Raw genomic sequence first — 57,939 nt, 5'->3', positions numbered from 1 at the left:
TGTCTATGGACATAGTCGAGACAATACGACAAATCGGTATTCACACTTTGTGTGATCGTCTATAGATACGAGATCAAGACAATACAACAATCAAAGTGTGATTACTTGATAATAGGTTCGGACTTAACCAAACTTTATCAGATCACTATCAAGTAATGCGGAGTTAACGTTTGTATATTTTACTTCTAATTATAATAGACAATTATAATTGCGGAAAGAGAAAAGTAAAAGACACAACAAGATTTTGTTAACGAGGAAACAACAAATGCAGAAAAAAACCCGGGACCTAGTCCAGAATTGAATACTCTTAGAATTAATCTGCTATACAAAATCCGAACCAACTTCGTATAGTTGAGACCAAGCAACTAACCTTAGCTGACTTAGTTTCATCAGTATCCCTGCTCTTCTGACATTCAATGAGTGCACGCACTGGAACAATTCCTTTGGATCGTATTCCAAACAGTAGAGGAACAACAAATCTGTTTGGTAACAACTCTCATGATTCTTTAAGATAAAGATATCTCAAGTCATATGCAAAGGCTCTTCCATTTAATCTAATAAACCTTTGCCTGGTTAGATCAATCTATCCAATAACTACCGAAGTAGCCAAATTTAGATTTGCAATCAGTCAATATATATTCCAACAAGAAACTATAAGGTGAAGCCGATCTCAAGTAACTAATCAATCGAATAAATCTGATTCTAGTTGGATCTCAGCCGATCAAGGTTTGTGTTAGTGTTACACAAAGATATGAGAAACCAATAAGAAATCTTCTTCGTCTTCAAATCTTCTTTAATCTTCAATTAAAACCTGCACAACACTACTTGAATATCTTGTGATAAATCACGCACAGAGCGGAGTCTATTAACATTGGATTATCACAAGATGTCTTTAGATCTAAGAACAGTTCTAAAGATCCCGTCGAAACTTCAATCTAGTTTGAGTGAATCTTATATCAGAAGAGAGGATTCTCAAGAATAAACAAAGTAGGTGCAATCAAAGTTCAACAACCGTTAGTCAATCAAATCAATCGAAAACTAATAAACTGTAATTATCTAGTTTCCCACCAATGGTACTCGTAGAGATTCTCGATCCCACAAAAGTCTTTAAACGAGCGGTCGTAAGAGATTTCGCCTAATTAGGGTACTTTCCTCTCCAGATAGACGGCTCCACCAGAAACAACAAGAAGATGAAGCTTGCTTGGCTTTTAGGATAGTTTGCTAGAAATGCAAACTTAGGTATTTATAGACCAAGGATGTTTGGACACCAAGGAATTTCCAAAATCGAAAGTATACAAAAAAATATGCAATAAATGCCCATTCGGTTTTCATAATTCCAGTAAATGCTTTGTCTAATATTTCCCGAAATCTCTCAATAAAAAATCTCAAATTAATGGAATAATATCGAAAATAATGGTAATAATCTAGTTGACCAATAAACGAAAATTCACACTAAAAACGACATGAAATTGATTGACCATATAAATGGTAGTTATCTATTTCAATTATAAACTCCCACAAAAAGCGCTCATGACTAATTACCATTATTCACGGAATCTTATTAAATTTTATTTTTAATAATGTGTAACTAATTAAGGTTAACTTAGTCCATCTAAAAATCTTATCCAGCGTTTGTAGTCCAACGGTTAGGATAATTGCCTTCCAAGCAATAGACCCGGGTTCGACTCCCGGCAGACGCATAATTATTTTTGCTTCTCAGTGTCAGACTACTTCGGTACAAAAGGTGATCCTTGGTAATTCATTCTCAACTGAAAAAGGCTCTGCTTATCAGTTTGCACTACAGAATTTTGCTCAGGTATGTGGCTTTCCTTCTACATACTGTGTCGATGATACTGCCCCCCCATCCATGCACTCCCTGGCAGTCACTTATTTTGATGCAGTTAAGAAGCAAATCCCAGACCAATTTTCTATGTCCGCAAGAGATTTCATCCTGTGGCAGTGCAACCGTATCAAGCATGCACAAGATTATTTAATGGATGTACCCATCATTGGGCTTAATCAGTGCCTTGGACCTAGACATTTTAGAGTTGTACTTTGCTATCGTCTTGGTATCCCATTGTTTGTTGAGAATGGCTTGTGCCCAAGTTGTAATAAAACCATGGACATCTTTGGTGATCATGCACTTCATTGTGCTAAGGATATAGGCCCCAAGTTTCGACATGATATTGTTCGTGATGTAGTCGTCGACATTTGCTTCAAAGCTAGTGTGCCTGCTCGTAAGGAAGTTTCTTTGGGATTTCTGACGAATGATGACAAAGAGCTGAAACCTGCTGATATTCTTGTGCTTAACTGGGAAGACGGAAAGGATGTTTGTATGGATGTCACTGGTGTTTCGCCCTTCGCAGGTGATGGAATTCGCTCTTTCGTCCCAGGGAAAGCTATATCTAATGCGGTTTCACGTAAACACTCTAAATACTTGGACAAGTGTATTTCACATGGCCATGGATTGAGTGTTTTGGCTTTCTCTACTCTAAGAGAGTTGGGTGAGGATACTTTGTGTTTTTTCAAGCGTCTGAAGAATTGTTTAGTTAGTAACGACGCTAGTAGTGGTTTTGGTAGCTTTATTTTTCATAAATTAGGCGTTGCTATTCAAAAAGGTGTTGGAGCCCAACTTGTTGCTAGGTTACCAACCAAAATCTTTGTATAATGATTTCTATAATATATTAATCTAAAAATGTGAAAAAAATATATATAATCTACGACTATTAGTTTTAACCGTATATTTTTTACTTTTTTTACTTATTTGGGCTACATATATATATATATATATCATCTTATTGATGGTTTTGTGGAAGAGAGAGGAATCAAACATGAGCTCCTCAGAAATTTCCACGAAAAATATTTCCTTGACACACTATGCCAGTTAACTGTGTTTTGTGATGGAAAAACTAACACATACACATGAGACCATGGTCATAAAATCCCGAAAAATATTCCCCAATCTTCTTTGTATCCTTGTACATTGCGGATTAATGGGATACACAATTGGCCTTGTTTGGTAAAATTTTCACAAATACCTTTCTCAAATAATTGATTATCTATGAAAAGTGCTCTCAAAAAAGAGAGGAAAAATCAATGATTTAGGATTTCTTTTAAGTCCCTTATTATCTTTTTAACTCTCTCCTGATAATTTAGAGAAAATAAGAAGAAAAAAAAATTAAACTCAATTTTATTAAAAGAATAATTAATAAAAAAGAGCTTTTTTCTGAAAATAATGGATTTTTTTAATTATTATAATGGTTGCCAAACACAGACATAATCTATTGTAATAAGATATATAATGGATTATGGGCTGATAATCCATCGTAATAATGGTTACCAAACAGCCCATAATTTTTAAAATATACTGTAAATCACAATTAATGATAAAATATCTCCGTAAAACATTCCCTTCACATTAAACCACCGTCATAGAATCCCGAAGTATATCCCTTAATCTTCCTCGTATAATACGGGTTAATACGGAATATTACATGATAGTTTCTAAACTATAAGGATAAAATATACGGTATATATATTTTTCCTTAATCCTCCTCGTATAATTTCCTTGAAATATTCCCTTTATTCATGAAATTTTTTTTCTAGCCCAATTATGAAAAAACATATTTCAAAAACCCATCAATAAAACTGCATATATGAAAAAGCCATAATTAACTGTGAGAAGATTTATTTACTAAAATAACCTTTTACCTAATTGAAAAAGTAATACTAATTAAAAGTAAAAACAAAACCGTAAAATATTGAGATTAAATTCCCTAAAATATCTCCCTAAGAATATGTCACCTCCTTAAATAACTCCCTAAAACAATATATCCCTAAAAATATGCCAGCTCCTTAAATAACTTCCTAAAACAAAATTCCCGTTTGTTCGTGATTGTTTGATTAAATTTCTAATATTTTTCACCAAAATTAAATTAGGTCGACTCCAATTTTCGAAGTTCAATTTATGAAAAATCCAATTTTCACAGTTCATGAAAATTCCAGTTTTCACCTGGTAATTGATGAAATATCCAATTTTCACATTTTCATAGTTCAGGTTATGATAAATCCAATTTTCACGATCCATGAAATTTATGAAAAATCCAATTTTCACAGTTCATAAAAATTTCAGTTTTCACTTGGTAATTGAAGAAATATCCAATTTTCACTTACTATCAGGTACAATTTGTTAAAATAAAAAATTTCACCTATATTTAGTGTTAGGCGAGACCGGGGCTATTGGTGAAAAACATGTTTTCACCTGAACGATTGTTGAAATTTTCGGTTTTCACATGTAAAAATCATTCTAATAATTTACATAAGCTCACTTTTAATAGTCATCCCAATAACTAGAATCACATGTTTTCCCAAAAAAAAAAAAAAAAAAACGGAAAGAAGAAGAAAGTAAAGAAAAAAAAAACTAGGCATCTGACGAGCTACAAAATATCATCTTGTAACAATAAATTAGAAGAAACAGACATGCTATGGGACATGTATTATAGCTATATACATGGACAACAACAAATCCTAGCTTAATTAGGGGCCATGTATTAGAGGACAAAAAGGTCACCAGAACCTAATTTGGATTACCCCTTATAAAAATATTTTTTAAATGGCTAAAATGCCCCTAAATGATTAGTGTTAAAATTTAATTAATGAGTGATAATCTTACTTAATTAGAGTTTAATTTTTTTTTCCAGATTTTTTGTCTGCAATTTTTAGTCTAACCTTTTTTTTTTTTGCCCAGATAGTATGAAAAATCGTCAAGGTATTAAAAATTCTCATTGACGACCCTCAACAGTCGTTAATGTTTAGACTGTTTAAGTGACGACTCTAAACTGTCGAAGATTCATTAATGGTGGAAATGTACGACAGTTTTGGGTCGTCATAAAAATGATCAATTCCCTGACGGCCCTTTGGAAGGGTCGTTACTGTTTTGGTTACGCATTTGACGACTTAAACAGTCGTTAATGTTTTAGAAATATCGTTATAGACTGTCGTTAATCTCTAAAAAGAGTCGGTCAGTGTATGAGAGTTTGAGTCGTTATTGTTTCGATCATGATGTATATGACGACCCTAAACTATCGTTAATGTCGGTGAAGGGTCGTTACTTGAAAAAAAATATTAATCAAGGATAAAATAATATATTCACCTTCCGATTTTTACACCTCTGAAAAATTTGGGGGGCCAACAAAATTACATGACCCCCAATTAAGCTAGGCAACAAATCTGTCTAGAGTTTTATGGAAAGAAAGATAAAACTTAGTCTTATGCAAACAAAGATAAAACTTAAAAGAACAGGCACATGGTTTATACCATGTTACACTTTTTTTTTTTTTTTTTTTGAAGCATATACCATGTACACTAGTACTGTTGTATATACAACCATTGGTGATCATCTCACGCCATTGAATGAAGTATTGGTAATCTTTGTGCTTGATTAAACTTGGTTTCTGATTGCATGATGATTCACCGAGTTTAGAGGAAAGAAAATAGAGAAAATAACTATAGTTGACCGGCTAAATACGATCCCAATTTATTCAATTAATATCCTAAAAAGTTGGATCTAAAGTATCACCGTACGATAAGATGCGACCCCTTAATTGCCGGCCCGTCATCGATCGATTATTTTTTAAAAAAGTTTTTTGTTAATAATAATTAGGGTTAATTTGCGTTACCTCCCTGGAGAAGATCATAATTTGAGTTACCTCCCCTACAGAACAAATATTAGTAAAATCTCCTCTGGTCACTTTTTCCATCCAAACCCGGTTAGCTGAGAAGATCATAATTTGAGTTACCTCCCCTAGAGAAGATCATAATTTGAGTTACCTCCCCTAAGAGCATCCAGCTGTACGAAGCAGCTGACTCAGCTAACCGGGTTTAGATGGAAAAAATGACGAGATGAGGTTTTACTAATATTTGTTCTGTAGGGGAGTTAACTCAAATTATGATCTTCTCCAGGGAAGGTAACGCAAATTACCCCTAATAATTAATGGATAAAGGTTAGTGTAGTCATACTAAAAATGTGACAATATAAATTAATTCAAATTGTACTATTTTTAACCGGAGATCTGGTACTTTGGACTACACATATATTGTATCTTAATGACAGGTTTGTGAAAGAGAGAGAAATCAAACCTGGGTTCCTCAGAAATTTCCATCAGACCTAGTGGCTAGTGTGTTCAATCGTCTTTACTAACCAAATTCAAACAGGTTCTTTACATGCTCAAATTCAAAAATGTGTACTAAGAGAAGCCATGGAAATACAAGTTTGTTATTGCTGCTATTGTTTTCGATTATGGTTTCGAAGGGTGCATCGATCGAATTCGAATGGGCTGGTCCGGTCACAGTCCATGTACAAAATGATATCCAAGGAAATGACGTTTTACATATGCACTGCAGGTCCAATGACGATGATCTAGGTCAACGTATGCCCCATCAAGGTGAGGAATGGCATTGGAGTTTTCGTGCAATTCCTGGTTTTACATATTTTTGGTGTGATTTTCGTTGGTATGATAATTGGGATCATCGGTGGTATAATGGTACTTTTGATGTTTACCATGCAAATGGAATAAGAGACAAATATAAAAAATATTGCGGTGAAAATTGCTCGTGGTCCGCTCGTCCAGATGGATTCTATTTGTATCGCCGTGATAACCAAGAGTGGCAGAAAAGAGATGAATGGCATACTAGAATGAAGTTTTAATTGATCCATAAAATTATCTAAATGTTATTTTCTCACTTGCTTTACCATGAAGCCAATATAGTAACTAAGTAACACCGTTATGTTTTAAGAGATTCACCAATTTGCCAAAAAAAAAAAAAAAAAAACTCCTGATTTCTCCATTTTGAAATCACTGTATGAAAAGTTTTTATACCCCCTTCCTTTAGATGCCTCAGAATTGGATCCATCAAATTCCTCCCACAGTCAAAACACTAACTCGAATTCCCTTATTATTACAGTGAGATTTTCCTTTATTATTACAGTGATATTTATCTATAAAACTCAACCAACGGAGTCCAAATGGGAAGCTACAGAATAACACAGATAAAATTCATGACAAAAATCATAATCTCCGAAATGAAATCTGCTTGCAGATGGTGTACGAATAAGATGCATCACAAAAACGAAAAAGGAAGGTAATTCTATTCTTCTTCTTTTGACAATGGGATTAAAACCTTGTAACTGTAGTGGAAGGAGTGGAGGGAGAACACTACTTTTGGCAGGATGAAAATGATAAAGAAATGAAAAATGATATTACCACTATTTCTGCAAAAGTGAAACGGAGGGAGAATTAAGCACGATGGAACCGACTAACTTCAAGCTTTTGACAAATGGACACAATACATCGCCATGGATACATAATATTATTTCAAAACAGATCTCAATGACAGATTATATACAAACTAAATGAATGTACATGATAAATTAAGGAGAGAAGAAAAAATTGAACTCCAATGCCTTTGAAGGGAGATCATCTCAGTTCACTGTCATGAATGTTTTCACTTTCCTGGAGCAAAGTTGGTAGCATATGACCATGCATTGTTATTCACGGGGTCAGAAAGGTGATCAGCCAGGTTTTCTAGAGGCCCTTTGCCAGTAACAATAGCCTGAACAAAGAAACCGAACATGGAGAACATAGCAAGTCGCCCATTCTTAAGTTCCTTTACCTTTAGCTCGGAAAATGCCTCTGGGTCCTCTGCAAGTCCCAAGGGATCAAAGCTACCACCTGGGTACAGTGGGTCGACGATCTCACCTAGTGGACCACCAGCAACTCTGTATCCCTCAACAGCTCCCATAAGGATAACTTGGGTTGCCCAAATAGCTAAGATGCTCTGCGCATGAACCAGGCTGGGGTTTCCCAAGTAGTCAAGTCCACCTTCACTGAAAATCTGAGAACCAGCTTTGAACCAGACTGCTTCTCCGAATTTAACTCCGTTTCTAGAGAGAAGCTCAGGGAAAACACATCCCAAAGCCCCAAGCATCGCCCACCTGGAATGAATCACCTCCAGTTCCCGGTTCTTGGCGAAAGTCTCTGGGTCTGCAGATAGTCCAGCAGTATCCCAGCCGTAATCACCAGGGAATTCACCGGTTAGGTATGATGGGGACTCACCAGAGAAGGGTCCAAGGTACTTGACACGGTCTGGACCGTACCATGGACTTCCTGAAGCAGCAGCAGGCTTCTTTACTGATGTCTTCCTCATCACAATCATTCCATTGCTACTGGATCTAACATTGGTTGGGAATTTGGATTGTGAGTTCAAAGTTACAGCTGTGCCTGCAAACGATGGAGATGAGAGAGCCATGGATGCCATTTATATATTTTGTTGAAGAGAAAATAGAAAGGCTGCTGAAGAAGGTATTTTGGTAGTGGTGTTTGATGAGTTATATTGATAGCAGTCCATGTCTCCTTTTATAAGCCATTATGGGGCCAGGCATATCTATCTATGTAGATCTTCTGCTATGTTCTTATTGGTCCTGATATTGGCACCACATATTAAAAATCCTTCTTTTCTCAGCCAAGGAAATTAGGATGTCATGGATTTTATTACCAATTATTGAACTGATAGGCAGATAGGGACAACTTGATCCACATACCATAACTGTAGTATATTTGGAGTAAGATGTGTAATAAGTGAACTTATAACACTCTAGCTGACAGTAAATAATTTGCTATTGCATCAGTACGCTCACTTAGAGCCAAATAAAACATCTTTCTGTCTGTGAATATTTAATATGTGTGGTGGTATATCTTATCACAAAAAATAGATGATACTGAGATTAGAACACTAATGTAACTGAAATAGGAGGATTAAAACATTTTGAAATTGGCGCCATTGCAAACATGAACAAAACTGAGATTTAAAAAGAATAGAATGAAAAGAAATTGAAGTTTCACTCTCTTCTCCTGATATAAAAAAAAAAGACAGAGGAGTCTAAACTAAACCCTTTTCTTTCTAGAAAGAAGTATAGGGGCAAAGATTCACTTTGCATATCGTCTCTTTCAATGTGAATCCACACTACAATAGCTGGTGCAGTTCAGTTAGCATCCATCGTGCAGTCTGAGTCTACATCTGTGTTCTAGGCTTGGGTAATACTTTTAATGCAGAAAGAACCATATGCTTAAAATGAATAATGGACGCATGTTATTAGCCAGGCAACAGAATTATTGAAGAATGTGAGTTGTGTTTCTGCTCAACGGATTGGTATGGTTTGGGGAGTAAAGACGAGCAAAAAAAAAACAACTTAAGTACACTTTGGAGATGATTGTGGTGCTGAACTGAAGCATGTGTTAAACAATGTTGCAAAAGTTTGGTTAAGACTCTTTAAGATTGCTAATGGGCGGTATCTATTATATTCACAATGTTCTTTACGAGTTCTCCTATAAATCCATGCATCAAGGTGATATGGACAGGAAAATAGGTAAAGTGATGTTGGATGAAATTGTGAAAGGCGGGGTTATGTTTCTATCGAACATACTAATACGTCTAGTGGGCTCTCAAGTGGATCAATACAGGGCTGAAGGAAGCTTGCAAACTTAGAGTGTGGTATAGAGTCTATAGACAGTTTAGTGTTCTAGGAAAAAGAATGATTGTCTGCAACTAGTGAGCTTGAAAGCAAACCAAGATTTCAACAAATTAGGTTAAAATCGTATTTGAACCAAAGAACTGAACAGTGAAAATGAGAATTTTGAACTTACTGATATGAATTTTGTTTCACAGTGAGATCCACTTCTAACTTCAAAGCCGACGAAATTCAACCAACTGAACTGAATTGCGAAGCTACAAAACAACACAAATAAAGTTAATCACAACAAAACTAATTGCAAAAGCTTTAATATAACATTCGTATCAAAAGGAGATAATGAATTTTCTGCTATTCCAAAAATGAAATATGCTTGAATCAGTAAAAAAAATATAACATTCGCATCAAAAATTAGATGGTACTGAGATTTATAACCCTATTTCAATAGGTGGTTGGGAAATTAGAGCATTAATGTAACAGACATGGCGAGAATTAAAAGTTTTGAAATTGGCGCCATTGCAAACATGAAAAAAGTTGAGACTTAAGAACAAGCGAATTAAAAAAGCAATTGAGGTTTTACTCTTCTCTCCTGATATAAAATAAGAGCAGTCTAAACTAAACCAATTTCTTTCCAAAAGTATAAGAGCATGAATTCACTTAACAAGTCTCTTTTAATGTGAGGTCGAAGTTGCCAAAAGATAAATGTTACAAGGTAAGCTGCGAAGCCTGGTGCACTTCAGTCATCATTCATCATGCAGTCTGACGGTCAGTGTTAATGGTACATTTGTGTTTCTAGATTTGTGTAATGTGTAATAATCTTAATGCAGAAAAGAACCATATGCTTAACATGAATAAAGGATGCATGTTAGCTGGGCAACAAAATTGAATTTGAGTTCTGTTTCTGCTCTACGGATTGGTATGATTTGGTTGTTAAACCAGCAAGCAAAACTTAAGAACACTTAGGAGATGATTGAGGTGCTGAACGGAGACATGTGTTAGACAACGTTGCAAAAGTTTGGTTAAGACCGCCCATGGACGTTATCTATAATATTCACAATGAACAGAGGTAGGGTTAAGGTGTAATTAGATGTTAGATTAAACGCTCAGGTACCAGGTTATGTTTCAATCAGAACATACTAATACGTCTAGTGGGAAGTGGGAACTAAAGTGGACCAATACAGGGCTGAAGGCAGCTTACAAACTTGAGTGTGGTTTAAACAGTTCAGTGTTCTAGAAAAGAATAGATTGTCTGCAATGTGAGCCTGAAAGCAATCCATGATTGAACAAATTTGGTTCTGGTTGATATATGATAACCAAGAACTGAGTAGTGTAAATGAAAATTTTGAAACTTACTGAAATTTCACTTTGCAGTGTCATAACCACTTCCTGAGATGCCTCTGAAATTTCATCCGTCAATTCCTCCCAAGTTAAAACTCTTAACTCCAATTCACGTATTCACACAGTGAGAAAAAACTTCTCAACTTCAAAAACCTCCGAAGTTCAAACCAACTGAGTCGAATTGCCAAGCTACAAAACAACACAAATAAATTGAATCACAATAATTAACAATATGAAATCAGTAACAAAAATTAACATTTGCATCAATCAGAGATGTAAAACCAGCAAATGAAAAGCAATTAAAGTTGTTATCTCTTCTCTTTTTATAAAACAAGAAGAGTCTAAACTAAACCCAGTTCTTTGTAGAAGTATAGGAGTATAGATTCACTTAATATATGATCTCTTTCAATGTGAGTCCAAAGTTGCCTGATAGGAGTCTCTGAGACAAAGGTTCTATTAACATAAACTACAAAGGCTGGTGCAGTTCAGTTATCGCTCATCATGCAGTCTGTGTCAACATCTGTGTATCTAGGTTTGGGTAATAATTCTAATTCAAATAAGACCATACGCTTAATATGAATAAAGGGTTCGTGTTAGCCAGGCAATAGTTTATTGCATAATTTGAGTTATGTACTTACATTTCTGCTCAACATATTGGGAAGTTTCGGGGTGTTAAAGACGAGCTAGAAAAACTTAAAAGAACACTTTGGAGATGATTGAGGTGCTGAATGGAAGCATGTTTTAGACAATGTTGCAAAAGTTTGGTTAAGACTGCTCATACATATATATGATATTCACAAAGTTAGATGAAATTGTGAGGAACAAGGTTATCGGAACATAAATAAGCCTAGTTGGGTACTGAAGTGGATCAATATAGGGCTCAAGGTAGCTTGCATATTTCTAGGAAAAAAAGGATTGTCTACAACGTGAGCTTCAAAACAATCCATGATTTCAACAAATTTGGTTAATATATAAAAACCAAGAACTGAGCAGTACAAACGAAAATTTTGAAACTTACTGGTATGAACTTCATTTCACTTTGCAGGGTACCATAGCCACTTCCTGAGATGTCTATAAAGTTTAATCCATCAATTCCTCCCAAGTTGAATCTCTTAAACCAAATTCACAAATTAACACAATTAGATTAAACTTCATAAGCATCAACACCTCTGAAATTCAGCTCATTTAGAATTCCGAAGCTACAGAACAACAAAAATAAATTTAATACAATAAACGAAAAGCACAAAATCTGCCTGAATCAGTAAGCAAAATTAACATAGTTGATGAACTTTTCACATATTTCATTGAATTTAAGGGCGCCGTTACATCATCAACAAACAAGCAGATCGAAATTAAAATTTAAAAAGAAGTACCCACAGCTAGAAACTGCTTCAATTGAAAACCCTAATTAATTCCAACATCCTTTACAATAATAATAATAATAATACCCAGGAACAAACCCTAACCCCCAAATCCGTAAAGAGTTCTTCCCTGTCTCTTGAGAGCATAGACAACATCCATTGCAGTGACAGTCTTTCTCCGAGCATGTTCAGTGTAGGTAACAGCATCACGGATCACATTCTCAAGAAAGATCTTGAGAACACCACGAGTCTCTTCATAAATCAAACCACTGATACGTTTGACACCACCTCTCCTTGCTAATCTTCTGATAGCTGGTTTAGTGATTCCTTGAATGTTATCTCTCAATACCTTCCTGTGTCTCTTTGCTCCTCCCTTTCCCAAACCCTTCCCTCCTTTTCCTCTTCCTGACATTTTCAATCTCTCTGCTGCTCTGTGAAAACAATTTGGAACGAAATTGTTTGATTGTGATTTCGATTTGGAGGATGAGATTGGGATTTATTGCTTCTTTGGTTTCATTATGTCCGTTAGATGGAGAAGTAATCCGGGTGAATACTCTGGTTTGTGTTTGGAGCGTTGGATTAAATTATATCGAATGTAATTGGTTAAAATAGAGGTAGTCGGATCGGAAACAGTTTTGACTAGTAAACAAATTGTGTTTTCTCTTCCTATTGAAGATGTAAAATTGTAAACCGTCAGATTCGAGTTCGATCCGGGACTTGGAATTTTCATGGATTCCTATCGTAGGATTAGAAATGCTGACTTTTGATTGATTCGGTAGAGGATTGACAACTGCCCTGGCTGTCGACTCTTTTGGTAATTTTGTTTTCCGAGGCTGTGAGCGTGGGAGTGCGAATTCGTGCACACTCCTTAAGAGCAACCACAGTGGGGGAGTATAATCAAATATTTGGTCAAAAAACGAGACACAGCGAGACAGACTATCGATTAAAATCCGGACCAAGACCAAATCCGGACGAAATTTATACAGAATTGCCTCCCACACAGTTGGACGACTAGGGGTCTCTTCTAAGGAGTGCAGAATCTGATCAAGGCGCCGAGGTACACGGTTGAGTCAAGAGTGCCATTCTTGACAAGTCTTGGCTTATACTGCACTCGGCCCGAAGAAAACCCCACTTAGGGTGCATTCTCGTAACCATAAGCCATATAGGTAAAAGGGACAAGAGGATGCGAAAACAACTGGTTGTTGTTAAGACCAGATGGGAGGATCTAACCTTGTATGGTAGAAGTACGCCTTCTTAAAGGGGCAACCAGGGGGAGATAAGGGCGACACCCTCCATTAGGGAGATGATAAGTGTCTTAAGACGCAAATGTCATGAGGCTTTTTACTCGCAAGGGTATTAAGACTTGTCATATTTGTGCGACAATCCTGAAGAGGCAATAATACTAGAGAAAAAGATAAGACGAGATCAATGGGTCATTACATGAAAGTGTGAAGACGTCCTGCGATTTCGTCGCAAGACGACAATGTCATGAGGCTTTATTTTCGCAAAAATATTTAGGCCTGTCATATTGTCGCAACAATCATGAAGAGGCAATAACACAAAAGAAAAAGTTAAGGCAATATCAATGGGTTTTTGCATGAAAGTGCAAAGACGTCCTGCGAATTTGCCGCAATGACAAGAGGTGGCAAAATAAGACCTTTAACTAGGAAGGCAAAATAAGACCACATAAGAAAATGAGTAAGCAAGTAAGCTTGCGAGAATGATTATATGTAAGCAAACAAGCTTGCGAATATATACATGGAAATGAAACTGAGGCAGTAAAAATGTCGCAGACTTGATATTATGATCATACTGTTATGAGATACTAATAGTGCAGGAAAGAGGGAAGATGAAAAACAAGTAAGAACTTGTGAAGAACAATAACTACACGAAGAAGAATGCATACACTAAAGAAAAAGGCAGAGAAATGAAGAATGGAAGCAATTTAGAGCTACATCAATTTTAGACGGCAAAATGAGCTAAATAACACAAACATTAACTATACATTTCAATAGATAAGCATTCTCATCATACAAGCATCATACAAGCATCATACTCGCATCATAAAAGCATTGCATAAGCATTTCATGGCATAAACATCGCATACACATTTCATAACATAATCATCACATAATCATTATATTTGCATAAGTACTTTACAAAACTGTACGGAATAATATTGCAGAATTTCGCAATAATACCGCAGAATTTAGCAGAATTATTCAAGATTATTCAGAATTTCACAGGATTATTCAAGAATTTCGCAAGATTATTCAGAACTTCACAGAATGATTCAAAATTTCATAGAATGTGTCAGAATTTCGCAGAATATGATTCTTCCGAATGATGTGATTATCTCTCTCAATTATTTTGCACAATTACAAGCAACTTGAAGAGATTATACTATTGCACGAGCACAAAACATGAGACAGAGGCAAAGATAAGAATAAGAAAACAATTCGCACATTAAACATTTTCTCAAGGATTCTACCCTCATAGATAAAGAACAAAGGCAACTATGGATTACCAAGAAAACATTTTATGTTCTTTATCTCCTCGGCAAGAATCATTCCCAAAGTTGACGTTCTCTAATGAACAATAAGAATCCTCACCAAAAATGGAGTAATAATTTTGCACGAATAGAGGCAATACTTATTATTCAAGGACAAATACTTCTTATTTACTTCGCAGAGTTCTTCTTATATTTCGAGGATTGAGTACTTTTTATACTTCATCAAGGATACTTCATACTTTGCATACTTCAAGAGATGATACTTCTTATTTATTTCGCAACATTCCGGAACTTCACAAAAGAATAGAGGCAAGTACGTACTTTTCAAGTCCAGTATTCTTTCGCTCGTTCCTTCATCAACAAAGATCAAAGACTACTCCAACAACACGTATCTCGCTCCAACAATTACAACAACTGATTTTTTTCTTAAAGATCACTTTTCAAGAAATATTCAAGAAAAAAGAAGCAAGATGTAGGATCAAAATCTCGCACAGAAGAATATGCTTGCGAAATTATTAACAACACATCGCGAAGACATCGCAGGATGATTTCATAAACGACATAACATATGACACCAACTTAAACATGAGAAAAGTGTGATGATCTTGCGAAAATTAGGAATGTTGCGAATGTTACATTTGTAAGCTTGCGAAAATACCGCAAGCCAGATCCGAAATTAGGGGAAATGTTAGTTGTACATTAGCTGTCATCCACTATGTAAACACCTATATAAAGAGAAAGGAAAGAGAGAGAAAGGGGATAGATAATCAGAAAGGGAGACACACTTTAGGAGATGATACATTCTGTAGAGAGAGAAAGTAGAATTGGTTTTATTATTATTATCTCCTTCTTCTTCCTCCTTCAAGAACCTAGAGCTCCAAATACTCATTAATGGAGTCTCCATGTAATCAAGATGTAATTAAAAATAATCATAGTAAAACCTAACCCCGTGGATGTAGATCAAATTGATCGAACCACGTAAACCTTGTGTCTCTTTACAATTTTAGCCTTCTTATCATCATTTTTATGTTTAGATCTACAAATTATTACAAGGGGTGTGTTGTGGGATTTCCTGCAACCACACCAGACTATATTTGGTCTGGGACCAAGACCAAAACCAAATATAGTCCGGCGAACGTATAATGTACGCCCCACACCAGGCGTGCATAAACTTCACGCCCCGCACCAGGCGTGCTTTATACCTCCGCCCCATTTTTTTTTTCTTTAGTGTGGGGCGTGCTTTATACCTCCGCCCCATTTTTTTCTTATTTTTCTTATTACATGAACAAGATCATGTAATATCTCCGCCCCATCGGGCGAACTTATAATGTACGCTCCACCAATCGGGCGAACTTATAATGTATGCTCCACCAAATTTAGTCTTCTACCGTAACGTCACACTGCGGACTAAACTCAAATTTGATCGTTTTTTTTGTCTTTGATCTATGGTTATACTCACACCACTGCAGTTGCTCTAACGAGTGTATATTTCACATTTCAATCTCTAACCTTGATTTAATTTAGGGAGTTATGTAACGAGGGTCGTGATTCTAAACATGGAGGGTAATGGGGTCATCAATTAAATAATCAACCGGTCAGAAGTTAATGTGAAATATACACTCGTTAGAGGAGTGTGAACAGATTTGGACTCGAGCAGAAAGAAGCAAACAATATGGTTGGTTGGCGATGGATACATTTGGACGGGATTAGCATTGCGTATGTGTATCTGAATATATTTTTATTATGATACAGCAAGCAGGGTTAATGATAGCTCAACCAATACAAGAAAACAATCAATAAAAAATAAAAAATAGAAAATACATGATGTGTAATAAAAACCTTCCTAGCTTTATCAGCAGCCTTTTTTAAAATCAAAGAAAACATATCCTCAGAGATTTTCACATAATTAGAACTAGGATAAACCCAAGCCAGATAATATGCAGCCGTATTTCTTTCTCTATAGTAATGGCTAATCTTCACATAAATGAATCTGTTAAGAAGCACTTCAACCCTTCTCCAAATTTGAATAGTATCCCTAAGAGGCTTGGATTCAGAGTTTTTCAAAAGCAAATAAGTAGATAAAGAGTCAACAAAAATATGGATTTTATTAGCTTCAATCTCAATAGCTAGCTTCAGTCATAGTTCAACACCCTGCATTTCATGAGCACTGACAGATATAAGATGACTACCACCAACAACATTTATCAAAAGATCTCCAAGTGAATCTCTAATCACAACTCCAAAGCAAGCCCCCTCATCGTATTTAGACCCATCATAATTAATCATAGCATCATATCATGTAGGTACAAGCCGGTAATAGAAGATGGGTTATTTAATGATAAACTCACACTGAATCCTCCGTATATCCATAAATTGCCTATTATCATCAAATTCCTCCTCTTCCAGTTGATGAGCACTGGGTTTTAACCACGCCTCCTGCACAATAAGATAACTTACCATCTCCATATAAGTATACAGTAAAAACTCCATAAATTTATACTCCATATATTAATAAAAAAATCATAGTCCCAACTTGGGCCAGCTATAAACAGTAATAACCTCCATATTTTAATGGTACTGCAAACAAGCCTAAAAGGGAGGTTACTATGCAAATTCCATTGAAGGGAATATCTTCAGAAATCTCATTTTGTGTTGTTGATGTAGAATCACCCTACAATGCATTAATTGGTCGACCTTGGCTACATGGGATTCTGGGTGTAGCTTCAACTTTCCATCAATGCATCAAATTCCCTCACCCCAATGGTGTAGGAATCATAAAAGGAGATTGGATTGAAGGAAAGAAATGTTATGAAACTGAGATAGAATCTTGCGAAGGAAGAGAAAATAAGAAGGAAAACTGGCGACATAAAGTCAAGGATGTACAAAGAAGTGAGAAGTTGATGGTGGATACAATCGAAAAGAAAGGAAAAGAGATGTTACAAAATCAATGCTAGCTCAGGGTAAAAAGGATGAACATACCATTACCAAGGAAGCAGTAACAGAAAATCATAAAGAAGCAGAGGAGGGCAAAAGTAATAAAAACAAGAAATGTATGAATGATTAAGTTGTTGCGATAATCTCGCAATAAGTAAAATTCTCAAAAATACATTTGATTGAACAACAAAATTGAGATTGCGAAATTCAGATACAATATTATGAATTACGAGACTCTCGCAGAGATAATGAATTTTATAGAAAATAATCAGAAAAGAATGACAAAAGAGAAAGAGGCGAACCTTTATGGCGTACACCCTAGTTCGCGAATAAAATTTCGCAAGAGGCAAATGTAAGACCTAAAGTACGTCATATTAGGGGGTACCTGTTACATGACTCAGGGAAAGGCTACACCGCCACTGGAACCTGAGTCATGGAGATTTGGGGTCAATAAAGCCCATCCGGGAGAGGCACCTTGGATTCTCAACTTAAGCATATGACTTAGGTTGGGAGACTAAGGTAATAAGGACTCTCCCAAGGAGTGCAGATCTGATCAAGGCGCCGAGGTACACGATTGAGTCAAGAGTGTCGAGGGCGTTTGAAGCGTCCTTGCCATTCTTGACAAGTCTTGGCTTATACTGCACTCGACCCGAAGAAAACCCCACTTAGGGTGCAGTATCGTAACCATAATCCCTATAGGTAAAAGGGATAAGAGGCTGCGAAAACAACTGGTTGTTGTTAAGACTGGATGGGAGGAGCTAACCTTGTATGGTAGAAGTACGCATCCTTGAAGGGGCAACCAGGGGGAAGATAAGGGCGGCACCCTCCATTAGAGAGCTGATAAGTGTCTTAAGACACAAATTTCATGAGGCTTATTATTCACAAGGATAATTAAGGCTTGTTATATTCGTGAAACATTCCTGAAGAGGCAATAATACAAAAGAAAAAGATAAGATGAGATCAATGGGTTTTCGCATGAAAGTGCGAAGACGTCCTGCGATTTCATCGCAAGACGACAATGTCATGGGGCTTTATTTTCGCAAGAATATTTAGGCCTGTCATATTGTCGCAATATTCCTGTAGAGGCCATAATACAGAAGAAAAAGTTAAGGCAAGATCAATGGGTTATTGCATGAAAGTGCAAGGACGTCCTGCGATTTTGTCGCAATGACAAGAGGTGGCATAATAAGACCTTTAATTAGGAAGGCAAAATAAGACCACACAGGAATGAGATTTTGAAAAGAAACAAAATTCACTTCGGAAGAGCTTGTGAAATTGTACAATAAGAAAAAGTTTATGAAATCTCTCATTTGGATTCAAATAACAGAGGAAAGTATGGGAATGTATGAAATTAGAAAATGCTATTTGTCTCCATACGAGAGATTTACTCAAAAATTCAAGAATTAATGATTATATTGATTAACTGTATTGAAAAGAAGAATTGTTTTAATTTACGCAGGCCAAAATGAAAGAAACACAAATATACAGAAATAAGAAATAAATATACAAGTGCTACAAAGAATCAAAGAAGAAATAAAGACTATTTCTTGGTTAATCCTTCATTATCTTCATCAGACTTATTTCCTTCTTCATCTGCGCCAGAATCCTTATCACCATCAGAACTTCCATCACTATCAGATTCTTCATCGTCAACATCACTATCAGAGATAATCAAATTGGGAGTATTCTGTGGGATTTCCTCTAAAAGACAAGGGTAATCAGAATGTGGGATATTATGATCATCACAAACCATCTGGATGGTTTGATTGAGAAAATGCGTAACATCATTCTTAAAATTTTCAATGGTGATTTTGATTTGATTCTTCAATCTAGAATACTTGTCGTTGCGAGAAGAAAGATTATTTGCGAGTTCCTCCTTTTCAGCTTCAAGTTCTTCAATCTTTTCACATATCTATTTTCAGAATCTGCGAACAAAAGACAACCAATTATTGACTTGATGAAAATCTATAAGAAGCAAAAGATCAGTAAAGAAGAGCAATTAGCAACCTTCTCTGTCAGAAATCATGTCTCTAATCAAGGCTGTATGTTCAACTTGGAGACTAACATTTACGCCTAAATCTTTTCTAGTATTATCTAAAATTTTCGCAGCCCAGACAAATTCTTCCTCACTACTTATGAGAAGACGAGAACGAATTTGATTTTACCTTTCGCAGAGTTCAATATTCTTGCGGTTAGCTTCATCTCGCTCAAGTTGAACTTCAAGGAGAGCCTCTTGGAATTTCGCCAGAGCCTTGGCACCTTGATCAGAGATACGATCTTTATCATCTATGAGACCGCTAATCTTGGTTCTCAACTCATTGGTTTTCTCTTTGGAATCAATAAGGATACGTTTAAATCTGTTAGCTAAGCCTAAACTGGATCTATGATCAATCTCTAAGAGGCGAAATTGTGATCTAAGTTCATTTAGAGAAAGAGATGAAATTCTATCATTAGAAAAGCTATTTAAGGAATTTTTAAGACGTTCAAGAAGGGTATCATTATCCAAGGCATTAGGAAATTAACGAAGAAGAGTAGCTTCATCAGAAAGACCATAAATGTCTGCAAAAAGGATCATTTAAATAAGATAAAACAACAAGATGAATGAATAAAGATAAAAGAGAAAAGTAATATACCGTAAAGCTGATTATTAGCTTGTTGAAGACTAGAAATTTTGTTCTTATAAGAGGAAGAATCAATTTCTAATTGTCTATTCTTCTCGCTAAGACCTTTAACTTCAACTTCCAATTCTTCATTCCTTTTGCGAAATTGAAGATTCTTCTTTTCAAGAATTTCACGTCTTCTCTCTAGATCTGAGCCAACCGCAAAAGAAGCTTTTCCTGCCTGCGAAAAGAAATAAAAAATATTAATATAGAAAGAGATTTTGAGTTATAACAATGAAGAATTAAAAAGATGAAAGTATACCAAACTATTGAGAGAATGCAAGAAGTCGGGTGGAGAATTTTTAGTTCCAGCGAGATCATCATTATCCTCATCATCCTTGTCACTTTCAGAATTCTCGTTAGGAAGAACATTTGAAGGAGAAGAAGAACGCACTTTTCTTTTCTTTGGAGGAGGACCAGTTGATTTTTCTCTGCGAAGAGCACCTTTACCTTTATCGCCAATCTTCGCAGCATCAGCAAATTATTCTACTTCAGCAATAATCTTCGCATATAGATAGAAGTAAGAAATATTTGAGCATGGGAATGACAATACTATTTAAAGTCATAAGAGAAAATTTCTTACCTCATCTGTATATGAGCGAAGAGCTAACAGAGTACTACATTTCCCAGTCCTGTTATAACTATCTTTTAGTTTTTGGATCTGCGGAATATCGCAAGAGTTAGCGAACATAATAGTAAAAATCAATAAAGAAGTATAAAATGAGTTAAAGGGGAGAAATATACCTCCTTCTCCTTTTCGGGCCAGGAAAAAACCCAAGGTTGATATGCTGCGAGATTCGCAGGAAGAACGTTTGATCCAGCAATGTAAGGACCTTTAGCATTAAAGGAAACACGCACCATTTGTCATCTTTGGATTGGCGAGGAGTTGTGTTTTTACCAGAATGCCAGTCAATATCTTGCATAAGAATTTTGTATTCATCAATGTTATCTTTTCTTCTTAATCGAATACCCCAGCGAGTATTCTCTTTCTTCATGGAGATAAGTTCGCAATTTTTCAAAGAAATTCGCCATTGTATACTTCTCAGCAACTATTTCTAGGTCTGCGAATTTTGGATCCCTAAGTTCACTGGAGTAAAGAGATCCTCTACCAGCACCATGATTAGCGAACTCTAGCATTAGACGGATGCAACCCCCACTTAGTTGGAAAATGGCTCGCGAAAATCTCGGATGAACGAGAATTTCATAAAATAAAGGAATGTCTGGGTTATAAAGAGGAAGAGAGAGACCTGCGAGAATTTGACCTAGCGAAAATATGATTGATTGATCATCACAATTTTGATTGGAGAAAATCTTGACAGAAAGAATTGATTTGGCATTCACATCAGGAATGGGGGAGAGTGTAAGACCACTTGGAGCCATGATTGAATAAATGGTATGGGAATGTATGGAAAGTAAAAGAATTGAAGGAAGAAAAATTACAGCAGCAGAATTTGCAGAAGAATGACAGAGTTGCAGAGATGAGAGTATAAAAATAGAAGAGAAAGTAAAAAGAAAAGTGGAAAGAGGGAGGGAGAAGAGTATATAAAGAAAATTTACTTCTCGAAGAAATAAACACCATTAAGACGAAGAGACGTGAGCGGTTGAAAAGTAGCGGTTACAGAAGACGTGTCAAGAAATAAGTGGAAGAGAGAGAATACGTGTGATAAATGTGGAATATGAAAAGATAAGGAGTTGCGACATTTCTCAAATCATTCTCTACTTTGCAGAGAAGATTTGAAAAGAGGCAAGATGTAGGATCAGATTCTCGCAACAATTGTGTCTCAGCGAAATTATCAATGGAATTGCACAATAACGTCGCAGAACAGTTTCAGAAAACAACGTCAACAAATATCATGAGAAAGATGTGATAGTCTTGCGAAAATTAGAGAGCTTGCGAAGTTAACATTTGTAAGGTTGCGAGAATATCGTGAACCATATCCGAAAATAAAAGACAGATTAGCTGTCATCCACTATGTATTTCCTTATAAATAGTCATTCGAGTTGTAAAGGAGAGAGATATTTTTTGAGTGAGAGATAAGTAAATAGGAGAGAGAAAGTTGAGAGCAGAGATCATTATTGATTTCTTTATTTTCCTTGTAAGAATATTCAGAAATTAATCAATAAAATTAAGAGTGTAAACCTAAAAATAGATTGATCAATGATAAAATCATACGAGGGGTGTATTGTAGGATTTCCTGCAACTACAGTTTCTATAAATCGATATGTTTTAGTTTCCTTTTTTTTATTTTCTATTTACAATCCCAATACAATTTTTGGTAGTTTTTACTACTAACATATTTATTGAAATAAATTAGGCAAGTAATTAAGGGTGGGAATGTAAACTACCATAGTCTCCTTAATATCTTGACAAAATCAAACCAGACTGTCTTTTGGAAACGAAGGGAGTATATATTTTCCGCTTAAGCACTTTCTGACTATGCAAGGGCTACTATTGGACTGGAAAATCCACTCTTTTGGAAAATCTTTTATATGTCAGATGATATATTTATGTTTAGCAAATATAAAGTTGACTGACGAAATCCTGAAAGGAAGAAAATGGTATAACTGGACTATACAAGACTAGTATAAGAAAAATCAAAATCATCATAGACACGGGGGTAAATTGCACGATAGAAGCACTACGTGGATTTCTGAATGGATGATATTGACTAAAACCATAGGTTGTTAAACCTAGTTTCATATTTTCATGATAGCCAAAGGTGATAACTACATCTTTTCCGACAACTATACGTGAAAATAACAATTTGCACATTAAAGTGAAAACTGCATTTTTCACAACTGATCACCAAAGGTGATAATTGTAATTTTCGTCAGTCATAAGCCGTGAAATCTGCAAAGTTCACTAGGCGCGAACATGTGAATACTTATATTTCCTATCCGATGCTTATTTTTAATTGAGTACTAAAGTTTTCGTAAGTATTTTTTGTCCAGGTAATAAATGTAAATTGTGTAGACTATTATGAAGGTGATTCGTTATCAACTCCGACCATACGTTACCGTGTATGACTACTTGTGTAGATAACTTTCATCTTCAAATGATAGTAATCTATCTACTCAAATATTTTCAGGATGAGCAAATAAATGAAGCAATTTTGAACTGATTACCTTTGTAGTTGTGGACTCAAAAACAAAATATGTTGGTACATTTTTGTACCAATCACAGTGATAGACACAAATGAATTTATTAAACACTGATATGAACTAAAAAAACAAAAACGTAGATTCAAGTAGTTTAAATATCCACACTAACGTTGCACTTGCATTGCCATTTTGATTCTTTTTTTCCATGTGTTGATGGTGGTTTTTAGTTTAGGGTTAAAATCGTAAAACCTTAGTCAAACAATGACGCCACACTTGAGTAATAATGTCGCCACTAGCACATTTATTAAACCATTCAACATGTCTGCGTAAAATTTCCGGGGTACCTTTTTTTTTATGTAAATGCCATGCTCCACGGCAGAGCCCTCGGTACTGAGTGACATCATCTCTACACATGCCATCCGCACCACCGTGCCAATGGCATGCCATGCCAGCCACATCTCCGCGCCAAAGGCATGCCAACCATGCCAGCCGCACCACCGTGCCAATGACATGCAATGCCATCCACATCTCCGCGCCAAAGGCATGCCAACCATGCCAGCCGCACCACCGTGCCAATGGCATGCCATGCCAGCCATATCTCCCCGCCAAAGGCATGCCAACCATGCCAGTCGCACCACCGTTCCAATGGCATGCCATGCCAGCCACATCTTCGCGCCAAAGGCATGCCAACCATGCCAGCCGCACCACCGTGCCAATGGCATGCCAGCCACATCTCCGCGCCAAAGGCATACCAACCACGCCAGCCGCACCATAATGCCAATGGCATGCCATGCCAGCCACACCTCCGCACCAAAGCCATGCTGACCATGCCTCCATGCCGATGGCTGCCAAGCGAAGGGTTGCAACAATCAACGACCACCCTTCCTTCTGAGATGCAAATCTCAGCCGTCCAAGTTCGCCACCAAACGCGTGGAAACTTTTGGCCCAATGCCAAGCCCTAACTTTGGCCGCGCCTAAACTATGCCAAAACCCTAATTTTGGCCGCGCCTAAAACTATGCCAAAATCCTAGCTTGGCCGCGCCTAAACCACACCAAAGCCATGCCGGCCATGCCGCTGGCTGCCAAACGAAGGGTTGCAACAATCAACGGCCACCCTTCTCTCTGAGATGCAAATCTCAGCCGTCCGAGTTCGTCACCAAACGCGTGGTAAATTTTGGCCCAATGCCAAACCCTAATTTTGGTCGTGCCTAAAACTATGCAAAAATCCTAGCTTGGTAGCGCCTAAACCATGCCAAAGCCACGCTGGCCATGCCTTCATGCTGCTGGCTACCAAACAGAGGGTTACAACAATCAACGACTACCCTTCCCTCTGAGATGCAAATCTCAGCCGTACAAACTTGCCACCAAACAACTTGTGGCAATCTCTTGGCTACGGTGCCAACTCTTGGCCACGGTGCCAAAACCCTAATTTGGCCACGGTGCCAAAGCCCTAATGTGGCCATGACAAAGCCATGCCGGCCATGCCTCCATGTCGCTGGCTGCCAAACGGAAGGTTGCAACAATCAACGGCTATCCTTCCTTCTGAGATGCAAATCTCAGCCGTACAAGCTCTCCTCTAAACCAAACGACTTGTGGCAACCTTTGGCTACGCTGCCAACTCTTTGAACACAGCGCACACTTAGCTATGCCAATTCTATGGTCACGGCACCAAACCCTAATTATCCATGCCAAGAGCATGCGCAAGCCATGCCAGCACCGTGGCCACGTCACTGGCTACTAACGGAAGGTAACCACAATCAACGACTAACCTCCCTCTCAAGATGCAAAATCTCGACCGTTGAAGGTCACCACCGAGTCGGCAAGTCTCCCAAGATCAACTTGCCAAACAATAACAACATGCTACACAAAACACACGAGACATCAAAACATGTGACAAACTCGGGAATACTCATCAGGGTATTGGTGTGGCGGTTTACAGCGTGCGGCGTACACTACGCCCGTTACAAGAAAGTGTCATAAGAGTGAGGAGGTTAGTAAATACAAGAAGTAATGGTGAAACGTTTCCTTCATCATGAAAACATCAATTTCAGGCGTTACCTGTTACCGCTTTCTTCCATTTACTCAACAGTTTCCACTTCTTACGAGACCAGGGTACGTTTCGTTGCGACTTGTATAAATAGGTCTCACCTATTTCCACCAAAGAACAAGTTTTGGTCAGGAGCATACCACACTCAAAAATCACTTGTTAGCTTCTCAATCTGCTAGCGTTTCGCTTTCTGATACAAGTCGTCAAACAACTACTCTTCCAGAATCAACTATTCTGGTCTCAACACTCTCTTCGCTTCCCTCCCTAAGACCAACCCTTCTCCTTCACTTTGTGACCGAAACAAGTATGGAACGACCATTTCTTGGTTTGGGCCGAATTTCTATAGATTGATCTCTCGAATCAAAGTACTCCCTTGCAGTACATTGTTTAGGGTTTAGATTCGTTTCTCACCCACACCCGAAATTACCAAAATCAACAGAAACTGTTTTCACCCTCAAACAATTGGCGACCACAGTGGGAGATTAATCTCTCGGTTACAATATCGATTTCCAATTTCACTTTTCAACTTCAACACAGGAAGATGGTCGGTTTTAGAACTGAATCCATGATCCCAAATTCCGCTCTGACTCTGGAAAATGGCGATGCCTCCTCTCCCAACACGGCATCCACTGGAGCAGCCGATGAGGAAATTCCAAGGTTGGTCGAGTTGGCACGAGTTTAGGAGATCCACACCAGGAACATGGACCAGATGAAGGAGGCGATTAACAACATACTCGACTTCCTTATCAGCTTGAAGTCGGATCCGGGTGGCTCACACGACCCGAAAACTCCAAGGCTGGTGACTGACGTCCCGGACGATCACTCTCAGGCCAACGGTTTCACCACCAACCGGAAACCAGAAGGCCAGGAGGCTGCCTCGTTGGTAGAAAATTTATGTGAACTCCTACACCTTTCGAAAGATCAACGAATGGAGACATTTACTGCCATCAATCAAATAACATTAAACGCGTCTCTGGTTCCTTCACACTTGGAAACTTCAAGAATACCAGATATATCCATCAAAAATATCACGTTCACCGATGACGATATGATGGCAGAAGAGGGACATAACCGGACTTTACACGTCACATCTCATATCAAGGATGTGGAGTTCAAGAGGGATCTTATCGACACAAGAGCGTCCTCCAATGTCATTACTCTCAGAACGCTCAAAACATCCAAGGTGCGGCCAAGTGAGGTCGTGCGACAACCTACTACGATGACAAATTTCGAAGGCAACCAAACCAGCACGTATGGATACATCAACCTGAATTTATCAGTAGGACCGGTCCAGTCAAAGGTGAAATTTGAAGTAATCGAGAAAGAGCCATATTACCACATGATACTGGGAAGGTCGTGGCTCCACGACAACATAATAATTCCTTCGACATATCACCAGTGTCTGAAAGCCATGCTAAACTGAGAAGTCATCTGCATCACCGCGTCATTATCCCCCTACGCGCCGATCTGTGGCATGGATATGTTTGAACCAAGGAAGAGTTCGCGGGACCCGACAAGCAAGACTCACCACACTCCACTACCGAAGTGGGCGTCAATTGAAGAGAGCGATATGCTCGCGTTGTTTCATGGAGAAACCCGATCTCACATCATCTCTTCGAATGGAAGCACAACAGTCTTCCCCTGCTAAGCCAAAGTTTAGCTCGCTCCCATACCAAACGAGAGCGGGCTTTTATCACGAGTCATGATGAAAAAGGGAAAACCGTATATCAGCGCCTTTGTTAGCAATTAACAGGGGAGACTACCACCCAGTCTCTCCGCCTAGTAGAATGCAATCACAGTAACCAGCCACAAGAGGAAGTGCTAGATGCACCACGACAACTACAGGACGGGACTAACTCTACCACGGATGAACTTGAAGTTGTCAACATCGGGAGCGAGGAATCTCCGCGGCCCATCTCAATCAACTCGACTCTGTGCGCCGACGAACGCGCGAAGATGGTAGACCTTCTCAAAGAATATCAAGACGTATTCGCATGGACATACGAGGAAATGTCTGGCTTTTACGAGAAGCTGGTCACTCACCATCTACACATAATACCCGGATCCAAACCAGCCAACAAACCCCGAGACAGTTCAGGCACGACGTGGCAGAACAGATCAAGATGGAGATTAAGAAGCTACTGGCCGATGGTTTCATCAAACCCATTCACCATCCTACTTGGTTGGCCAACGTAGTTCCGGTAAAAAAGAAGAATGGCCAAATCAGGTGTTGCATCGATTTTAGGGATCTGAACAAGTGTTGCCCTAAAAATGATTTCCCACTTCCTAACATTGACATGCTGGTAGACGCCACCAGTGGACACGGTATGTTCTTTAATGGACGGGTACAACGGCTACAATAAAATAAATATCTACGAACACGACGCAAGTAAGACGAATTTTCGAACTCCTCTCGGAAACTTTTATTATACTGTGATGCCCTTCGGTTTGAAAAATGCTGGCGCCACCTACCAACGCGCCATGACTACCATTTTTCACGACATGATGCACAAGCAAGTTGAAGATTATGTAGATGACATAATGATTAAATCAAAAACTCGGGTGGCCCATATGAAGATTCTATGGCAAGCGTTTGAAAGGTGTCGCGAGTACAAACTGAAGATGAATCCATTAAAGTGTTCTTTTGGTGTCTCTTGGGGCAAATTCCTAGGTTTCCAGGTAACCGCCAAGGGAATTAAAGTCGACCCGGTCAAAACCCAAGCCATCCTCACAATGCCACCACCGCGAACTGTGAAAGAACTCCATAGTTTCATGGGTAAAATAAACTACATTCGCCGCTTTATACCGGGATTAGCTCAACTTGTTGCTTTGTTTACACCCTTGATGAAGAAATGAGTGAGCTTTGTCTGGACCACGTTACAACAGGAGGCGTTTCAGAAGATTCAGCAAATATTGTCTTCCCCAGCCATCATGAAGTCTCCCATATAGGGAAGACCATTGTGCCTCTACACTGCTTTCAGTGACACTGCCGTCAGAGCTCTCCTCGCCCAAGAAGATGACGAAGGGATTGAACATCCCATATACTACTTCAGTCGGACTTTAAGAGATGCCGAACTCAGATATCCCAAAGCAGAAAAGGCGTGCTTAGCTCTGATTCACTCCATCCAGAAATTCATACATTACCTGCTTTCCAACAAAGTGGTGCTGATATCTAAGTCTGATCATGTGAAGTTCCTCCTCTCAAAACCGGCTCTGATAGGAAGGCCAGCCAAATGGCTCCTCCAAATGTCAGAATTTGACATAACATGCGCTTCCCCGAGATCTATCAAAGGGCAAGCATATGCGGATTTACTAGCAGCGTTCCCAGGAGAGAATACCACAACACTACACGAGGACCTCCTTGGAGATTTTCCGGAAATCTCTTTCATCGAAGAAGAAACATGGCTACTATTTTTCGACGGCTCCGCCACCCCTAAAAACGGTACCGTAGGAGCAGGTGTGGTCCTAGTATCCCCGGCCAGTGAAGTCTTCTCACACTCCTTCAAGCTAGACTTCCCTTACACCAACAATTTAGCAGAATACGAAGCCTTTCTCATCGGACTGTCATTAGCTAAACAAGCTAGAGCCACGCGTCTGGAAATAAAAGGTGATTCTAAACTACTCATCAACCAGGTGAATGGAGTATACACACTGAAGGAAGTAACATTGGCCCCGTATAGAGCCGAGGCATAAAAGCTACTAAATTACTTCGCCGACGCGACCATAACGCATGTTGGCCGCAGCGACAACAAACATGCTGATTGTCTAGCCACGTTAGCATCAAAACTGCAATTCGAAGGTTTTGAGGAAACTCTGACAGTGAAAAAACGAACCGTGGCTTTAACGTGGCTTTCACAACCCGAGGAGGCTGAAGCCGACGACTGGAGAACACCGATTATCCAAGAGCTTAACAACTCACTTTCCCAGGGAAAGGTCAGTCTCAAAACTTTACGAAATTTCTTCATGCTCCGAGGAGTGTTGTACCATCGGACCCGGACGGTTCCTTGTCAAGATGGCTCGGAGAGGAACAGGCGCAACAACAACTCAGCTGCGTCCATAGTGAAATTTGCGGCTAACACTAGTGGTAACACTCTATCGCCATTTGCAACACCTTGGGTACTACTGGCCAGAAATGGAGGCTCAATCTCAATTGCTTCAAGGAACCTGTTCCAATTGTCAAGCGCTGCCGTATCAATCGGAAGTCTTCAATATTGGCCACGTCGGGGACTGGCAGGAGCCATACATCAGTTACCTTTACGACGGCGTGCTCCCCACCAACAAGAAGGACGCAGTCAAGATAAAACAAAGGTACAAGAGATTCGTATTCCATGAAGGAATCTTATATCGTAAAAGCTTTGGAGGAAGTTTTCTACGGTGTTTGAACGAGGCAGAAATCCCGGTCATGCTGAAAGAAATGCACGAAGGCGAACACCAAGGAAAACGGAAATTATTTATTCAGATACACGAGAAATACTACTGGCCAATCATGGAGGATGATGCAGCTGTTTTTGTTCAGAAATGCAAAAAATGTCAAATCCACGGAAACCTTATTCATGTACCGTCGACTCCTCTGCACTCAATAAGCAGTCCGTGGCCCTTTTATAGTTGGGGACTCGACATCATTGAAAATATCAACCCGCCGTCTTCAAAATAGCACGAGTACATAATAACAACGACCGAGTATTTCACCAAATGGGTCGAAGTCATACCTTTGCGAGGAACTACGGGAGCCACAATCGCGGCGTTCATTAAGGAGTACATCATCTGCCAATTTGGCGTGCCTAAACATATCATCACCGACAACGGCATTCCTTTCGCCAACAAACAAGTACCGGAATTACTCGAAGAATATGGAATTAAGCAAGTTTTCTCCACCGTATACTATCCCCAAGGAAACGGACAGGCTGAAAGCACTAACAAAACTTTGATCTGAATCCTCAGTCGAACAGTGCACGATAATCCTCGGACATGGCACGACAATTTCCAATCGTACTTTGGGCATCTCAAACATCACCAAGAAGTTCCACTAGCGCCTCTCCCTACTCCCTCGTCTACGGTGCAGACGCCATCCTTCCAGCGGAAGTCAAAATACCATCAGCTAGGATTGCAGAAGCAAGCGGCTTTCGATGGAATGAAGCCGAAATATTGAGCGCCAGGATAGCAGATTTGGACACTGTGGATTCCAGAAGATCCAGAGCGGAAGAACACGTGCAGGCGTACAAAAATAGAGTTTTCAGAGCATATAACAAAGCCGTGAAGCCTCGGGTTTTTCTAGTAGGAGATTTGGTACTGAAGACTGCCAAACACATCCAACAAGACGCGTCTGCACCAAAATTCTCCCTGAAATGAGAAGGGCCTTATATAGTCACGAAAGCATACAACAGTGGGTACTACAAGGTCATTAAAAAAGACGGAGGAAAACTGGAAGCAGTCATCAACGGAAAATGGCTCAAGGCATACTACGCCTGACCGTCGCCTCACACCTCGCCATATCATAGCACGACTGGCCAGGCATCTTTCGCTTCCTTTCACATCTCAATTACCAAGTTTCTTTTCTTTTGTTTATTTGAAGCAAATCAATAAAATTCTCTTATTTCTTCAAAAAACCGATACAAAAAAAAGGAAAGAAAAATACACGCTCGAGACCCAGAAAGAAACCAAACATCTCGCAACTACATAACTCAGAAAAGCCCATCCAACAGATTGTAGTTCCTCGAAAGCATCATCTGCAACCGGTTTTGATACCTCTCAGTCCTACTCTTCAAGTTATGGATTGACTCTTCCACCTTCTGTGACTCCATGGCCAGAGCCTTCTCCTCTTCCAAAATAGCCTTTACAGCAGGAATGACATCAGCAAGAATACCGGCTCTGTCGACCTTCACAATGTCAAGGCGATGCCGCAACCAACTCACGTTGAACTTCAGGGACTCACAGGTAGACACCATGTTCTCCCATTTTTGAATAGTTGGTTCCACGACGACATGTATGGATATACTTTTCATTTCAGCGACCATAGGCAAGAGACAGTTCACTGTGGAAACCAAGGCAGACGAGCAATGTTGCACCACCCTCCTGGTAGTGATATGGCCGTATCTTTTCCATATCTTTGTGTAAAGATTCACGAATTCCTTCCGCACCAGAAACCCACCAACGTTCCGGAAGTTAGAAGATAAACACTTCATGCGGATTCTGAACGACCAACCTGCATTGGGATACTCATGACAAGAAATGCCTAAATCGGCGTTTTCCAGATCTGCAGCGGTTGGCAGGATCGGACTCGAAGGAAAGGAGAAACCAAGTCATCCTCATCAACGACAGTCACGCATGCTCCAACAGGATATCTCCGCACATAAGAAAATCTTTTGTCATTCGTAAGCAAACAATGAAGCGTCTATTGATCAATGAAAACATACCGGTATAATCTTCTTGACTCGGATGATCCGGGTAGGATAATTGTTGCGAGAGTCAGGCCTCACGCGCTTGACTGAATAATCTAGCTGGCTCAAGGAGGATTCACTTCTGATTGACATGATAAAAGAAATATGGACTCGACAAGAGGAAACCTTTGTCTTGAAACGGGAAAGACGATGCAACTTCACCGGCATAAATACTGCGGAAACCATAAAGGAAAAAAGGGAAACGGAGGCCGAGCAGATAAGATGAGACTATATAACGGCCGAAAAATCAGCCTCAAAGGAAACCTCTTGTCAAAACCCTAATGAAAGGTGAACAAAAGAAAAAACACGAGGGCGTAACACCTTGGAGTTTTGAATGAGGATTCCCTATCTGAGCCACGCATGAAAGAAGGCAACCAGGCTACGCTAGCAAGTGCTTCCCAGCGCCATGCCAGACCAACGCCCACGCCAAGCCAAAGCCCATCCCAAGCCAAACCAATGCTAACGGCTCCATCCCAAGCCGATCCACTGCTAACGGCTCCATCCCAAGCCGATCAATGCTATCGGCTCATTCTAAGCCGACCCAATGCCAACAGTTTGCATCCCAGCCAGTAACCACCTTTACCATTTTTCTCCCTAGCCGGCAGCAACGCGAACGGAATTTGCACAAAAGCATCCAACGCAAGAGTCATGGATTCTATTTATCTCCCGAAAAGGTTAGTCGGATCTTTCTGACCATCTTTTCATGACTTGCCATTTCGATTTTTTTCTGTCACCATCTTATGCTAACCTCACAACAATGCCCCTGTTCCAAGATAAGCAGGGGACTTAATGTTGATGAGTGGTTTTTAGTTTAGGGTTAAAATCGTAAAACCTTAGTCAAACAGTGACGCCACACTTGAGTAATGATATCGCCACTAGCACATTTATTAAACCATTCAACGTGTCTGCGTAAAATTACCGTGGTACCTTTCTTTTTATGTAAATGCCATGCTCCACGGCAGAGCCCTCGGATGACTGGCATCATCTCTACACATGCCAGCCGCACCATCGTGCCAATGGCATGCCATGCCAGCCACATCTCCGCGCCAAAGGCATGCCAACCATGCCAGCCGCACCACCGTGCCAATGGCATGCCATGCTAGCCACATCTCCGCGCCAAAGGCATGCCAACCATGCCAGCCGCACCACCGTGCCAATGGCATGCCATGCCAACCACATCTCCGAGCCAAAGGCATGCCAACCATGCCAGCCGCACCACTGTGCCAATGGCATTCCATGCCAGACACATCTCTGCGCCAAAGGCATGCCAACCATGCCAGCCGCACCACCGTGCCAATGGCATGCCATGCCAGCCGCACCACCGTGCCAATGGCATGCCATGCCAGCCACATATCCATGCCAAAGGCATGCCAACCATGCCATCCACACCACCGTGCCGATGACATGCCATGCCAGCCACATCTCCGGGCCAAAGGCATGCCAACCATGCCAGCCGCACCACCGTGCCAATAGCATGCCAGCCACATCTCCGCGCCAAAGGCATGCCAGCCGCACCACCGTGCCAATGGCACGCCATGCCAGCCACATCTCCGCGCCAAAGGTATGCTAACCATGCCATCCGCACCACCGTGCCAATGGCATGCCATCCCAGCCACATCTCCGCGCCAAAGGCATGCCAATCATGCCAGCCGCACCACCGTGCGAATGGCATGCCATGCCAACCTCATCTCCGCGCCAAAGGCATACCAACCACGCCAGCCGCACCATAGTGCCAATGTCATGCCATGCCAGCCACACCTCCGCACTAAAGCCACGCCGGCCATACCTCCATGCCGATGGATGCCAAGCGAAGGGTTGCAAAATCAACGACCACCCTTCCTTCTGAGATGCAAATCTCAGCCGTCCAAGTTTTCCACCAAACGCGTGGCAACTTTTGGCCCATTGCCAAGCCCTAATTTTGGCCGCGCCTAAACTATGCCAATTTGGCCGCGCCTAAAACTATGCCAAAATCCTAGCTTGGCCGCGCCTAAACCACGCCAAAGCCATGCCATCCATGCCGCTGGCTGCCAAACGAAGGGTTCAAACAATCAACGGCCACCCTTCCCTTTGAGATGAAAATCTCAGCCATCCAAGTTCGCCACCAAATGCGTGGCAACTTTTGGCCCAATGCCAAACCCTAATTTTTTCCGCGCCTAAAAGTATGCCAAAATCCTAGCTTGGCCGCGCCTAAACCATGCCAAATCCACGCTGGCCATGCCTCCATGCCGCTGGCTACCAAACAGAGGGTTGCAACAGTCAACGGCTACCCTTCCCTCTGAGATGCAAATCTCAGCCGGACAAACTTGCCACCAAACGACTTGTGGCAATCTCTTGGCTATGGTGCCAACTCTTTGCCACTGTTCCAAAACCCTAATTTGGCCACGGTGCCAAAGCCCTAATGTGGCCATGCCAAATCCATGCCGGCCATGCCTCCATGCCGCTGGCTGCCAAACGGAAGGTTGAAACAATCAACGGATATCCTTCCTTTTGAGATGCAAATCTCAGCCGTACAAGCTCGTCACTAAACCAAACGACTTGTGACAACCTTTGGCTACGCTGCCAATTCTTTGGCCACATCGCACACTTAGCTATGCCAATTCTATGGTCACGACACCAAACCCTAATTAGCCACGCCAAGAGCATGCGCAAGCCATGCCATCACCGTGTTCACGCCACTGGCTACCAATGGAAGATAACCACAATCAACGGCTAACCTCCCTCTAAAGATGCAAAATCTCGACCGTCGAAGGTCACCACCGAGCCGGCAAGTCTCCCAATCTCAACTTCCAAACAATAGCAACATGCTACACCAAACACACGAGACATCAAAACATGTGACAAACTGGGGGATACTCATCAGGGTATTGGTCTGGCGGTTTACAGCGTGAGGCGTACACTACGCCCGTTACAAGAAAGTGTCAAAAGAGTGAGGCGGTTAGTAAATACAAGAAGTAATGGTGAAACGTTTCCTTCATTATGGAAAAATCAATTCCAGGCGTTACCCGTTACCGCTTTCTTCCATTTACTCAACCGTTTCCACTTCTTACGAGACCAGGGTACGTTTCGTTGCGACTTATATAAATAGGTCTCACCTATTTCCACCAAAGAACAAGTTTTGGTGAGGATCATACCACACTCAGAAATCACTTGTTAGCTTCCCAATCTACTAGCATTTCACTTTCTGATACAAGTCGTCAAACAGCTACTCTTCCAGAATCAATTATTCAGGTCTCAACACTCTCTTCGCTTCCCTCCCTAAGACCAACCCTTCTCCTTCACTTTGTGACCGAAACAAGTCTGGAACGGCCATTTCTTGGTTTAGGCCGGATTTGTACAGATTTATCTCTGGAATCAAAGTACTCCCTTACAGTACATTGTTTAGGGTTTAGACTCGCTTCTCACCCACACACCCGAAATTTCCAAAATCAGTAGAAATTATTTTCACCCTCAAACACCATGCTTCTATAACACATCTTTTCCTTCCTTGGGTAGTGCTTACCGTTTCAAAGTGTAGTCCGCTCAAGAGCATCCTATTATTCCTTATAATAGCTTTTGCACTCTATTTATCAGGTTATGAAAAGCGTCATGCAAAGGCATGAAACTTGTTATAAACAACTTCACAGTTTCTTAGAAAATGGACAAACATCAAAGTATATCAATTCAAAAGAATATTTACATGCAAAATAACCTATAATTCATTGATAAATGTTATTTTCACGATCGTCAAATGTCAAAACCACATCTTTCACAATAATGTTGTGGAAAACTTCATCTATCACAACAATGAAATTCCGCCCAGGAACCAAGATTAAATTTGGTTGAAAGTAAATAAGCTCTCTCCCAACTAAATCATTAAATTTTAACATCTTGATTCTTGCCGTCACGCTAGGAGTAAACAGATAATAAAAAGTCAATCCAATACGATAATACATGTTTTTCTTTCGCTTACTTGATGCTCCCTTTTGTACGTTGTTTAGACTTTGATGTGGCACATCATGGAACACTTTCGACTCAAGAGATACTATCAATTCCATTTGCCCCCTATTTTAAAGGACACGAAAGAGATGTCATACAAATGACCAAAATTTGCACTAAAGACTTTGTTGATTCTGTACATGGGTAAGAATAAACATTTGCAAATTATCACTAAACATGCAGTTGATGATAACGTCACCTATCACAACATTAGTAACGGAAAACACCATTTTACACGTAAAAATCCAGGGATAAGTACATCTATCACAATTCAAAGGGACGATAATGACAACTATCAAATTCTTACTACATAAAAAAAACACTTATCACAAAAAGGATCAAGGATAAGTAAATTTATCACAATTTACTTGTCAATGACAGTGATTAAACAATTTATCAACCTAATTATTAAATCACAGTCGCAAAAAATAGTACGATATTTAACTGGTTTATTGCCCTTACTTGTGTCGGCTTTAGCACCATCTTTACTTGTTCATTGTTATTTGGTCTTCCGTTTTCTTTTTCTTCTTCGGCTTCTCGAAATCATCATCGGCACTTTATTCGTTACAACCAACATCTTTACCACGAAGGTTCGCCATCTCCTACTTATCCCTTTCGAAAAGTAACCCATGGTCATGACCATCATATTAGTGTTAAATGAGATCAATTCATGAACAGATTTTGGACAAAACAAAAAATTATGATTAATCAGATTATCATGGACTAACCAAAGCAAGAAAAAAGAAACATACTTGCTTGCAAATCAACGATAATAAACATAAACTCAACACATTTAGTAAATATTTGAACTTACCTAATCATGGAAAACCCATTATATCAAAAATTATCACACGATCAAAACATGCACGGATAATTAGCAATCATAATGGTGATAAATTCGTTTTCTCTAAAAGTGGATAAGTAAGAAGAAATCTTACCGAACAATACATTGACTGTGAGAATCAGTTTATTTCTTTTTTTTTATAGCATGGTTACCGTGAAAACATAGTTGTTAGAGCGTAGCTCGGTCGACCTCGCATGCGTTGCTATCTCAAGAATGTTTGTCAATGTTAGTGATCAAAACTATGAGTCTTGATTTCTAGTCTACATAGCTAAGTCTCGGACTAGGATAGAAAAGTGTAGTTGAGCTCAAGGACTTCATGGCGATTCATCATACAACGACGAAGATCTACTCAAGGAACCGTGGAACTTCATCAACAAAAAGGTATGTGGAGACTTGAACTTATCCATCACTCAAAAGTTTATCTCTTCTATCTCCTACTTCTTATGAGACAAAAGTCGTATGCTATATAGACTGGATCATACACATTTGATATTTCGAGGCGAGTATATCTCGCCTCTCTATATCTCGAAATCATGTGTTGGTAAAGCGTTTCGCTTTGATCGGGTTTATCTTCATCTAATGACGAAAGTCATAATGTTTCAATCACTTTGAAAACCGCTTTGACGAGAAATAGTGTAACAACTATATAACATCCTCTAAGAATGTTTCAATGGTTGGAATGAGAGTTTAGGTCTATATAACCAATGATGGATATAAGAATTGTGTGGAAACACATATGTGTATAAGTGCTATTCCTTAATCCGAAGTTTGCCAACTTTGTTGATGGAGAGAAACCGGAGGAATTGGCTTTGCCAAGTCCGCGAACTGACGGAAGTTCTCTTGCCGAGAATTTCTGCTGGAATTTTCCAAAAAATCGTTTGCGTGTTTAGTCCGCGAACTCAGTCCGCGAACCTAGTCCACGAACTGGCGGAAGTCTCCTTGCCGAGATTTTCTGCTGAGTTTGGAAAACTCTGCCAGTTGTCTTAAGTCCGCGAACTTGTTTGCGTACTTGAGTAGGTTATGATCTAAATATGTGCTCTGAACATGAAACTTAAATTACTAAGGAATGCAGTATGCAAACCGTGGCTATAAAGTTCATGAGCCAATTCAATTTAATCGAATCGAATCGAATCATCTTTGTTTCAATTGTGTCTTGTGTAGTTACATAAGATCTCATAGCAATTGAACAACTCTCTAACTAGTTCATTTGAGTCAATTGAACTAGTTATGGTGAAGAAGAACAAGGTTAATATTAAATGCTCATATGGTTGACCTTTTGGGTTACTATGTTGAGCCAACATACACGTACACGTTTGGGCACGGTTTTCACAAACCCAGTAAACGTATATCTCAAGTGTGTGTGACAAGCTAAGTTTTCGATCTAACGGTTGAGAAATATTAGCTTGAATCTAAATCAGGTTTTCATCTAACGATGAATATTGATTGCTTTTTAACTAAGGAAAAACCCTGATTTGAAGACTATATATAGGAGACATCTAGCATTGGGCAAAACCAATCCCCACACGTCTGTGTGATACTAGTGCGCTCACTAGAGTCGATTCTCCTCTAACCTTTGGTTTTCTTTTCTAAAACCAGGTTAACGAATTGAAGTCTTCATTGGGATTGTGAAGCCAGACCGATACTACTTTTATCGTAGTTGCGTGATCTGCTTGCATCTTCTATCGTACGAGTACAATCTTTGATTGGCTTGATATCGTGAGAGTTCTCCGATAGGCAAGATAAAGAAGGCACAAACATTTTCGTCTCACTGTTTGTGATTTCTCGACGTCCTCTTGTGTATTCAAGTAAGACTGTTGAGAGGTGATTGATTAATCTAGGCTGTTCTTCGGGAATATAAGACCAGATTATCAATTGGTTCATGTTCACCTTGATTTCATATATCTTAAGACGGAACAATAACCTAGGGTTTTTCTGTGGGAGACAAATTTATCCTTTGATAGACTTTTCTGTGTGAGACAAATTTGTTTATTATCAAGTCTGCGATTTTGGGTTGCAGCAACTCTTGGTTGTGGGTGAGATCATCTAAGGGAATCAAGTGCGCAGTATCCTGCTGGGATCAGAGGCGTAGGAGTACAACTGTACCTTGAATTAGTGGGAGACTGATTGGGGTTCAACTATAGTCCAGTCCGAAGTTAGCTTGGAGTAGGCTAGTGTGTGTAGCGGCTTAATACAGTGTGTATTCAATCTGGACTAGGTCCCGGGGTTTTCTGCATTTGTGGTTTCCTCCTTAACAAAATTTCTGGTGTCTGTGTTATTTCATTTTACGCATTATATTGTTTATCTTTATAATTGAAATAATACAGGTTGTGCGTTAAAGTTTAATCGAATAGAGATCCGACCTTGTGGTTATTGATTTCATTGATTAACACTTGGACATTGGTCTTTGGTACCGTCCAAGTTATTCCTTGTATTTGATAAAGACTCGCTATTGTTTTTAGCTTGAGTAAAAATCAAATCAAGAGAGATATTAACTCCTTGAGATACTTTTATCTAGATTGAGTCTGATTGTCTAGTTGATTCTCTAGCAAAGTATTTCGGAGTTAGTCCATACAGATTTCTAAGCGAAATATTGGGTGGTGTTGTTAGACCCCCGCTTTTTCAATTGGTATCAGAGCAGGAAAACACGGTTAAGACCTTACAAGTCTGTGTTTGTAGCGATCTGACTCTATGGACAAGAGTATTATCTCTGACAAACGCGTCACCAGTAATAAAGATTCTCTCTCGTATAAATCTATTAAAGAGAAAAGTTCAATCTCGAATATAGAGAAACCTTGTGGTTCGACGAGACAGACAAACAATGGCATGAGTGTTCATGATTACCCTTCGAAAGAGACATTCTCTTCTAATGAATGGGATACAGCTGAAGAGAGTAAATTGATTCTAAATCTTGTTAGAATTCAAGCTGCTAGAATGAATCAATTAAAACACCATGTCAATGGTCTTCTTGGTATTGTAAGAGATTGCAAAGTTCATGGCAACGCTGAAGATCAGTCTTCATGCTTGACTCTTGAGGCCAGCCTCGAAAAGGATGCCTTGGATATTGAACGCCGCTTGAATAAACTCTCCATTCAAGGATGTTCAAAGCAATCTAATGTACCAAGAAGTTCTGATGCTTTACATTCAGAAGTAAATACAGATGTTCCTAATGTTTCCCCCAATCATGAACTTGGGACATTCTGTAAAAGAGACAACTCTTCTGACGGTAATATTAAGACTACATCCTCCAATCATTCCTATGACCAAAAGGTATGTCTTGTTTGTGAGACAAAGTGTTCTGTTAGACATAAGAGAAACTCCAAGTTGAATAAAGACTCCTTAGTTCAACTTCAACACACCCTAGATTTGATTCTCAAAGGTGTGGCTGACATCCGTATGATTGAGCCAATTGGTTTTCGTACCTATCCTGTGTATGCAACCAGGAAAGTCAGTACAGTGAGTTCCTCCAATGTTCAAGGGAAGAATAGACATCTTAATAAACATCGTCCTAAGGAAGTTCAACGCTTTGTCTCTAAATGCAACATTGTTCCTGTTGAGAAGATCATTCCAGAAGAAAGAAAAATTGATAAGATAAGAAAGGATATTAAAGAGATAATTGTAAGATACAAAGAGCTTGTCAACAGATTATCTTCTTCCTCATGTCAAGGCACTTATAGTAAGAACTCTAACTATGTCTCTTACTTTGACGACAGTAAATTTTATGATAATTTCTCATGTCAAACAGGATCCCTCTCTAAGACTAAGACGAAAAACAAACTTAACCAAAGACATAAACCTCGTAATGAGCATGTGGCTTGTACTTGTGCTAATTAATCACAAGGTTCGAGAACTTACTCATATAAATTATTGTTGAGTAAGTTGTGTTAAAAACAGGTATACTTGTTGCTTGCATCTGTTAAGTTAAGCTATTTTCTTATCGTTCATAGCTAAACTTGTGTTGAAAGATCCGCTAAGATCAAGTATTGGTTAAGTCAAAAGAAAATGTTGCATACCATCTTAAAATTTATTTTTTAGGACCTGTTTTCAAATGTTTGAAGGACTTTATTTCTTGGGTATTTGTTGTACTCGAACGAATTCTGTTCTAGCCCGAGTCAACAGTTTATTTGAAACCCTAAATTGTTGTCCCCAAGGATAAAATATCCAACCTCTTAGGGCTACAAGTCACGTACGTGTACCTCTGGTGGTTTTTGGATTTTCAAATAATGTCTTCCTCCCCTTCTTGCTATGGTGGTTTCGAAAAAGGATTTCTTGACAAAAGTGTTGAGGTTGATTCCAGGAGGAAGAGAACACTTGTAGATGAAGATCATCCCAATGCTTCATGCTTCTTTTCTTATTATCATGAAGATGTTGAGAAGGATGATATGATCTCTGCTGAAGTTGTTCATGACTTTCTTAAGTACTTTGGGGAAGCAAAACAACAGCTTGTTGATACTTTAAAAGGTCTTGATAAGGTGAAAACTGAGTTGGAAAAGGTTGTGTCTGACCTTGGTCTCATAAAATCTCAAATCAATGATCTTCGTAAAGAGAATCATCTCTCTGATGAAGCAGAGAAGGTTGGCGTTCAAAATCCCGAAGACTCCATGTCTTGTGAGGATCCTGTACTGCCCATATCCCTATTCGATGTCAAGGAAACGATGGAGTCTGATTCTCTCTAGCTTGTCTTTTTGTTTCCTAGTATGTCTTCTTTTTGGTTTAGTTAGAAGAATAACTAGCGTTTTCAATAGCGAAGATTGTGACTACACATAAATATTTTGTTTTCATCTTCTTATGTTTATTTTTTAGGTTTATTGGTTTTAAATTCTAAAAATATTTGGAGGATGATGTTATTGCAGTATTAATCTTTATGATTTTGTGATATTGCAATATTTTTATGGGATATGTATTGTTTGCGTCCGTGAACTTGAAGGTCCCATATGTTGTCAAAAGTAAAGTCGTTCATGAATTGGTTCTCGTATTGATGAAAGGACGAATGGACTTTTGACAAATACAAAAGTTATGCCTATGCAGTCATTTACTTGATGGAAAATAGGATAAAATCTTTTGTGTGACAAGGATAAAGTCTATTATATCATTATGCATATAGTGATGGAAAGATATAATAGATCCTTGTATGTATTTCGCGGTATTGATCTTCTTTGATCCATTCTTTTTGTATTACCGGGAAGGCTCCATTGTGTGTCTTAAGTTGAGCACGATACAACTAATTCGATTATTCTTATTAGCTTTGTTGGTTGTTCCATAAGATGCTATATGTTGAGCTTTATGAACTAAATTAATCATCTTGGTTGGTTATTTAGTTATTTGCTCTGAAAGTCTTCTTTTGTCGAGCAAAACTTTTGACAATTAAATTGATTACTTTCGTGATTAGTTTGGTTGTTTGTATTCTAATTAGATTAATTATGGGTTCTCTTGTAATTAGTCTAGTGGAGTTTTCATATATTCCACAAGTTCTTGTGTTGAGTATATGAACGACTATATTAACTATGTTCTATTGGTTGATGCAGTCGTATAAGGTTTTCCTTATGTTGAGTACGTAAACGATTAAGTTAGTCATCTCCGTATGATTACCTTAGTCGTAGCTCCGTAAATTTACTTATGTTGAGCACAATCAATTAAATTGATCATTTTTGTGGTTTGATTTAGTTGCGTATTCCAATTAAATTAATCATGGGTTACTTGTGATTAATTTGATTGAGTTTTGGATATAGAAAATCATTTTCCTATGGTTTTTGGTGTCCAATTAAAAATCCTTCTTTTCCTTCGAAATTAAAGTCGCTCTTGTTGTTCTCTCGGGAATGACATCAAATGGGAGAGAGTTCTTTTGAACTTGTGCTTAATGGTAATATCTTGCGGGGTGTGCGGCTGTGGAATTTTATAGGGGTTATCATGTATCTTAAAACTCCTTGATGAATGCATTTAGCTTCGGCTTTATGATTGCATCTAAATTAAGTTGGTATGTATTTTTTTTTTTAGTCTATGAAACGTCTTTTCTCGGAAATTTCATTAGGAAACCGTTCTTGTACCTTTGCCAATTTTATTGACAAAAAACGGGAGAATTAATGTGTAGTTATACTACATATACATATGGTTTTCGGATCATTGTGTAAGGGGGAGTGGTTTCCATGTGATATGAAGTATTGACTAAGGGGGAGTGATACATATCACCGTAGTATTGCTGTTAAAGTCGTGATGCAATTGGACTTTGATGTCACATAATAATATTATGTCACTGTATAATGATGATCGAGAATCTCGATTTGCCTCATTGTTATAGCTACGGATCTTCAACAACGGTGATGCTAAACTTACAACCTTTGGGATCATTGGAGTACTTGTAAGGACGAATATTTCAGGGAACGTTGAAGATTAGACTATGCAATAGGAGCCACTAAAGTTTATCTTTTTTGTATTCCATATGTATTAATAGTTTTGTCACTAAAATTGACAAAGGGGGAGATTGTTAGAGCATAGCTCGGTCGACCTCGCATGCGTTGATATCTCAATCATGTTTGTCAATGTTAGTGATCAAAATTATGAGTCTTGATTTCTAGTCTACATAGCTAAGTCTCGGACTAGGATAGAAAAGTGTAGTTGAGCTCAAGGAATTCCTGACGATTCATCATACAACGACGAGTATCTACTCAAGGAACCGTGTAACTTCATCAACAAAAAGGTATGTGGAGACTTGAACTTATCTATCACTCAAAAGTTTATCTCTTCTATTTCCTACTTCTTATGAGACAAAAGTCGTATGCTATATAGACTGGATCATACACATTTGATATTTCGAGCCGAGTATATCTCGCCTATCTATATCTCAAAATCATGTGTTGGTAAAGCGTTTCGCTTTGATCGGGTTTATCTTCATCTAATGACGAAAGTCATAATGTTTCAATCACTTTGAAAATCGCTTTGATGAGAAATAGTGTAACAACTATATAACATCCTCTAAGAATGTTTCAATGGTTGGAATGAGAGTTTAGGTCTATATAACCAATGATGGATATAAGCATTGTGTGGAAACACATATGTGCATAAGTCCTATTCCTTAATCCGAAGTTTACGAACTTTGTTGATTGAGAGAAACCGGAGGAATTGGCTTTGTCAAGTCCGCGAACTGACGGAAGTTCGCCGAGAATATAAACAAGCAGAGTATGTTTAGAGTGGATATATTTTTTTACGTCTAAAGATATATATTGAATTATAATCTTCTTACCTTCGTTCGCTTTTTGTACAAGTTTTAGTCTTCTTATTTGAAACTCCGTTTCTCATCTCATCTCTGCAATCTCCGTATTACCTCCATGTTATAGTTCTACATTAGTTGGTATCAGAGTCTACTACTCTTAGTTTTTCATCTAGGATTTGATCCTTATTTTCACTTCGGCAATTCAAAAACACGCAAACCCTACCTTTTTCTTTTCCGAAAATTTTCAATGGCTGAAGACTTGAAAATTACGGTTACCAAGCTAACTTCTGATCTTGACATTTTCCAGATTGAGGTTAATAATAAATTTTATCTCTTGAATTCAAACATGCTCAAGATCATGGAAGTTTTACGTATTAAACCTTTAGAGACTATCCCCATTTCACTAGAGAAGTCTTTAGAGTCATATGGTAAGAACAAAGATGCTCATTCACCAAAGAAACATGGTTTTGTTTGCATTGCTGATATTCCAGTGCATATATTGGAAACCGTAAGGAAGAAGAAACAACATGAAACTTTTCTTCATAATCCAAGAAAGGAAACTTCACTTTTGAACTAGACAGTGATGATGATGATTCTCTTTAAGACGAACAACATAAGAGATAAATCGAAGATAGACGCCTTAAAACAGGTCAAACCCCTTATAGTTCTTTACAGAGTATAAATTGAAGGCTGGCATTCCTAACTATAATGGGAGTTTCAGAATTGACGGATTGGTTCTATGAAGTTGAATCTTTCTTTCAATTTATGGAAGTACCTGATGAATCCAATGTCAAGATTTTTGGTTATAAGCTTAAAGGTAAAGCTATTGCTTGGTGGAAAAAGCTTTGTGAGGATATAATGAAGTATTCTAGACCACCAGTACGTACATGCAGAGATATGCGCAAATTAATTAGAGATAAGTTTTTACCTCAAGATTACAGACAACAACTTTTTGTGAAGTTGCAAAACTGTCAGCAAGGAGCTAGGCATGTATAAGAGTATGTGTCAGAGTTTTATAATTTAATTGCGCGTAATCAAGACATGAAAAAAATGAGCAATTGCTGTCTAGGTTCATTGAAGGATTAAATCGACTGGTTCAACACAATATGACACAATCTGTGTTTACCATGGTGGAAGTTATTCAACAAGCTATCAAAATTGAAAGACGTATTCTACATTCTTCTAAACTTCTTCAACCTCGTCAGTATCGTTATCTAAACAACTACAAGACGCAACAAAATTTTGTTGGTAACTACCAAGATAATAATTATTAACTTCTTCGAGTTATAATTATCAAGAGGAGAGTATACATCAAACTCAACGTTCACAACAACCACCAATTAATTTTACATACTCTCAGACTCTTTTACCAGTAAATTTCACCCATTCTTCCATATCCTATTGAGATTCAACCTATTCAACAACAACAATATAAACTTACAAGTATCTGGTTTTCTAAAAAAACTCAACAACAATTTCCACCTCCATCGAAACCAGCAAATTCATATTCCAAATTTAGTGAAGAGAAGTGCAATAATGTAACCAAACTGGTCATTCTTCTGCTGATTGTCGCCGATTTAATGGTTTTATTGGAGACACTCCAACTTACAATGAATTATAGGCTAATGAAGCATTAGATGATGAAGACTGTAACGAAGTTTTCCGTAATGACTTACATGAAGAATATGGTGACCATCTTGAGGGTATGATTCATCCACTCATGCAGACTCAGCCGTGTTATACTCAAAGGCATAACATCTTTAAAACTAAGTGTTTTATTGAAAGAAAGGTTTGCGATATCATAATTGACAGTGGTGATGTAGATAACTACATAGCCTCAATTATTGTGGAAAAATTAGGTCTTTCTGCTATACCACATCCTAATCCTTATTCTGTAGGATGGGTCAACAGTTTTTCTGCTCAGCGTATCACACATCAATGTGTAGTGACTTTTTTTTCCGGGGGTTTGAAGACTCAATCTTATGTGATGTGATTATATGAGTTCTACACACCTTCTCCTTGGAAGACCTTGGCAGTATGACATGCGTGCAATTCACAATTGTTTTGAAAACACCTACACATTTTATAAAGATGGCAAAAAAGAAATTCTGCATCCTTCTAGTTCTTCTTTAATCTTCAAAAAACACAATGATGACAAGATCAGTGCTTTGGTGGCTACTATCTCTCGTTCTTTTTAATCAAACTCATGCCTTGAATTTCCATGAAGAAAACAAACCAATGGAAATGATCCCTACTCAAGTACAAGCTTTATTGTCTCAATACAACGATTTATTTCTTGAAGAATTGCCTGTGAATTTACCTCCTTTAAGGGATATTCAACATAGCATTGATCTCATACTTGTAGCTTATTAAGTCCTTTTGAACATGAAAATTTATAGGGACAAGTAGATGATTTATTGGCTAAAGGGCTTATTAGGCCTAACAACAGTCCTTGTGCTTATTTTGCATTTTTGGTACCTAAGAAAGACAATGGTTGGAGAATGTGCATAGATTGCAGAGCTTTGATTGGTATCACTATTTCTTATTCCATGTATTGATGATATGGTAGATTTGTTAGCTGGCTCGACAATTTTCACCAAAAGAACGATTATATGAATGACTTGTTATGCTATTTGGATTATCTAATGCTCCTATCACCTTTATGAGACTCATATGAATCAGGTGCTACAACCTTTTCCTAGTAATTTTGTAATAGTGTATTTTGATCAGTATAGTCAAAATCGCTCTCCAAGGCCGAGTAGTCGCTACAAGCTATATGACCGAGGTGATTTCCAATTCCAAGCCATTTCCGATTTTTAGCGATTAAGGCGAATGATTTTGCCGATTTGGACTGATTTTTGACCAAAATGAGTTAACCGTTTTCCGAGTTGGCCTTGCATGCACTAAAATCAGATTTTTTTTTTGTTGTAACCCCTGAAATGGGAGTTATCAAATAGAAAAACCTCTAAATACATGATAGTGTTAAGATTTTAATTCTAATTAGGTGGAAACCATGACTTATGAGCAGCAAAATATAAGTCTCTAATAAATAGGTATTAGACCGAGTTTTGGTGATTTCCTAGTCCAAACTTATAGCTCCTCGCTCCTCGCTCCACAACCGAGTATGACCAAGAAACGATTTCGACTACTTTGATTTTGATGATATTTTGATTTTTACTCACAGTACTAGCTAAGGAACATCTCAATCATTTATCTAAGGTGTTCAAGGTGTTACATGATAACTCATTATTTCTGAATTTGAAGTAATGCACTTTTATGTCAAAGGAAGTCACTTTCTTAGAATATGTGATATCTTATAAATGTACATACATGTGGATCCTTCTAAAGCAAAATCTATTTTGGATTGGCCTGTTCTCACTTGTATTAAAGAGGTGAGAAGTTTACATAGTTTAGCTTCTTTTTATAGGTGTTTTGTGAGAAATTTCGGCATCATTGATACACCTCTTACAGATTGTTTAAAGAAAGAAAAGTTCATTTGGACAGAAGAAGATGATAAGAGTTTTAATACTATTAAAGAGAAATTATACTCAGCTCATATACTTGTTATGCCTGACTTCTCTAAACCTTTTCAAATTGACTGTGATACTTTTATTATTGGAGTTGAAGCAGTGTTATCACAAGAAGGACTTCCAGTTGCTTATCATAGCGAGAAGAATTTTAATACGCGGAGAAAATGGTCTGCATATGAGTTAGAATTACTTTCCCCGGTGCAAGCATTTTAAACAGTGGCATACTTATTTGGTTCATCGTGACTTTGTCATCAACACTGATAACCACGCATTGAAGTTTCTACAGAATTTTGCAAAGGTTGATCGTACGTATGATCATTGGTTATCAAAAATTAATAAGTACACTTTCTCTATCAAACACAAAAGTAAAAAACATAAATCACGTTGCACATGCTCTAAGTAGAAGAGAAGACATCTTTTTTGAACTATTCGCAAGCTTTATTTTTTATTACATTAAAGATATTTATGCTGAAGATGTAGATTTCAAGTCACTTTGGGAGCAATGCAGTTCTTTAGCTCATGGAGTTGATGATTTTCTCATTCAAGATAGCGTCTTATTTGAAGGTAATCGTCTTTACATACCTAATAGCTCTTTACATCTTCATTTGGTACGTGAATTGCATGGAAGTGGACTTGGTGGACATTTAGGTCGAGATAAAACCATTGCACTCGTTGAAGAAAAATATTATTGGCCTTCAATAAAGCGTGATGTACAATAATTTTTCATGCAGTGTATGGATTGTCAACAATCTTAGGGTTCAATTCAGAATACTGGCATGTATACTTCATTACCAGTTCCCGAAGCTCCTTGGATTGATATTAGTATAAACTTTATTCTTGGATTAATTACCTCGTACAACTAGAGGAAATGATTCTGCTATGATGGTGGTTGATAGATATTTAAAGATGGCTCATTTTATTGCCTGTAAAAAGTCTATCGATGCTTCCAATGTTGCATCTTTATTCTTCAAAGAAGTGGTCTATTCACATGGCATTCCTAAGTATATTACTTTTGATAATGATACCAAATTCTCGAGTTATTTCTAGAATACATTGTCTTTGCAATTCAGCACTACTTCTCATCCTCAAACAGATGGACAAACTAAAGTGGTCAATCATTCTTTGAGAAATTTAATTAAAGTTAAATGTGTTGATAACAACAAATACTGGAATGCTTTACTACCTCATATGGAGTTTGCATTTAACACTTCAGTAAATAGATCTACATGTAAGACTTCATTTAAAATTATTTATTCCAAGATGCTTAATCATGCTTTAGACTTAGTAGTACTTCATTAGTTACATAATTCTAATGTCAAGGCTGATAATTTGATAGAACAAGTTTCTCGGCTTCATCATGAAGTGAAATCAAAACTGTAGTATTCTAATGCCAAGTACAATGATGTTGCAGATAAGCATAAACAATACGAGTCTTTTCAGGAAGGAGAGTTGGTCATGATTTATCTGCGCAAAGAAAAATTTCTAGTTGGAACTTAACAAGACCAAAATGAAGAAGTACGACCATTTTAAGGTTTTAAAGAAGATCAATGACAATGCTTATGTGATTGATATACCTAAAGATATATCCAATGTATTCAATGTCCAAGAGAGTTACACTTTTCATGGTGATAATGAACTGCTTGTTACAACTAATTCAGACATGAGTTATTTTCAAAAAGGGGACTGATGTAGTACATCCGATATCAGTTCGAAAACGTAGGATAAAAACTACATTTCTTTTGCATGTTTCCTATTTTACATACTTCTCTTTATAGTTTTATTCATAGTTTAGGTATTTTATTTCTAGTTAACTTTTTAATTTAGTTTCTAGTCAGTTATCTTAAGCCTATATAAACAGGCAGAGTATGATTAGAGTGGATATACTTTTTAAGTTAAAGATACTGAATTATAATCTTCTCAACCTTCGTTCACTTTTTGCTCAAGTTTTAGTATTTTTATTCGAAACTCTGTTTCTCCTCCCATCTCTGCAATCTTCGTATTGTCTTCATCTAATAGTTCTATATTACTAATACATATGCTTATACTCGTACTGACTGCATATGTTGGGGAATTTTATGTTGGTAGATTTTGTCTTATCACCATTTTTGTACTTAGGCTGAGTTTAGTGGAGATGGAGACTTTACATTGGTAGTTCAACAGTGGTGACACATAAGCACCCTGAGTCCAGTGGTGGGGGAGGGAAGTATGCATAAGCGATGATTCCATCCTCGTTTTTAGGATTTAAAATTTCTTAATATATTAAAGGGTTATTTAATGGTTGGTACTTGGCAAATGACTAACATCTAAGTTTGGTACCCAACATTTCAAATATCGACGGATGGTACCGAGACCAAGCGTTGACTGTCAAAGACACCTTTTTTTTTTTTTGAAGCATGCATATTATTAAAAGAAGATTATGTTACAATTTGACGCGGGTACGTGGTATCCAAAGAGTCATGATAAACAATTTGACTAATGAAAATCGGGATTGCCTGGTCCCATGTTTTGGTTGATAAATTTCCCATTTGACTTCCATATGCCGCATGATTGGCCAAACCATATGCTGCTTGATTTCCTTTTCTATAGTTGTGGCGGATAGCCGACTGCGGAATTCGTCGTATCCTGCCTTTATCTCCTCAATCATCCCTGAGATGTGCCGGGGGGGGGGGGGGGGGGAGTATGGGATGTGATGAAGCGCAGAAGGTTCTCCGAGTCTGTCTCTAATAGAACTTTTGGCCATTGCCTTTCTGTTTGCTGTTCTTGATGCCAAAAACAGGGTCCAAGTTTTTGCAGTTAAAGCAGTCGTAATTCCCAAAGGTTGAGCTAGAGCCATTACCGTTCGTGTGCCGGTCCCTGCAAATGAAACATGTACCCGTAAAATCCGAATGACCTCTGACTGCCCCATCAATGTTAATGTTAATCCAATTCATGTTCGGGAGTTAATGGAAACTCCCTATGATGTCTAAGCACTAAAGCCCTATGATGTTATGGGGTATGAACTTTTATTAAAAATGTAATTAAAATTTCAAAATTAACCCTATGATGTCTAAGCACTAAAGCCGCCATTGAATCTGAGAACTAACAGATGCGATCAATTACAATACAAAGAGTTAATAGTTGATATCAAATTCAAAAACAATACTTGGTTTAAGTTGGTCTAAGTACTAAAGAAGGGAGTTAATGGCAACTCCACCTAACCATACATACAAGTAAGTATATCCCGATTCATAACCCAATGCACCCTTAAATAATAGTTAAATGACCTGATCCAGTGACATGGAAATGACAATTTCTTGAACTTTTGGTGAACTGAATTCATATTTGCAAATTGACTGTTACTGGATATGACAACAACAACTAGCTAATTCATTTATTTTCTGAAAACCACAAATTTAATTTAATTTTTTGATCACTAATCATACCCAAAATCAAGATTGCACTATAATATCTGCAAAATAAAGAAAATGACCATCATAATGTTTCAACATCCATTTAGTCAGATTTAACGAACAACACTCACCCTTTTAGATAATTCTCCATCAAATTTTTCCAAATTTTAACGTTACTTTGAGATTTTTTTTAATTGTATGAACAACATGAAATAGGTGATGAAGTTGAAGAAGATCGATTAGGTGATTCAGTGTTTATTACTGAATGAGATGGAGGAACCAAACGATCTTCTTTCTTTCTCTCTGTATTTTTTATTTTGTCTTGATTTGAAGTTTCCAAAATTTTGCTTCAATGACGGCTGTGGGAGATTGAATAAGAGAGAAGAAATAAAATGGGGTTCTAAGGGATAATTTGGTAATTTTAAACACAATTTTAATAAAATATCGAAAATATAATATTTAAGGTGGTCAACTGTTTTTTTTTCTGACAGTCAACAATTGGTCTAGGTACCATCCCTTAATATTTGAAATGTTGGGTACAAAACGTAGGTGTTGGTCATTTTCCGGGTACCATTTGTTAAATAACTTTATATTAAAGTGGTCTTGTATGTATTAATATTCAATTGAAATAGATATTTGGGCGAGGATTAAATCCACGTTTTTAGGATTTTATGATTTTAAATAAATAAAGTGATCCCACCTTATATTTAGTTATTGATTTTAAATTGGAAAAAATATAGAAGCGAGGATATAACTCTCGCTTTTTACTTCTTTTTTTTTTGGCGAGGATAAGCATGTCCAAATCCCCTTTAATGTTTCCTGCTTTCAAGCAGAGAAAAACAAGACCCGTTAATACACCACGACTTTCTGTCTATTTCGTCCCACTCTTCTACTCCACCAGAATCATTCTTATTGGTATTAGTAAACCTTGCACTTTCCCTTTATTTGAACTTCTTTCCTAATTGAATTATACTACAATAATGACTAATACATTTTGAAAATTATTATTGATTTGTGCCATGGGTTTCTATCTTTAACTTCTATTTATATACTGGCTAACTTAAGGCTACCAAATTCTATTCCTACCTAAATAAGGGGAATGCAGGGTATTTAAAAAGGGTGAAATAACTAAATTAGCCTCACAATTAAAACCTAAAAGCTTAAACCAAATCTATTTCAATTTCATTTTTTAGGCACTTTTCTACTAACCTATTCCCCTTGATTAGGTTGTTGATTAATTTATACATTCAAAATTGAAATATCTAGAATGGTTATCTGGATTTAATCAGAATCGGTCCATTTTGTGGATTTTAGCTATAATTCGCAGATATGGATCGCTCCGATGAGCTCCTAAAACCATATCCTGACTTTCTTTTTCATAAGTCTTAGGAGGCAGTGCGGAGCCGTTCGGATAGAAGACAGCACCGCCAATTAGGTTGTTGATTAATGAATGTTCACATTAGCCGATTCTGGACAATCAACTGATATGCACATACACATCGGCCAACTATGGTTTGATGTTGTTCGTGGTTGAATAAATATAATCAGTCAATGATCATTTTATATCGACAAATTCTGCTTTCAAAAAAAAAATTATGTTGGTTTTTAGGGTACAATCAGTCGAGATACGAGACCGATTCCTGATTAAGAAACTGTCAATTTATTTTGTTGGTTTTCAGCCTATAATCGGTCGATATGAACATTCATATAGTTTTTTTTTTTTTAAATAATTTTTTCTCGATGGTTTTTAGGTTATAATCAGCCTATATATAAACCAATATCCTCCGATTATAGAGTTTCAATTACTTTAATCGGCGGATGCGAATGTATTGAGACTTCCGATTACAGGTTAGGTTACTTAAGAACATGTGCTACAGTTTTGTTAATAATATGGCCAGACTGAACAAAAATACTTTTAACGAAAAAATTGTTCTTGATGAAGAGGATGTCAAGGAAGAAATATTCATGCAAGGATCTTCATAAAAAGGATGGCTATAAGTATGAAAGAACAAAATTCTTGGTATATTAAAATCATAAAGGATCTAGTTAATACCTATAATGATTCTAAGGTTGAAATTGCAAAATTTTAATTGTAACTAACCAAATTTGTTTATGCTCAAGGTAAAAATCTTGAAAAACAAAGAGTCATGATTCGAAATCAAAAGAAGTTTGTCTCTGAAAGCAGGATAACCAAAGAGTCGCATAGTCAGTCGTAAAGTGATTGTTCTAACTCATGAACATAATCAACCCACTATGAAGAGAATCAAGGACACTGAAAAAACTTTCATGATGGTGATCTCAAAAGGAAGACATTACTGAGAACTGACTCTCTTTGCTTATAGTTTCTAGTTAACTCCTTGTAGGAATTTTAGTCTTATTGTTTCAAGGAGGAACATTAGCTTTTGGAGTAGCGTTTTTATGTGTTTTACACTAGCTCTTTCAAGTACTATCATCTTGCAATGACTAAAGTTTATTTTTTTGAATGTTATATTTGAGTTGATTGCAATGCCTAATTTTTATTAATTATATATATGTATTGCTTATTGTGTGTTTTTCTATCATATTTTTGACGATTAGGACGTATATCTCATATGTTCTCATAGGTTAAACTCTTAACTCTTTATATGTATAACTAAAAGAGGGGTAAATTATTATTTTGAGAATTGGAATATTGATTTTCCCACGATTACACTTTGTCAATATATAGCAGGGACTCCGTAAGATGTTCTTTCATTGTCGCATTTCCTCCCCGAAACCATAATTGGTAGGGAGAATTAGATCAAAAACTTTAATCTTTGCGTCCGTACATGGCTAGAGAAGATATAATTCTTATGTTGAGTCATATCGCTAAATTTTTTCTCTTTGTTCGTAAGTGTCCTAGAGAATAGTTTTTGTCGATAATTATTTTTCTCATGAAAATAATGTATCTTGGTGCCTCTAACAGTAAGATCATTCTTTTGAACTTCTTTGTTTGTAACTGGCGAGAAGAGAGAAAATTTTTGGGATTCAATTTACTTTGTTCGTATCTGACGAGTAAATTTGTTAATGTCCAAGAAAATCCTTCCACTTGTTGTTAAAGTAAGTTCGTTCATGTTGTTGTTTAGGGAACAACATCACATAGGGGAGAGTTCAATTTGAACTTGTGCTAAATAAATATATCTTTGTGGGGAGTGCGACTGTGTAATTGTAGGAGATGACTGTGTTGTTAACGTTAGATGAACAAAACTATATTTTGATTTCTAGTCTACTAAAGTCAAGTCTCAGACGAGATATAGAAGTTGGTAGTTGAGTATCATACATCACCGAGTAAACCTCGAACACTGAAGATCGAATAACCCTCGAATATTGAAGATCGACGAAGACATTTGGAGAACTTCATCAACAAAGGTATATGAAAACTGAACCATTATATCTACTCGCATGCATTATCATTCTATCTATATGAGCATATGGCTTCTATTAGATTTAATATCGTAAAGAAGAAATTTCAAGTCAATCTTGTCTTGTCAAATATCTCGAAATATATATGATTTAAGCAATGAATGTTCATTGGTCATTAACAATCTTAGTTCGAAACAATTTATTATTCAAGAACGATTTTTGTGTCATATGGATCATTTGAATATTGTCCAAGCAATGATATTTATATCTATGGCAATTGGGAATGTTTCAACATCAAAAGAGAGTTTATCATAACTAATGTTGTGACATTTTGAGGATAATATTGCTTTATACTAGTGGGCAATATATCTAGGAGATGTCCAATCAATATAGATTTGGAACAAATATAAGTATAATATAAATACTAAGATACTCGGTAAATATATATTATATATATATATATATATATATAATACAGAGAGTTCGGATGAGTGAAGTCCTAGCACATATATATATACCTAGATAAGCTATAGGGATAAGTACAGATTCCCCATGGCCATCGATAGAGTTTATACGCATCGAATATGCATTTCTGATATGGGTCCGAGATAAATTCACAAGTTTTGCTCTTAGAAAAAACCCACCATTAAACTGGAAAATCGGGGAAAAAAAATCAGTTGTGACTACCTGGTCTATTGCTAATGGATTTTTGGATTTAACATATAGTTAATGATGTTTATGAAGAATACAATTAGGATTTATACACATCTTTGGTTGGTAACCGAGCAACAAGCTTAAGCTGGGCACCGACTCCTTTTTGAATAGCAACACTCAATCTATGAAAAATAAAACAGGCTAGGCCACTGCCTACATCATTACTAACTATACAATTCTTCAAGCGCTTAAAAAAACATACAATATCCTCACTAAATTATTAATAGAAATTCGTAATATTTTTCTAAATATCGAATAATTCGATGAGGCTTTTTGATATATTATGGTTTTACTTTTACCTGAAAATGCCAATTTAAAACCCTAACTATAAAATAATACTCCTTCTGTCCTAAAATTTCTGTCCTCTATTCTATTTTCGTCTGTCCTAAAATACTGTCCAGCTTCTGTTTATAATCATATTTTTTAGTCAAACTCTCAAATATATCCTTCAAATTTTTATAATTATAAAATTATTTTAAATATCACCAATCTAAATATTAAATGTTATATTTTCCTCAATAGGAAACAAATCTACTAAATCAATCCATAAAGATTTTTATTTTTATCTTCTATTTAAACATTTCTATAAATATTATAATTACCAATGTATTTTTCTTACATACTCCATATACTCTTTTTAATTTTAGTAATAATATATCATTCAGTAGGGATAGTTTTGTAAACTCTTCCGGTCTTCTTAATATCTTGACTTAGTCAAAGCGGACTAATAATTTAGGACGGAGAGGATATTTTTATCAAGTATGGCGTGCTATTTATTTATTTTGAAAACGTAAAATGTTTTGAATACTAGGGAAAGCCACCCGTTGTGATTGTCCACTGATCTTGTGAGAAGCTTAAAAGCGTATTATTTGAAGTATAAAAAAATTACTCATTGATTGGAATTGGATAGTGATAATAAGGCAAATGTAAACTGAGTGGCACTGGATTAAGTACTACAGTATTAGAACTTGCACCAACAAACAATGGACTGCTTCACCTTGTAATTTAAACAAGAACTAAAATCAAGTCATATTAATTGTATTCCTGTATGCATAATAAAATATGATAATAAATTTTTCCATTATCAAAATCGGAAATGCTATTCACTTCCCTATTCTCCACCTTCCTACTCTGCTCCCTCCAATCTAAGCCACACATTTGGGATTTGAATCACATTCGGATACAAGTGGGGTTCGCCATTTTCGGGGTTTAGATTAGAGGGAACAGAGTAAGGAGGTGGATAATACGGAGCTGAATAGCACCACCGTTTTTAATTAGAACTTTGTTGTTAGTATATACGGGGCTTGATTTAGTATGCACTATATTACTATGAAAAACCAAACCTTAATTATAATTAATTAACTTTAACAAATAGAGTAATAATTAGATATAGAGTGAAATGAAAGTCTCTTCTTGACTGTTATCACACCATAGGTTGTTAATCATTATGACAACAACTCTTGACCTCAAAGATAAACTACGTACTTCAGTTTCTTCCTTTCTCTCGCTCTTCGAAAGTCTAACAAACCCATAATAATGCAAGAACATAAACGAGCGTGGCGCTGAGAGGAAACGAAAAGAGGGAAGAAATTACTGTTTATAGACTTTTGAAATTACTACAATTAAGCAACTGCGCCACCGAAAGTCTAAAATAATTTTAGAAAAAAATAAGAAAATAAGAAAAATGTCTTGAGAAGCATTTCCCAGGAAATGGTCCATGGACATTAACCAAGAAAAAAGCTAGCTCCTCGACCTCATTTGAAAAATGATAAAGTGAGCGAGACCTATCAAGAAACGATATAAAGCCTTCGCCCTTCGGTCATTATTCTGTTTGTATCTTTTGTCCTCCCGTTTTTCAGAAATTCCACAGGGAAATGCCCTCTTCTTGCATCTGGTAATCATTATATGCCATGTTGGAATTAGAGTTAAAACTGAAGGTATCAGTAGTGATATCACTTATAATTAGGTTCTGCTCGAACTGAATTTCGTGCACTGGAAATAAGTTCTGATTTATGGATAGATTCATGTTTGGACTCATGGGAGTACTGTCGACTGCATTGCTAGTTTCTTCCAAGATGTGACCAGCCCCCATACTTTCAACAAGTTGCACTTTGTTCCGGATGGGACTTTGATCATCTATTACCCCATCAAACCACACATGATTATTAGGATTCCTCACCTGCGGAACATTTGGATCAAAGGACGAAACTAAGTTATTAATCGAGTTCTCCACATGCTCATCTTCTTTCTCAAAACGAGAAATGTGCTCTATAGGTGGTGGGGTTGCAGTTGGATTTTGGCTGGAAATTTGAATTCCATTTGCATTAGATGAAATAGAAGCTTGACTCGATTGAGGGTATAACATAGAGAAAGCTGGTGGTGCCCTCTCTTCATTAATCTGAAAATTTGATGAAATGCCGAGACCTTGAGAAGAATAGCTTCCATGTGCGCTAGAGGCCAGGTGATGGTTTCTCGAGTTCTCCACATGCTCATCTTCTTTCTCAAAACGAGAAATGTCCTCTATAGGTGGTGGGGTTGCAGTTGGGTTTTGGCATGAAATTTGAATTCCATTTGCATTAGATGAAATAGAAGCTTGACTCGATTGAGGGTATAATATAGAGAAAACTGGTGGTGCCCTCTCTTTATTAATCTGAAAATTTGATGAGATGCCGAGACCTTGAGAAGAATAGATTCCATGTGCGCTAGAGGCCAGGTGATCGTTTCTCGAAGTCCTGCCAAGAAATCCACTACAATAATTGCCGGAAGGGCATGGACGTTTATGCTCACGGTTACTGTCTACCACGGTTTGCAGATCATCCGAGGGCTTCCTCTTCCTGAAAAAATCTAAGTGACTGATTTCTCTTACCGATGGCTGAGCCGTGATTCTTTCATTTGCACTGTCTAATCCCGCTATTCCCCCAAGATTAGACAGATTCATATCTCTGGGCTCCGACTGTTGTACTTCCATGTTTGACTCAACTTCAA

At 37.8% G+C, this 57,939-nt stretch overlaps 3 protein-coding genes and 1 non-coding gene across 4 annotated transcripts in view; 1 reads left to right on the top strand and 3 right to left on the bottom strand.

Moving 5' to 3' along the window:
- Positions 1-1,628: 1,628 nt before the first annotated feature.
- TRNAG-UCC lies at positions 1,629-1,700 on the top strand. The gene has a single exon. It is a non-coding gene; the product is annotated as a tRNA-Gly (tRNA).
- Positions 1,701-7,302: 5,602 nt separating this feature from the next.
- LOC113310279 (chlorophyll a-b binding protein of LHCII type 1-like) lies at positions 7,303-8,396 on the bottom strand. The gene has a single exon (XM_026558892.1). It carries the CDS (start codon positions 8,314-8,316, stop codon positions 7,504-7,506), a length of 813 nt encoding a protein of 270 aa, XP_026414677.1. The 5' UTR covers positions 8,317-8,396; the 3' UTR covers positions 7,303-7,503.
- Positions 8,397-12,131: 3,735 nt separating this feature from the next.
- On the bottom strand, positions 12,132-12,703 carry LOC113310280 (histone H4). Its single transcript, XM_026558893.1, has one exon. The coding sequence runs from the start codon at positions 12,635-12,637 to the stop codon at positions 12,326-12,328; it is 312 nt and encodes a 103-aa protein (XP_026414678.1). The 5' UTR covers positions 12,638-12,703; the 3' UTR covers positions 12,132-12,325.
- A 44,106-nt stretch (positions 12,704-56,809) lies between these two features.
- Positions 56,810-57,939, bottom strand: part of LOC113312050 (protein ETHYLENE INSENSITIVE 3-like) — a 1,860-nt gene continuing 730 nt past the window's right edge. The window contains exon 1 of the mRNA XM_026560820.1: positions 56,810-57,939. This exon is cut by the window's right edge and continues 730 nt beyond it. Coding sequence (XP_026416605.1) covers positions 56,810-57,939 — 1,130 coding nt within the window.

The sequence above is a fragment of the Papaver somniferum genome, chromosome 9 (assembly GCF_003573695.1).
Source record: "Papaver somniferum cultivar HN1 chromosome 9, ASM357369v1, whole genome shotgun sequence".
In the NCBI taxonomy this organism is placed as follows: Eukaryota; Viridiplantae; Streptophyta; class Magnoliopsida; order Ranunculales; family Papaveraceae; genus Papaver; species Papaver somniferum.
Note: the sequence above shows the minus strand (reverse complement) of the source record. Positions and strands in the feature narration are given on the sequence as shown.

Coding starts and splice junctions, on each gene's coding strand:
- LOC113310279 (XM_026558892.1), bottom strand. CDS start 8,316: ATGGCATCCATGGCTCTCTCATCTCCATCGTTTGCAGGCACAGCTGTA.
- LOC113310280 (XM_026558893.1), bottom strand. CDS start 12,637: ATGTCAGGAAGAGGAAAAGGAGGGAAGGGTTTGGGAAAGGGAGGAGCA.